The sequence below is a fragment of the Juglans regia genome, chromosome 13 (assembly GCF_001411555.2).
Source record: "Juglans regia cultivar Chandler chromosome 13, Walnut 2.0, whole genome shotgun sequence".
Taxonomy (NCBI): domain Eukaryota; kingdom Viridiplantae; phylum Streptophyta; class Magnoliopsida; order Fagales; family Juglandaceae; genus Juglans; species Juglans regia.
The window spans coordinates 36,101,456-36,167,758 of NC_049913.1; the positions used below are offsets into that span (position 1 = coordinate 36,101,456).

Here is a 66,303-nt window from a genome sequence, read left to right on the forward strand (position 1 = left end):
AAAAATGTGAGAGAAAAAGTTGAATAAAAAATATTATAAAGTTATAATATTATTATAATATAATTTTTGTTTTGGTATTTAAAAAATTGAATTATTTTTTATTTTTTTATTTGAAAAGTTTTAATGATTAGTTTGAAAATATTTGTGTTTGAATAATATTTGAGAAGAAAATGAGATATGATGAGATAGATAAGATGAGATGGGATGGGATGTGATGAAAAATTTTTCCAAACATCCTTGGACAAGCTTGTGGAGTGAGATGATATGAGAATTTTGTGAATAGTAGTAAGATAGTTTGTAAATAGTAGTGAGATAGTTTTGAGTTATTGTTTTATGGGGTTTTGGAAAATGAGAAAGATAAAGTTGAATAAAAAATATAATAAAATTAAAATATTGTTAGAATATAATTTTTTAATATAATTTTTGTTAGGAAATTTGAAAAGTTGAATTATTTTTTATTTTTTGTTTGAAAGTTTAAAAAAATTATAATGATTAGTTTGAAAATATTTATTTTTTAAAAATATTTTAAAAGAAGATGATATGAGAATTTTGGGATAGAAGCTTTTTTCAAAGAAGCCCTTAGGCATCAGAGGTGTCTTACCACTCCTGAGCCTCACATTCTCGTGTTGCAGGAACATCAAGCCCAATAACTGATGTGCGAAACACGTCATTGACACCATTTATAGAGTTTAAAATTTTCTTCCTTTCTTTGAATCCACAATCGTTACACCTATCACAAGTATTTATATCTCATCAAACGACTTTATATCAACCTTTTTTGAAGTCAAAAACAACGAACGGTGGTGGTTGCCATATAAAAAGTAAACTCACTCTCACAGCCTCTAGAACTTGGCCTCAAACACGTCCTGATTCGATCCTTTCCTCAAGTGATCAGTACGTGGGATCCATACTAGAAAAAGGACTAAGCAAAAAAGACTACTTTTCTAAGATTGTAATAATTTATTTATTTTTACTCGTGCATGCCAAAGACATGCAACACGTGGAGCTCCACGGTTGCGCTCAAACCCACGACTAACGGTTTGCGGCAAAGTTGTTGTTGACTTCCCAACTGTCCAAAGACTTTTTTTGTGTTGTACGTGTCCATGAAAATTCAACTTACTACGACTCGAATCATATTATTATTTATAGTGCTAATAATCATTTCATCCGATGAAAAATATAATTAATCTACTTTTTTCAGAGCTTTTGCTAATTCTAGTTGAAAATCTTAGAATTTTGTTTTATTTTTCAATCTTTAATGCCGAAATAAATCATTCCAATTTTTTTAGGCACAAAACATCGATCCTTTGAACATATCCTTCGTATCCATCCTTAGAGCAATATTGGCAATGATTTAGTTATTGTCAATTTTAAAATTTAATTAAAAATTAAAATTTTGACTAAAATTAAAATTATTAGAGAAGTTAATCCACGTTAAACTATCTATTTAAAAGTTAAAATAATAATATAATATTAAATATTTTAATAATAATTTTTTTATTTTTTACAAATATATTAAGATTATTATTTTTCAACTATTTTTTTTTCTCAACTTAATTATCCAAAAGTAGCTATTTAGAATATTTTTAAAATAAAATATTATTTAGAAGATAAATAGTAACTAATCAAATTTAAAAAAATAAATGAATTTATTATAGCTCAAAAATAAAACCTTGAGTTTTAAGTTAAAATATGGCTAACACTGACATCTAATGCCAGTTCTCTTAGACCGAATAATTTAGGTACTTTTGTCATCTATCAAAATCGTGTACGAAATTGGATTGGAAAGTAATTTTATGTATTAAATTTATCATTATTAAATTTAATTTATAAAATTCTTATAGTAAATTTTGTATTAAATTGAAAATTATTAAATAAAGTTCTATTATTGGTAATATTTTATTTTTTTTAAATCAATTATTGGTAATATTACAGTACGAGGTTGTAGTTTATAATATTATTGATAGAGTGGGAGGTGAAGTTCTATGAATTCGGAAGCAATTTCGGATTCATTGCACCTGGACATATATAATCCGCGTTCTTTTAATTTGTTTTGATGTTCTCCTTCTTCTTCGGTGATTTCCTTTTCTTTGATATCATAATCGAACTTTTCAGAGAAAAAAAAAATGAAACTTTTTTCAGAAACATGAGGACCATCTAGTGTGGAGATCGAACAAAAAGCGAAGGTGGGAATTACTTGTCTGCAAGAGTATCAACTTTTGCGTTCAATATAAAACTAAACTATAATAAGTTCTTTTTGCCTTTCTTTCTGAATTTTTTATTAGTTTTTGTCGCTCTTTTTTCTTTTGTTGCCTACAGGAACTTAGGAAATATATGAGGTAGAAGTGGAAGAGGGACCTCTTTTGTCTAGGTGTAATCGAATGATCACCCACTATCAACGGCTAATTTGCATGAGAAGGATATTAAGGAAGGTGAGAGTAGACTCCATTTTAGCCTTTATTTTCCAGAAGAAACATGCAATTGGAGAAGGACCCAACCCCACTAAAGAAGAAAAAAATAATCCCTGGGTTTTGTTTCATTTCATTTCTTGGATTGTTTATGATTTTTTACTGTGTTCTGTATATTGGTTGGATTCTTCACCCTTAACGTGTAAAAACTATCTTCCTTGTGCAATGTAGGTGGAACTAGATCATATAGGATTCGATATTAGGGTAGTATGAATATTTGTATTAATCAAGTTGATTACTACGATCAGTTTGATGGGTTTGGTCAATTTGGCTTCTAAGGTATTCCAAAGGGACATGATTGATTCTTGAACTCTGAAGTTTTGGGAATAGCATATTTTGTATGACACTGAACTAAAGCTAAAATGGTTGGATGCTGTGTTTTTTGTCAGTGTCAAATCAAAACTAATATTAATTCCAATATCTACTGTAGCAATATTTATTGGGTTTATCGTCTACAGCAGCAAGGCATTGTTGTTTACATCGGCAACTTGACCTCTTATGTCAAGAAATTCGATACAATTTAGTTTTGTGGTTTGTTGTTGTTGTTTGTGTGTTTTGGTTTCTTGATACTCCGTACGATAAGGATAAAGGTATGTGGTATATGGGATCTCATATTGTTTGGAAAAAAAATTTTTTTGCTCTTTATAAGGTTTCAATGAAATTCTAATTGGTTGGGATAGGCTCTGATACTATTTATAACGCCCAAATCACAAGATTTATACTCTAAAATGACTAGTCAATGATACAATTAGAGCCCTATTGAAATCTTATAAAGAACAAGAATTTCTAATTTTTAAATAATATGAAATCTCATACACCACCTACCCTTATCTTTATTATATGATGTATCTAAATTCAAGTTCTTGGAAGACTTTTAGGTGAAGAAAATTAGCATATGGGCTGCCTATGATTCTAACAGAGATTTACGTCAAAATGGGGGCCAATGGGACTACAACTACACCTTTCAATCGCTGGCAGTGATAGACTGGAATTGCGTTTTGCATAGCCTTTATTAATTTCCAAATTGTTAAGCAGAGCACCACTTGAAGGGGGTCTCTTTCAGTTGAAGAATCAACCCCTTCGATCCCCAAGAAAGGAAAAAAGAAAATTTTTGAGATAGGAAAAAGAAAATAGAAAGGGGGGACTGTGAGATATAAAGGTGGACGTGCTTCTAGTTTTTTAGCTGCTGCCATCTGTGTTTGAAAGTCAATACCTTCCCAATCAGCATATTTTAATCAGTAAGCCTACAGTTATGGAAGACTTGATTACTGGCTTACATCAATCAGAAGGTACTAAAACATTCCATGTGTCGGCTGCCTGCGATTAGCAATTGCGTTTCACATTGCTGCTTATCTTGTATAATGTAAGAGATATTCATGACGAATTGTTTTTTATTGTTCTCTCTTTTTAAGTTGAAAAGTTTGACCAGAAATCTTAAGAACTTATATAAGCAAGAGCACACCAACTACCTTCCACATCAAGAAGGCTCTTCTAAGCATTCGAACATATACTGTCCGAGTCTTCTGCTTGCATCTATTTTCTTCGTTGAGGTTAAATATCGCCAACCATTCCTTCTTACTTGTCATTTCTCTTGTTATAGTAGTTGTGGATTCCATGAGCTATATGCAATTATGTGAACTCATCATATGATTTTTGAGACCATTATTTTACTTTAAGGCTTTGAGGCTTGATGGTGTTATAAATATATTTTGCATGTAGAAGAAACTATGTTACTTGTAGTTTGGCTCAGCACTTTAAGCTTTGGTTTATTACTTTTAGTCTCCTTTAGGCTAGCATCCTGATGTTCCTAGTCATGATTTTCTTATGCTTTTGTTGTGCTACAGGTGAGCTAATTTTGTTTGCCTCTAATGGATCATTCAACTGATGAGAAACTTGAAAAAAAAGAGATGGATACCAGAAGTCTATCATCCTCACGCCATCCATCACTGAACATTCACAAGGTGGGAGTTCCCCCCAAGCAAAATCTCTTCAAGGAATTCAAAGCTACTGTGAAAGAAACACTCTTTTCAGATGATCCTTTACGTCCCTTTAAGGATCAATCTGGGTCTCGCAAATTCATTTTAGGCATCCAGGCCATTTTCCCCATATTTGAGTGGGGTAGAAGGTACAACCTAACCAAATTCAGGGGGGATCTTATTGCAGGACTCACTATTGCAAGTCTCTGCATTCCTCAGGTAAATTTCTGCCCGGCAGATATATAAATATAACTTGTAGGAAAGAAAAAGAAACAGAAAATATATACTATTTGCCCCATTTACGCAGCTCTAATAGTTTATTGAATACCAAAATAGGACATTGGATACGCAAAGCTTGCAAATTTGGCTCCACAATATGGATTGTGTAAGCTTCCATACTACGTTTGTACACATGGCATTTCCTGTTACTGTTTTCCTTGGACTTATTATAAAGCTTCTCTGTTTTGTATTGTTCTAAATCAATACAGATTCCAGCTTTGTTCCACCATTGATTTATGCCTTCATGGGTAGTTCAAGAGATATAGCCATAGGACCTGTGGCCGTGGTCTCTCTCTTGCTGGGCACCCTACTTCAAAATGAGATCGACCCCATTACAAATCCTACAGAGTATCGGCGGCTTGCATTCACAGCTACATTTTTTGCTGGAATCACTCAAGCCACCCTAGGGTTCTTCAGGTAATTAAATCCCATATCTTCACAAGTTAGAAAAATAAATTTTGTCTTAAATGTCTATTACTATTGGTCTTGCATCACTCATATTCTCTTTTAAGGCCCTTGAAGGCTTCTAGCATTCTGCCAACTGTAAATATATTATGGTGGTTTGGGTTTTATTATCAGGTTGGGTTTCTTGATTGACTTCCTATCCCATGCTGCCATTGTCGGTTTTATGGGTGGAGCTGCCATCACTATTGCACTCCAACAGCTTAAAGGTTTTCTTGGAATAAAAAAGTTCACAAAGAAAACTGATATTATCTCTGTAATGCACTCAGTATGGGGCTCAGTCAATCATGGAGTAAGACCTCTTTTTTCTCTATCTCCATCACTTTGTTTTGCCTTTCTCATCCTTTTCTTCTGAAAAGGATCCACAATGACATTAAGAATCTTCTAGTGAAAATAAACATCAAAGTCAAGTTAATCTTATATCAAGCACTTTGCAGTGGAACTGGCAGACTATACTTATTGGAGCAACCTTTTTAAGTTTTCTGCTGTTTGCTAAATACATGGTAAGAGTTCCTAATCACTCACACTATATACCTAAAATGTTGAAGGCTGTAAATTATTTTCTGATTGACATATTCTGTGGATCAGGGAAAAAGGAACAAGAAGCTCTTCTGGTTACCTGCAATTGCCCCATTGATATCTGTTGTTCTGTCCACCTTTTTTGTGTATATAACCCATGCAGAAAAGAATGGTGTTGCAATTGTAAGTTCTTTGGTCATTCTTCTTCTCTTGGTGTTTTTATCTGTGAAAACAATCCTAAGCATGGTGGGATTGCAATAGTACTATTTGCAGCAGCAATGACACTGACAGTTTAATTGGTGTGTAAAGGTGAAATATATAGAGAAAGGAATTAATCCCTCGTCGGTTAATGAGATATATTTCCATGGTGAATATCTTGGCAAAGGTTTTAGGATTGGGATGGTGGCCGGTATGATAGCATTGACGGTGAGCCATCACATAACCCATCTCTTATCAAGAGGATTGGATCCTCGGTTATTGTATCTAAGCCAATTTGCTTGTATAACTCATCTTGGGGCAATTCTATCAGGAAGCCATAGCAATTGGAAGAACATTTGCTTCCATGAAAGACTATCAACTTGATGGAAACAAAGAAATGGTGGCACTAGGAGCAATGAATATTGTTGGTTCAATGACTTCCTGCTATGTTGCGACAGGTGAGAAGAAAGCACAACTGAACCTGCCTACTTCCAAATGTGATGCTCGTTAAATGAGGGGAACAAGTATTCATCTCTGACAAGAGTTACATCCCATAATCCTTTGTTTTAGTTGCACATGTTAAAGTGCAGCAATCCTTCTAATCAGAACGATAAAAGCACAAATGTAATGCATACTAAAACTCTGTCAAACAAAATTTAATTTTAACCACCAGAGGTTATATATCATGTTCCCTGAAGCATGGAAAACCTAAATGACCAATGTGTAAGAAATACATGTGACTGAGTAACATGAAAATGGTTTATTAACTGCAGGTTCATTCTCACGGTCAGCTGTGAATTACATGGCTGGCTGCCAAACTGCAGTCTCCAACATTGTGATGTCCTGCGTTGTTATCCTAACCTTGGAATTCATCACACCTCTTTTCAAGTACACACCAAATGCCATTCTCTCTGCCATCATCATATCAGCTGTGATCAACCTAATTGACTTTCAAGCAGCAATCCTGATATGGAAGATTGATAAATTTGATTTTGTTGCTTGTTTGGGAGCCTTCTTTGGAGTAATTTTTTCCTCTGTTGAGATAGGCCTCTTAATTGCGGTAAGAATTAAGATATCCACCTCTTTAATTCCTTAGTTCCAAATTAATACGAGTTATCTTATATTATCTAATTCCTCTTCACTGAGTGCTGTCACAGGTCTCAATATCCTTTGCTAAAATCCTATTACAAGTTACCAGGCCAAGGACTGCAATTCTTGGGAAGATTCCTAGGACCGCTGTGTACAGAAATATCCAACAATATCCAGATGCAACTAAAGTTCCAGGTGTTCTGATTGTGAGAATTGATTCAGCAATTTACTTTTCCAACTCCAATTATGTTAAGGAGAGGTAAATATGGTCTTCTCTTGTGCTAAATTCATGCCAGTTGGGATCCATTAAATTTGAAATTCAATGCAACCCATTTTAGGATTCCATCTGTATCTAGGCAGTTCCAAGAATTACTAAAATTCCATTGCATAATCTGGAGACTCATATGGCTCAAAAAAGCCTCTAAGTTCTGTAGGAATGAAGGGAATTATATACTAGAGAATCAAGCAGAGGGAAGGTTAAGTGATAGCAAAAAAGTATGAGGAATGTAGGGTTTGAATAGCTAGAATGATGAAGTTGAAAGAACGAAAATTGAAGTTTTCTGATTGATCTGTTTCTTAAGGCTTATTGGACTTTTTGTACCCAAGTACTTAATCCTAATGGTAAGTAACATATGATGCCTCCAAATAAAAAGAACTTAAAATTAGGGGCAACTTTGAAGTTTTGGAATATGCTATGTTAGACTTCGAGTTGCTTCCACGATGCTTAAGTTTTTTTTTTTTCTCTCTTCAACTTCACTGCAGGATATTAAGGTGGTTGACAAATGAGGAAGAACAAAAGAAAGCGGACTACCAACCAAGAATCCAAATTTTGATAGTTGAGATGTCACGTAAGCAATTATTTTACCAAGTCTCTAAACTCAATGTGCCAACACACACAGGCACTTGTTGGCATCTGAACATATTTTTCGTGTTGTTTTTTGTTTATTGCAGCTGTTACAGACATTGACACCAGTGGCATTCATGCCTTGGAAGAACTATATAGGAGTCTCCAGAAGAGAGACGTTCAGGTTGATAAACTTCCATGCTAAAACCACCCTTTCAGTAATATAATCCACTTGAAAAAACTTTTGAATGTGCCAGCATCAAATACTTCCTTAGAAACAATTCACGCTGTATTATTTTGTACTAATAAATTGTCTTACCTGAATTTTCCATGATGTTTTGCAGCTCATTCTGGCGAATCCTGGGCCAGTGGTGATTGACAAGCTCCACGCTTCCAACTTTACAAACGTGATTGGCGAGGACAAAATCTTCCTCACAGTTGCAGACGCAGTCTCATCCTGTTCTCCAAAGTTGGTTGAAGAAGCTTGATAAAGAAGGAATGACTGCATAAGATGATGAGAAGCAGGAGCATACCTAGGTGTTGGAGTTGAAAGCATTGGAAAACAGGTCTGGTTGAGTCGTGGTGGGTGGTGACTAGGCCATCATAAAAGTGGTTAAGTGGACTCTGAGATCCTAATCCAGTGAAAAAAAGAAAAGAAAAGCAAAGAAAATGGTGCACAATTTGTGCACTCAAAAAGCGATGAGGTTGTTTAATTTACAGAAAGGTCCATATAAATGTAACTAATTTAGACACATTCGTAGAAGGAATTTTGTTTTCTTCCAGTTGATGAATGTGTTTTGATCATTCTCACGAGATAAAGCAAAGGTCTAAAGCCTGTTTCATATTTTCTTGTTGGCCTGTCTTCTTTAGAAATACTTCATGATTGACTCAAGCTGGACATATTGGTCGATATTGATTTAAAATTGGTGATCCACGTTCTTATTCAAGCCGAACTATCATAACATGCACACTTATGAGAAGAAAGCATGCATGATCATTTATGCTGATTGATGCAATATATTTTAAATAATTTTATAAATTAATCACTAAAATAAAAAGCTAAATCAGCTATTGACACATGTCACAATACAAGATGAAGTTACTAGCTTTACTTTTCAGGTGATATAATTAAGAAGCTGCAATTATTAGAGGACTTTTCCATTTTGTTCTTTGGATCGTTTTCACAATCGTAGAAAAAAAAAAAGCCAATCCATTAGACTTTACTGAAATTATGACATCCGAATATATATAGAATAGGCATCTCAAAAGACAAAGAAACATATAAATCTATCTAGACTTGTGTAGCGTGCATTATTTTTTATTCTAACTTCAGGAAACAATGGGTTAATTGTAGCTGTGAAAATAGCTTCAGAAGGTGTTCATCGAGTAATGTCACGCACTCATTTTAAAAAATAGTGAAATCAGACATAAATTTTGTTAGAAATCTGTCTACGGTGCCAAGGGTCAAGTTTGAGCACGCTCATGTATGATGTACTAGTTTAAACATTAAAAAAATGAGTGGGAAGACACCTAACCCAACCAAGACACTTATCATACATATTTGTTAAGAATGAGTGTCTCCTGCAGGCTGCAGCCGTACCGAGATCCACAATAATGGCAACATCCATGACTTGGAAGAATGAAAAAAGACTAGAATTTAGGCAGATCATGACCTTGTAGTTGTCGTCTAACCCCCGGCTCCCCCTGATCTGTTGGCCAGTTTAGTTTGTGGATGGCAAATATAAAGTTCTTAGTTAAAGATTGGAGTCAGAACAAGGACAAAGGATCATACAGATACCGAGCCATAGAATCTACTACAATGTAAGAAATTGTTGATGCCATGGCATCAGTCAAGTTGCCTTAGCTGCAGAAGTGCCTGTATATATTCTTGTTCAACAGCTTGAAGCTTGGGCTGGTGTCTGAAATTGTTGGAAGAAGCTACTAGATAGCTGCAAATGGAATGCATGAAGTTGGCTTATGAGGTCAATGAGATGCATAACTATGAATTGTTGAAATATAAAGGGAGGAAGAAAAGAACTGAAGAAGGCAGTGTTGAAATGGAAAGTGCAGCAGCATATAAGGATCAGTTGATTAGCTTATGGTGGGATCAGGATTATTAGAAAAAGTTTGTGGTGGGAGTATCTGAGGTCCTAAATAATAATGATATGGCCTTTGCATCTTGTTATAGGCCACTCTCATTTTTTTACCTTTCTGATTTTTATAGGCTACTTTACCAACAAACAAGAGAGATTTTTACATATAGGGTTTTGGGTCATACATCTATTTTATCTAATGTTTGTGCCAAAAACTCTTCATGTGAACAGTAAATTTTTGCAAGGTATTGCCGTCACCGTTGATTGACATACCAAACACACCACTGACAAGAAAATTGCATATCAATTAGTATTAAAATACTTATATTTTAAACTTTTTTGATTGACATGATTGACTCACAATAAACACCAAAAGTGGTAGAATTCTTTGAATATCAGTTATATAGTTTGTGAATAGTAATAAAATTGTTTGAATTTAGATAATTTATTAGACTTTGAAAAATGAGAAAAAAAAATTGAATAAAAATATTATAAAGTTAAAATATTGTTAGAATATAATTATTTAATATAATTTTTATTTTTAAATTTGAAAAATTAGTATTATTTGTTGTGTTTTGTTTGGAATTTTAGGACGGAAAATAATAAAGCCACCAAGAATGTCTACCGAGACTTTCTACCGATTTGTATTTTTTTATTTTTTTACTTAATGATTAAGAAAATATTTTTTAATGAGTTTGTGATTTTCTTTTTCTTTTTTTAAATATTTAAAGGAACTTAAAAAAATGCTTAAAAAACAACAAAGTGCAAAATGCACTGTGGGTGGAAAGTCTCGGGAGAAAACCTCAATGGAAGTAGCAGCGTCCTTTTAGGAAGGTTGTAATGATTAAATAATAATTATATGAATAAGTTGAATATTTAAAATTGAAAAATATTTGTATTTAAGTGATGTTTAGAAAGAAAATTATGAAAAAATTTGAGATGAGATGAACTAAAATGAGGTCATCTCACTTCCTAAACAAACCATTAGACTCCGTTTGGACACTAAGAGTATCTCAGATGGTACGAGAATAATAGTGAATGGTAGTAAAGTAGCCTAAGAATATTTGAGAATAATTATATTCCCAAACAGTTTCACCAAAAGAAGCAAGTTCGGTTGAGGATGATGTAGCAGCCAAGGGACAAGAGGATTCATTCTCCTTCTTGTTACCTGAATGTAGTCGCATATATAGGAGGCTGCATTCATGCAACTTGTGGAAAAAGGTATGCCATTAGCAAAGTCGAAACACAAAAAGTGATCACATTTTATGTTGATGATATGTAGCACACGATTTTATTCTTAATTCTAATTCGATAGAATGACTTTATATCATCCCATGCAGAGGGGCTTTCGGCAACAAAGTCAATGAATTTATTATCTCCGTTGTGAATTTCATCTTTTGAGATAAGTAGTCGTTTCATAAATACAAATTATACAATACTATTTTTCAAGAAAAACTCGTATTTTAATTAAAAAAAATAACTCATTTAAGAGTAATATTATATACTATACTCATTTTAATGTTATACACTACACTCATATTATATTTTTATTCTGTTTTTTAAATGTTGCACTTTTCATCACGGTTGGACTATCTATCTCTTAACTTTTTAAAAATTAATTCAAAACTTATCGACAATTTTAATCTGTCATAATGGGATAATAGTGTCGTATGTGAAATTTTTCAATAAATAATGCTTATAAATAGCTAAATGGATAAAAAGTTTTAAAAAATTAGATCTAAAACAAGATAAAAGAAGTATTATAACATTTTTCAAGTAGGCTCTAAGCTATTATTTATAATTATCAAAAGAGATTTTTCAAGTATCATCAAAGAGATAAAATTCACTTCAAGTGTCTAGATCTATATAACATTTACATGATTTAGTTTTGAAGAGATACAAAATTATAGACCTATTCGTATAATAGCTTTAAATAATATATATATATATATATATATATTTATAGGTAATCAAGAAATTTTATTCATAGAAAAAGTAGGCATAGCCCAAATACACAGGATGTACACATGAGAACTACCTAGCTAGGGTGTACAACTGAATGTCCAAAAGTAGAAAATTATGGACATTAAGTCCATTAAAATCAATGACCCCCTTCTATACAAACAAAGTTTTAAAGAAGAAACTTTAAGCTCTTGTAGTGTCCTCTCGCGAGCCTCGAGACTCCTATCATTTCTTTCCTACCAAATGCACCAACATATACATATAGGGGTCATCTTCCATATTACTGCCACTTGTGAATTGCCTTGGAGTCCCTTCCAACTAGCTAGAAAACCCACCAGCCTATGAGGTATGACCCATAATAGTCCTATTCCCACAAAAAAAAATGATCTCACAAGGTCCTGGCCACCTCACTGTAGAAGCATGTGATCCACAGATTTTCAATCCTTTTTATACATGCAACACCAGTTGAATACCATTAAACAAAGTTTCCTCATATTGTCTATAATAAATCTTGTCAGACAAGCTGTCCAAATTAAGAAAGTTGATTTCAGAGGAGCTTTCGTCTTCCATATATTCCTCCATGGAAAAAGAGGTCATGCCTAGATTCGTTAAAACCTAGTAGAACAATCTAACTATGAATTTACCTTTTTTAGAGGGGCTCCAACTGAACTTATCTTGATGGAAAATAGCAAGGCAAAAAAAAAAAAATCAGAAGTAACTCCCAACTCCCAATCTTCTGCCACCTTGATGAATTCTACATTTAATTGAGGGGAACCACGAGAGAAAACCAAAAGATCAGTTACTGAAGCATCCTTCGCCCATACAAGCTCAAAAATGTCAAGAAATGTTTCTTTGAGACTTTATTGATCATGCCAAAACTTGACCCGAGAACCATCACCTACCTCAATATATGCATGGCTTAGGAAGTCTCTCATCATTTTCTAATGTTTTTCGGCAAACCTACTTCATATGGTTTGCGGATCTCATTTGAGCACCATCCTCCTTTGGATTCTCCAAACCTCGAAACTATTACTAACTTCCATAGGGCCCCGTTGGTAACACCACAACCATTTACCCCAAAGTGCTTTATTTAACTTAAATTACGGATCCCTAATCCACCCCTAGACATTGGTGTGCAAACAATTGACTAGTTCACCAATAGAATTTGAACTCATCCCTCATCCCACTCCGCAAGAAATCTCATTTTAGCTTCTCAATGCAATTGTCTACCTTTGTAGGGAGCGGAAACAAGGATAAGAAATAGGTTGGTAGATTAGAAATGGTACTTTTGATTAAAGTAACCCTTTTAGATAAGTATAACCTCTTCCTACGAAACCAATCTACGTTCCACATTATCAATCACGACATTCCAAATCTCCTCTGATTTGAAGGAAGCCACCAAACAGTAGACCAAGATACACTTCATTGGTAGAGAATAAATCTTACATCCTAGGAGTCGAGCTAGATTCACTGCATTCAGGACAACCCCTACTGGCAAGAATTCAAACTTTGAAAGATTCACTTTCAAACCAGAGATAACTTTGAAACAAAGGAGGAGGGCTCTCAAAGATTGAATGTGCCTATTATTTGCTCCACAAAAAATGAGAGTATCATTGACAAACATCAAATGAGAAATATCAATAGAGCCATAATCATCATTTCCTTTCGAGAATACATAGAGAAAGCCACCTTCCACGAGACCTGAAATCATCTTACTAAAAGCTTCCATGACGATAATGAAAAATAATGGAGAGAGCGGTTCCCCCTATTGCAAACCATGAGAGGAGTAAAAAAAAACTAGTGTCAAACCATTTACCAAGATAGAAGAGTAAGTTGTAGAAATGCAATATGCTAACCAAGTACACCATTTTGCCCCAAAATCACTTCTTGCAAGTAGATAATGCAAGAAGTTACACTTGACATGATATAATAAGAAATTCAATAAATAATATTTAACATTGTATCGGCCATGACATCCAATTTTTAATAATAACAATCTAATTTTAGGAATGATAAGATACAAATATTTTTATAATTCTATTTTGAATTAAGTGTTGATAAAATGATGAAATTCTTATAATTTTATTTTATAAAAGTATTTAAAAGTTTTATTTATTTATTTATTTAAAAGAATGTTGTAGAATCCTTTTCATTTACTATGAGGATAATGATAACCTAACAAGTTGTGCTATATAGAAATTCTATATTTTTACACATCATTTAAAAATATATAATTTTATTTTTTTATTTTTATATTTTATATTTTAATTCGTTTTGTACTTGTAGTATGAGGATGTGGGGCTTATGTTTAACCGTTAACCTCTTCATCGTTTCAGCTTCGGTATGCGTTATTGGCGTTGGTGGTAACACAGTCCGGCGGGCGAGAGAACCCCACATGGCTCTTCTCCCATCACTCCGCTTCAGCTTTCGCATCCTCAGCCATTTCTTCTATTTGAGACCGACACCACCACCCTTAGCTGCTTTCCTCCCGCTCTCGCTCCCCACCACTCCCAAGTCCCTCTCTCTCTTCTCCACTCTCTCCCCCAAAACCCTTGTAGAACCCCATGCCACCTCCAAACGCCCGAACAAAGATCCCCTCACCTTTGTTCTCAACAAAGACGAGCGCTTGGTGGGCACAAGTGGTAATGACCGGGATGAGAATACGAGCGCAACGATTGCGGCCATTGTGACTTCGTTGGGTGGTCCGCCTGCTGCCGTAGGGATTGTACGGTTGTCCGGCCCCTATGCGGTTGATATAGTCGGGCGCGTGTTCCGTCCAGCGAGAAGAAACAAAAGGAAGAGCCTGCGCCGTGGCTCGCTCGCTTGGCGGCCCGACAGCCATGTCGTCGAGTATGGCGTCGTTTCGGACCCTCATGGGAATGTGGTCGACGAGGTGTGTGTATAATTCTAGTTTATTTTGTCGTATCCTGGCATTTTTTCTAAAAACTCGTTTGAACTGGAAATTGGAGTGATTTAACCTTCCGCTATGTGGGAAGCTTTGCTTGATTTATGGAAGTGGAAGTCTCGAATTCATATTGTATAGGTTACAAAATGGGCAAAATATGTATGGTTGACTCTTTTTTTTTTTTTTTTATTCTTTTTAAAAACTAGGTTTTAGTAGTACCGATGTTGGCCCCAAGATCTTACACTCGTGAAGATGTGATTGAACTTCAATGTCATGGAAGCGAAGTGTGTCTTAATCGTGTGTTGAGAGCTTGTCTAGAAGCTGGAGCAAGGCTTGCAGAGCCAGGTCAGTTTTTTCATTCCAATTTTTTTTATTTATAGAACTGAATTACTTTGTAGTACTGAGAGGGCTAGGGGCGCAGCCCGAGTGCACTGGGATATACATTCTTTGAGTCAATACTTTGAGGTACTGAGACCAAAATAAAAGAGAAAAAAGGGGAAACCCAGTCAATTTTCAGAATGAAGGTTTCTGTAGATTTTGTTTTGATAAGTAAGAAATTTTATTGAATCGAATGAAACTAGGCAATGCCCATGTACATAGGAAGTATACAAAATGAGACCCCTAATTACATTCTAGAAAGCTGAAAAGTAGACAAAAACTCATGAACATTCCTGGCCTTTAGTACAATAGCAAAAAACCACTGTAAAAGAGAGAATACAAATAAATTCCAGATTTCCCCCACTACATGCTCCTTATTGTTGAAACACCTATCATTCATTTCCATCCATAAACACCACATTAAGCACAAAGGTATCATCTGCCGCACTGCTGCCAATTGAGAGCTATTAAGATGCCTATTCCAGCATGCTAGTAGATCCACCACACTCTTAGGCATAACCCAAAACAGCCCAGCTCTACTAAGAATGCCAGCCCATAACTCCCTAGCCACTTTGCAATGTAAAAGTAAATGATCAATCGATTCCCCATTCCTCTTACACATGAAGCACCACTCCAAAACAACTATACCACGTTTCTGTAGATTGTCCACCATCAAAATCTTCCCAAGCGCAGCTGTTCATGTAAAAAAAGCGACTTTAGACGACACAGAAACCCTCCATATGCTCTTCTATGGAAAAGAGTTAGGCTGTTGAACTGTCAAAACCTGGTAAAACGATTTAACAGTAAACTTCTTGCTCCCCATATGTTTCCACAGCATGTGATCACTCCCATTACCTCCCAACTTCACTGAATACAAGTAGCTGAAAAAACCTTCAAGCTCATCAAATTCCCAATCCTGAGCATTTCTAGTGATAGTAACATTCCAAAGTACAGTCCCATTTACACGAGACAGCACCTCTGAAACTGCTGCCTGCTGGTTTCCAGCCAAACTGTAGACGACCAGAAAAACAGTGTATATAGAGGTCTCTCGCCACACCATGCATCGAACCAAAAAGGGGTTCTTGCTCCCTGACCCACCTCGAACTTGAGATGTTTTTAAAAAATGTTCCATCCCTTTCCCCTTTCTAATGAATTTCCATAGGCTAACACGGCCCCCTACCCTCCTTAGAGCACCATCCCCCCCCAACTCACTTCCATACTTCCGATCAATAACCTCTCTCCACAACGGGTTCCCTTCCATTTGATATCTCCACAATCACTTTCCTAATAGTGCCTTATTAAAAATACTCAAATTTCGCACCCCCAAACCACCATTCATTTTGGCTTTTTTCTTTTGCTTGAGGTCAGGGAGAAGGCACTGACAGAGTCCTGTAAAACAGAGCCAACAAGAAAGCTAAAAAATATATCAATGTTTCAAAATCTGTAAAATTAGGTTTCTGTAGTTCCAGACATAGCCTAATGTCTGCATAGTCCTCTTTCTGCCTGAATTTTTGCTTGTGCACCCAGCATGCACACTCTTGCACGTATATAGATGTACATGCATGCTTTAGTCACATGCATGTAAATATTTGTAGTCCAGTGGGAGGGAGAGAAAGTTACATGTTGAATTATTTTGTTGTTTTCATTTATCAGGGGAGTTCACTCTTCGTGCCTTTCTAAATGGCCGATTGGACCTTTCTCAAGCAGAAAATGTGGGAAATCTGATTTCAGCTAAATCAGTGGCTGCTGCAGATGCAGCACTGGCAGGAATTCAGGTATGCTGCCTTTTCAGGATTCAGTATTCATTGTTGTTCCCTTATTTCTGAAAGTGTTTATGTGGTTTTGTTCTAAGTTACAAGGAAATGTTGTTATCTAATTACCTGTGGTATTTTTAGTACGAGTGCTAGGACTGCATGATAAGCAGTATTGAAAGGCCACTTTTCCTTTGACAGGGAGGCTTCTCTTCTCTGGTGAAATCACTAAGAACACAGTGCATTGAGTTGCTTACTGAAATTGAAGCTCGCTTGGATTTTGATGATGAGATGCCACAACTAGATCTGAACCTAATTATGGCAAAAATACATGCCATGTCTCGGGATGTTGAGAATGCGTTGGAGACAGCCAATTATGACAAACTTCTGCAATCTGGATTACAGGTAGAGTCTGGATTCACACACACACACACACACACATTTATATAAAAAGAAGTCGGGGTTGTACATAGATCCTTTCGTCTTGCTTCACTTGTTGAAAATGAGAGCAAGGATTTTTGCATTAATGATTTCTCAATCTCTGAAAGCAATTGGCAAACACGCACATGCACACATGCAAGAATCCTTGTGACGGTTCTATTTTCTTGTGATTCTAGGATGTCTGTACATCTGTATTCTTGGTTATGATTTTTTATTAGTGAAATTACGAACGACATTACAGTGGCCCTGGGCTATTTTCTTTTTTACCTATATAAAAGAAGAAGAGTAGTTTCCTACATTATGTGGATTTTTCTTGATAGGCATAAATCTCATTTTCAGCAAGGTGGATGGGTTTCTTCTTGTTTTTTTCCCTTTTTTCTGTTCCCTTTCTTCTTCTATCTGTGTAATATTGTCTGTGAATGCGTTGGTTGATTTGCATTTCTTGCATGCTTTGATAGAAATCTGATGCAAATTCTCGCAGATAGCAATTGTTGGACGACCAAATGTTGGGAAATCAAGCCTTCTTAATGCATGGAGCAAAGTATGTTACTACCATTTATATTTGGCATCAGTATATGTTAACTTATATTTGCTACATCAATGTTTTAAGGGTGTTTTTCGGCATTTGTATCTAGAGAGTCATTTTATAATAGCTATATCTGCCTTCTTTTCTTATTTTTCTTTTCAGATCCTCTAGTGCAGTTATTGGCTGCCTTACTTGAGATGCCGTGTAATGGCATCAAAGATTTTCTGGGCATTAGCCTATACAGGAGCATACAGATATAAGGATGTAGTGTTGCTATTCCTTTGGAATGCATATAATGTGGCTAATGCCCAGCAACATTACAGACAGTTCCTTATCATCCCAACAAATTAATTTGGGGGTGGTTTCGACTCATCAGTCCATTGAGAATAGAAACAAGATTTACTTTCTGAAAAGCAGGCCAAAAAGAAAAAAGATACATCTGATTGTTTATGAAGATTCTGCTTAAATTAATGTGTCTTCAATGAGTTCCTTTGTTTTATCTTTACATAATCACAAAAGAGGGAACTTTTTGAGTAGAATGTTTTGATTTTAGCGTGCAGAGTGAGAGAGCAATAGTTACAGAAATTGCTGGAACCACTCGGGACGTGGTTGAAGCAGGTGTCACAGTTCGTGGAATTCCTGTGACCCTTCTTGATACGGCAGGCATTAGGGAAACTGATGACATTGTGGAAAAGATTGGTAAGATTTCCAGCCTTGTGCAACTCTAGATGACAAGTTTGAGTTGTTACCAATTCCAATGTTGTATCACTAGGCCCCATTTGGATACAAGAAGTGTTTCATCTCATCTCATCCCATCCCATCTCATCATTACAACTTTTTCAAATTCTCACACAAAATATAATAAAAAATTCAACTTTTTCAAATTCTAAAATAATAATAATATTAAAAAATAATATTTTAACAATATTTTATTCAACTTTCATCTCTGCTCATCTCATCTTATATTAACTCACTATCCAAATCACACTTAAACTAGCAGGCACAAGTGATGCTCTTGTATATGTCCCGTATACCTGGGTTTTGGCTGTTGTTATGGTCAATAAAATTTTGTTTACCGATAAAAAAAATGTTTTTCGACTGATAATGGGGCTCTAGACAACCTATGGGAAGTGAAGATCTTCATTGTCTTTGAATGTGGGTTTATAATGGGTCAATTGTATATTTAAGATCTATTGAATGTTTATTCTTATAGTAGTGTTAAACTTAAGAGAACTATATTGTTGAAAGAAACATGCTCATCTCATTTATCATTCAAACTCATCGAATTTTTTTTCATTTGAATGCAATGAATTGCTTCCTATTGATGGGGATTCAGAGATATGATGAAAGTCGCCTTTTTTTTTTTTACCAAAGAATCAATAATTTAATCCTGAATGCTATTTTGGTTTAAAAAAGAAATTGGGTATAGGAACCATAGGCTAGTCAGATAAGTTCAAAATAAGTTGTGCATGTATTAATTTGCCCTCTTCACATATGCATCTTTGGTTTTTCTTGTTAATTTAGATCTACTTTTATTAATTTGTAAGTAGATTTCCATCTTAATCAGGTGTGGAGAGATCTGAAGCAGTTGCCATGGGTGCTGATGTTATAATCATGACAGTAAGTGCTCACGATGGTTGGACTTCAGAAGACAGCAAACTTCTTGATAGGATTCAATCAAATAAGGTTTCACGAACAGCTCATCTCTCTTCTCTTAATTTTACAAGTCGAGTCAATCGCCTGTCCATCATGGTTAATAGTTTGAACTTGTGTTGGTCCATCCAGTTTCTATCATCATATCTTATTAAGAATCTTTATCAGAGTTACTGATAAAAAAAAAAGAATCTTTATCAGAGTTTAGAGTGTAATTGATTTCTTTTTGAGCTGCAGAAATCAATTGGATCTTCCTCCCCAGTGATTCTTGTAGTTAACAAAATAGACTGTGATCCGTCTGCCCGAACCAAATGGGTTGATAACGATGGTGATTCTTTCTGTAAGCATGTTTTTACATGTGCTGTTACTGGCGAAGGAATACATGATTTGGAGAGAGCAATATTAGAAATCGTGGGCCTCAACAGAATTCCTGCAGGCGGACGCAAGTGGACTGTCAACCAGGTTAGATACCTAAGCCCCACCCGCCAACTTTCAATTGCCAACTTTAGTTGATATGTGGATCTGTGGATCTGTGGATTGTGGTCAAGGGTAGAGTTGGTGAGTCTGTTAAGTTTGATTAAATTCATGGTATTTGGTTTATTCTGATTGTTTTACGTGATGTCCTGGGTAATTTATCAGAGGCAATGCGAGCAGCTTGTTTGGACCAAGGAAGCTCTTTCAAGGTTGAAAGCGTCAATAGAGGAGGAACTGCCTCTTGACTTTTGGACAATCGATTTAAGAGATGCTGCATTGGCCCTTGGGCAGATAAGTGGAGAAGACATCTCTGAAGAGGTTTTGTCCAACATATTTGGTAAGTTCTGTATTGGTAAATAGATATTTCCAGTACGAAATTTTGGTTTATTTCTTTATTTTCTTCACTCCTTTTATTCTAAAAATATTTATGGCTAGTACCAGCAATGAATGTCATGGTAGTTGCTAGGCTGAAGGGTTAGAGATCATAAATGAATGGGGTATTTGTCAGGGAAATCCACCCACTTCTTTTGGACCTATTGTGCTTATGTTAATAATAGCATTATGCATATTCTTTGATGCAAGAAGCCATGTACTTACAATAAACTTTTTTTTTAGTAATCCAAAGTTTAATTCTCCGATTACTATTATCTTTCTGGCCAAATGGCTAATTACAAGAGACTTGGCTCTACTCCAATTTGAAAGACCATAATAGATGATAGCAATGCTGCGAATACCACAGTGCATGAGTGCGCCACCGCCACTGGTTTCGGGCGGCAAAATTAGTAAATGATGCAGAAAAATCAGATGCTTGATACTAACAATGAAAGCTACCATTTAAGATTTAAATGAATTCATTTAAAGAAAGGAAATGAAGACTATTTTTCAAACAATTAACTGTTGTTGGAATGTCCAGTTTCCCATAAATTAAACCAATTTTGGAAGTTTTCTTTTTCCTCTTTTTTGGTTCCCTTGAAGAACTCGTTAGTTCTGGGTGAAGAAAACTTGAGAATATTCTATTAGGCCGAGGTTGTTCCTCCACACAATTTCCATTTGGTGCACTGGGTTCTCACATTCTCCCAATCAAGGGAAGATAGGATGTATTTGTAATGGTGGAGGAGAAGACCAAACTGAAGCCTAAAGTGGCTGCTACAAGCTCCAACGAGGCGGGGAGGACTTCTATAAAGAGACCTCTCCTGCTAAGAGAACTTCAGCGACCACAAAAGCTCAAGAGATTGAAGTCGATGGAGAAAAGGCTACAACAAACAAGAAGCAGAAAGGGTGGTATATGACATTTCATGTTTTGCCATTAATTTGAATCTGAGGGCAATGCAATGTTTAAGGGGGTGGGGAAGAACATTGCGTGCATAATTTGGTAAATAATTCTATATTTTTCAAAACATACGTTTTCTATTTGCTATAATACGGCCACTTAATTTTTATTTATTTTTTATTTTGCCAAGAATATTTTTTTTTATTTGTGTGCAGAGGGTTATCCACATGTAAGGAGTGTTTTTTTGGGTACGGTTTTAGTATTTGGAGCTTTTAATCAGCCATGCAAAAACCAATGATTATATTAGTTATGGAGCTTAAACTACCAAAACTAGTACAATGCAACCTCAAACTATAAAAAGCATTTCATTGCGCAATGGATAGACTCAAACAATATGTTTGGAAGCATACCCGTGATCAAAGTCCCACAATGTCTGTTGGAATTTCATAGTGGAAAGGATCCATCTATCTATTTTTAGTATTTTTCTTTTTTGGTCTCATTTTCACAGTCGGTTTTAATGAAGATTATTAGTTGAGGAAAAAAAAAAAAACTATAAAAAGCTTACAACGTGCACCCTCCTTAAAATAACGATAGAAATCCACATTCAATTTATTATTTCGGGGGACATTTTTTTGTTTCTGAATATTGTTTTTCTACCTTTGTTTTATTTTTCCTTGAAAATAAAAAATGGACCCAACAAACAATACTGAGTGCAATATGACCGTAGAAAAACATTAGAGGGAGGGTAGTAAGATTCTCGTGTCCTCATTTTTCTCTCATACTCCTCCAGAATTTGCATCCATATATAGCATAACCAATGGGATACTTACAACAGTATTTAAATATAAGCAAAGGCAGATCAGCCATACTGGAAACCAATTATACTGAATCTGCCAAAGCTGGTCGTCCTCTAGCTAATAGGAATATGGTTGGCTACACTCAACTAAAAGACTATCAAAATTTGTAGTAGTTGAATTGTAAAATCTAGTAAAGGTTTATAATCAACCTACACCTAAGTTATCAAGATGTGACTGTGATTCAAGCAGCAAAAGTGCAAGCGACCGTAATCACCTGTAAAGCACAACTGTTCTAACCGAGCACCTTGCGAAGTTCATCAACTAATTGTGCCCGAGTTGTTGGCTCCACCTGCATTGGATTCAAACAATCACCTCAGGTTTCTTGAGATGTAAACATGAATGCTTTGGAAACCAGAAACTTATTATATATAATGGCTTACCTTGCTTAGAAGGGCAGCAAGACCTTGAGGAAAGGCTTGCAAATCTGATATGGAGTCACCAATATTTGTTAATTGATGCAATACCTTCTGGACCCTCAGCTGCTTAAGTTTATCCTCATAATTACTAGGATCATCCATCCATTTAAAGAAAACTTCATCATTTACCCAAGCATCTTCTCTGCCAACTGCAATATTGGAATCCACAAACCATTTCTTGATTAAGTCCATTGCACATTGATGCGACAGTTGGTCACCACCAGCATCCGTCAGAGTCTTGATCAGCGACTCTTCAGCAATTCTCCTACGCAATCTCTGGTAGAAGAAAGAACGAGAATTAGCCCAATCCACAACTTCTCTAATGACCCCTTTTGCCGCCATCCTCAGGGAAGTATCATGTAGTTCGGCAAATTTGGTGGCTATCTGGGTGTACACAGGCAAAAGTTGCTTCTCACGGGCTCGGATCTGCTGCTGAAGAGATTCAATCAACCCATGAGCCCCACTGCTCCTGGATTCCAGAAGTTTTTCCTTCAGATTTATCAGCTGTTGATCAAGCCTACCCATGCACTCTAGCAGCTCCTTAGTTCTAAACTTGATCTCGATCATTCCCTCAGGCTCAAGGACGTTACCTTTAGCTGTTCGATCAGCATACATCTCGATGTGGTTTGAATTGATCCGACTGTCCACAACCACCCATGCCCCACCACGGAGCTCGCCCATCCTAGGGATGTATACAAATACAGGCTGCTTGTATGTTCTAAGATTCTCAACAATGGTTGATCCGGCCTGAAGGATTCCTTCAAAAAGATCCCTCTGCCCACCTGAAAAGCCTCTCCAGTTGGCAAGAATGAAAAGTGGGAGCTCTTCTCTGTTGAAATCCAACAATGCCTGGGCCGTCTTAGTTGCAGAATCAGGAAACCATACCTGCCCAGCCTGAGGGACAACCCTTTCATGCGAATCAAGCTGGCCTGGGTCTGCAGGGATGACTTGCATGACCGTCTGTGTCTCAACAGCAACAATTCCCACAGGGATTCCTCCAAGCTTTGCCCTTCCCGTAACTACTGTTCTTGCCCAGCCTTCTAGTGTCTCAACAAAGCTATCCTTGTCAAAAATACCTCCCATCCACTTTCCACTATCATCCAATGCACCACCGATAGCACCACGAGGATCACACGAGTTTTCAGGGAGGTATTCAACAGCTCTTTCTGGAGGATCTGATGAACTAAGAATGGGAAGTGCACCACCTACATGTGAAGGTATGTAGCTAAGCCAGTTCAAGATAGCTGATATACCTTGAAGATCATGTGAAACTGTTAGATGAACCACCCCATTAGTTGACATAATTTTAGGTCCACCAAGTTGCATGTGGGAGCTGTATACTTCCCGGCCAAGAAGCTTGTTTAGAGCAGAAAAACCAGTTAGAATTATGGGCTGATCAAGCCGCTGTATACACCTCATCCCAAGCCGAGCTAGATAAGCACCTATTCCAACAGTTCTGCCAGTCACATATGTTAAGGTAAAAGTTTCCTTGTATGCCCTTGAATATGCACCAGCAATTGCCCCACTGCCAGTTAAGTTTTCAACTCCCAAGCCATCATCCTTCCCCACAATGGTATCTATAACCCATCTGGTCTCTCCACTAGCCAACTTTAGTTCATGTGCTATCACGGATGATCTGATCCGAGCATAATCATCAGGGTTTAAATATACATATTGGAAACCACGCTCTGGGCTTGATTCATCAGACCAACCAACTTTAAAGCAGGCTTTGACTTCATCAGCTACCCCAATACGAGCACCAGAGTTTGCTGCCAGATAAATTAATGGGATTTTCTTATCACAAGCAAGATCAGTTACTGCAAGGAAGAATGCATCCTCTTTTGGGCCAAAAGAACCAGCTTTGAAGGTCACATCATTTGCTACTACCAGTATCTTCCTTCCAGAAGGGAACTCAGGAGTAGACAATTCCATAAACCAGGCTACCATGCCAACATCATTGAGCGCAGGTGGACGCTCCACAGGAATAAGAGAAGTACCCCAGGCACCACTTTGGTCAGCAAATTTGAGCTCTGTGACTTGGAGAGTAACTCTATCCTTGGGCTTTTTAATACCTGCAGACAGGACTGACCATGACTGTTCCAGTGCTGTCTCAAATGCCTGCAACCAACATTTCCTCGGGTGACTATTTGAGATGCTTCTCTATATATATATATATATATAGAGAGAGAGAGAGAGATATTGTAGAATACTCATATTATGGTGCTCACCAGAGGAAAATCATAGCAGTAAGTGGTGTTGCTTCTCCTGGCCAAAAGACGTTTCCTATCGAGAACTCCCAAAGACTGATATTGTGCATTCACTGGCACGCCATGTAGTGGACCCAAACCAGAGACCGAATGGTAGATCACTCTTTGTGTGCTGATATCCTCTAGTTCTCGATATGTCTGAATATTGTATCAAAGAATAATGACAATTTAGAACTTAATCAACCTAGATATTAATTTAAAATAGGAATCCTAGTATTACCACTGAATTTACTAATACTGAGAATTTTATAACTCTCCTATATGGGTATATTATTACATGAAATGCTATTTCCCGGACAGTCAACACTGAGGAAAGACCAAAACTACCCTTAACTACCTACCTTTTATACACAATACTAACTGTTGTACATCCCTGTCCATCGTCATGCTTTCATACTTATCTTCAATTCATCCAAACAATATAAGCACAATAGTTTAGTTAGGCATATAAATGCAGTCCAATCATTGGTCAACCATGAGCTTTTGTTTTTTTGTAGAGGTATGTTTCTATCAAATGGTTTGATTATCAAAGCCTGTAGGCCAGGTTTTACACAGTTCTAACATGATAAACATAAATTGAGAATGGTGTACATACACACCATACTGAGGCATCACCAATAAACACCGAGGAAAGATCAAAACTACCCTTAGCTACCTACCTTTTATACACACTACTAACTTTTGTACATCTCTGTCCATTGTCATGCTTTCAAACTTATCTTCAATTCATCCAAACAATATAAGCACAGTAGTTTACTTAGGCATATAAATGCTGTCCAATCATTGGTCAACCAAGAGCTTTTGTTTTTTTTTGGAGAGGTATGTTTCTATCAAATGGTTTGATTATCAAAGCCTGTAGGCCAGGTTTTAAACAGGTCTAACATGACAAACATAAATTGAGAATGGTGTACATACACGTCATACTGAGGCATCACCAATAGGCTACATTAGATTCTAAAAACCAACATATCAGCTTTCTAAATACTTACTATTAGTGCCAACCATAGATTTCTTCATTAATAACTTCTTAATAGTTTGTAGAAAATTGATCCATCAGCAAGAGTTAAGGTCTATAATAAGTTTAACCTGTGATGCTAATTAATTACTGACGTATGGTTCAGCAGCTACTCAACTTTTTAGCAACTTTTGCAAACGAATGTTTACATTTTTCGAGTTGAAAAGGAATGGCTGGGTGGAACCCTTTCTTGAAAACTATAAATAATAAACACACTTACATGTACAGTGCAGGTATGACCAGTCACATTTGTTACCACAACCCTCCAAGCACCATTTGCCTGTCTAGAAGAAGCCATCCAAAGCTTCACTTCCCACTCACAGACCCCTAATCTATGCATTCTTACACCAACAGACGTATGAATTTCATGTGCCAGTTCCTTCAAGATTGCCTCAACAGCACTTTCTTCTGCCTCAGCATCTATGTCAACCCTCCTAGCAAACATATTTAATTGTAAGACCCCAGTAATGAACTTCACATCTTATTCTGAAAGAAAAACCAATGATCTTAAAATAAACATAATTACTTTGAATAAGGCACAAGATCATCTATTTGCTGCTCCCGTAGAATATAAAGGTACATATGGGCATGATCAGACTTGACAGTAGTATTGTGTGTATTAAGTTCCAACTCCTCCATTGCAGCCATTAATGACCTTAAAATGCTCCTTGAAGTAAAAGACATAGCCCTTTGGCTACGTGTTGTTTCAGCATCCAGCTGCTGATATGCTGTCCCTTCATCTGACGTGGATTGTCTTACAAGCGTTCTCAGGAACATTCTTCGGATTGGTAGTGGCTTGTCCACAAGAGTGTACAAGTGCCATTGACGGTCCCGGGAAGGGGTATACCGTATATTCTCGTAACCTTTAAGCTTTTCCTTCATTAAGACGAATATTTAAAATTTATCAGATGGATTGATATGAAATTATGGCTTTTGTGTCATTTTTAAGCATATTCAGAAGGCTGAACCATATATCAGCTAACCAGTTCAAGGTAAATGGACAGAGGAGGCTCCAGATGGCGCAATAGAGGCTCCTCCTCATAGTAGAGCTTTTCTGCCGACCAGGGGAAGGAGTGCCTCATAGGAGCTCGCCCTTCATCCCTCTGTATGATACAACTTATTACTCCAACACCTGCAGCACGTAGGCTAGAGCCTACTTCTTTCTCTTTAAGTATTTTGGCTAACTTGTTAGTTCTCTCTTGGGCCTGATCTTCATCACCACTGTAAAGCATCAAAGGATAGTTCTCGTGAATAAGGGGTATTGTTATAAATGTTCTGATCACTAGATTGAAAATTAGAAACTTCATTTCTCTGGCAAACATTTGACGTGAGGAAAGAAAGAGGGAAGATGAGGGAGGATGAAGGGAAAACCATAGAAGAGGAGGAAGATTTTAAAAAGAAACTGTAAGCCATTGCTTGGTATCCTAAATAGGGAAGTCAAGTCCTTGAGGCTATATATGCAATTCAATTCCAAGTAAACGAGTTGTTTTTAAATTTTGACCAAATATTAACTAATTCTAGCAGATAAATTTAAATAAAATCTCAGTTTCTATATTGATACAGAAATAAATTACTATTTATCCTTTGAGGCTACATATTTTAATGCGAGTAAAAAGGGCATTACATTACCTATCCTGAAGTAAACTCATCTGGTTGTTGATGCCAACCAATGCAATATGCATCATATTACCAAAGTTAGCTGGTTCTACCGATCCATTTGGAACTGCTTCATGAAGGCTGTGGGTTGTTTCTCTAATTGCGGCATCGATAATTGATGGAAGAAATTGAAGTGACTTAATAATGACCATGGCTCCCCATTTTCTCTCGCTGTGTTTCTCAACTAGTTTTTGTTCAGACATTTGATCTTCACTCCCATTCTTTCTCTCAATGTGCTCTTCCAAAAACTCCCATGAAGCAATAAGACCAGATCTGTGCCACTGCATCCTTACACTCCCCTTTACAAGATAGGGCTGATGGCAAATAGACAGAGTGAAACAAGGAAATTATTGATATTAAAATAATCAGAAAGATACAAGAGCTTGAATCATACCTGGTATAACCTACGAACATAAGTCTCCACAACCCGTCTTTGAAGGGTGTGATCACTGTGGTCAAAGAGACCTATAAGGGCATCTTCAACTGCCAAAGGAGCACTAACGAGATCCTCCATTCTTTCATTAATGGCACTTTTTCTCTTGGGAGTATCCATATTTTCACCATCCTCAGTAAACATCTCTAATTCAGAAAGACTTCTAGCTATGCTGGAACGAAGTTCACTCAGTTTAGTTTGTTCCAGCAGCTGGCTTGCCTTTAGTGCCAACTGCAAAAACAAATTACTATAAGGAATTTGTTACAATGTATAAAAAATATTAAAAAAAAAAATTGCTTTAGAACATGGAAATAAACACTGACACTAATAAAAGATGAAAGGGAAAGATAAGCCAAGAAGAGTAAACAACATATCCTCTACCCACGGTAGAGTAAGAAGTGATTATTTACAATCTAATAAGGTAAAGAACATAAAACTAAATCTTAAAAGTTAACTATTCATGCTTAAGTAACTCTCTGAAAAGCCCTACCTCAGAATAATTTGTATGGTTTAGTACAGAGAACCGGATTAGTGTATCTCTGTATGCAGCAGGATTAGGGTAAACAAGTTGTTCCAGGAGTTGCAGTATCAGCTTATTTTTACTCCTGACACCCTGCAGGCAATCAAATGCACATGGTTATATCATAACGAATTTTATGGAACTCTAAATAGGCAAGGGCAACCCAGCAGAGTGTGTAATAATTTGTACCTGATGTGAAAGCACAATATCCACAACCTTCAAAAGATCTTTCTTGTACTGAAGACGAAGGCGTTCAATTACATCAGCCTGGACAAGACAATTTACAAACGAAATTTGTGGAATCATACCCAGTTCCAGAAATGTTTGGCTTTGTAAGGACTAATAACAAGCTTGAAGGACATACACCAGTCTTCAAGACATTTAACTACTGTGCCTTGATCCAACTTTAGAAAAAGTAAATGCTCGAATGTGAAGAGTGCATTGAAATATACACATTGATAGAGTTATGAAAGTTCTAAAAAAAGCTGGAAAGGAAAAGAAGAGAGAGAATTGATAAACATAGTATTATAAATGGCTGTTCAGCATGCTTTGGTGAATCTAGCAGAAATGACAAGGCAGTGTGACAGCAATCAAAGGTTTTTCACACATAGAAGGAAAACCAGAATTCCATGAGAAAATTCAAGTTGGGACAAGACCTAAGAAAGACACTCTAGAAGAGCAGAGGAAGAACACAATTAGGAGCACCAAAACCCCAATTCTAATGCTTCAATCAAAGCCAGCAGAATTTACAGAAGGCCACAAAAGATTGGTGTTGGCTGTCCCTAATATGCAGCAAAAGATACATGCAATAGCGTGTAACATCGAAGAAAAATCTGTGTTCCATGCAGCAGGCTTACCTGGATGTTGTCACTGAATAATTCTTCAACAGACAAATACTCCTCAAAAAGCGACTGAACAATGACCCGGGCATGACTCTCTCTTCCACCCTCGTAAGACCTTGCCAGACTCAACAATGGTTCGACAAGCCTTTCTTGGGCTCCCTTTTCTCTATCAGGACAGGAGGATAGATGGTCCTGCAGTAAAAGAAGCATTTAAACTTAGTGTGTTGCAATTATGAGGAAACGAAAATTAACCTAAAATGAGGAATTTGAAATAGGAAACTCACTTCAAGAGCACCCCGTAATAATTTTGCAGGAAAATCAACATTCTGGAAGCTTGAAGTCCCCTCAAACTGCTTATATTTTGATTCCAGCTGAAAATTATTCACGGGTGAAAGCCAAATCAGAATTAAATATTATTTTACAGTCTCTATGTGAGCATAAAACTGGAAAGAAGACCTAGAAGATATTTACCTCATTCTTGAGTTCCTTTGGAAGGCGGTTTGCCAGAACAGCCAAGCACTCTTGCCACTGAAGAAAAGGGAGTTCGGGACTATCAAGGCAGTTGAGCAAGTTTTGCACCACCTGAAATTGTCAAACTACTCGATAAGACTGGTATTATGTCAAATTTAGTAAGGTTCATAATACAGTTTGAGGCTCCAAGTCATGAGGGGAACAAGGTAACAAAGTACTTACTTCATCTATGTTGTGTTCATATCCTGCAAGAATCATTTGGGCTGTGTTTAAACTTGCAGCACATCTCTGATGAACCTTACCAGAAATTGCAGTTGGAGGCCCCAGGATTGGGAAACTCCCATGAAACGGTTCTGCTTTTCTTACAGCAGTAGGATCATCTAGATCAAGCCTAGCTATAAGTTCACCAGCCTACACAAAAAGTGACTTCTTAACATCTGTCAAAATATTCAATGTCATAATTCTGTGTTGAACAAAATGTACCTGCATTGCTTGACCTTCTGACATTTTAAAGTGGATAACTCCAGAAGCCGGTGAAAGAAGAGGCATACACATCTTCATAACCTCAACCTCTGCATATGGTGTGTCAGCATCTATATGGCTACCATCCACAACCAAATACCTTAGAAGTTTGCATGGTGTCTCTGCTACCAACTTCGATGGATCATGGTCATTCTGGAGACAAGCAAATATTGGCAACAAATGTCACCATGCTGGGGAAAGACGGAAAGTAGGGCATGAGAAGAGAAGAAAATTAAGAGCACCTGAAGTAAGCAAGTCCTTCCATCAATGAGAAGTCGAGTTCCAGCTGCTTCTTCCTCGGCATATATAACATGACTGTTTCCATCCAACTGTAAGAAAATTGACACTACCAGTCGCCGTCACATACATAACTTAGAATCAACAAGATAGCAAGGAATCACACACAATAAGAGTCCCAGTCATGTACACAACTTAGAATAGAAAAGTTAGCAAGGTTCCACAGTGATATTTTCAGTTAAGAATTTATACAGCCCAAATTCTTAGCTTGTAATGAACCAATCTTCCACTCTGATGCTTCACATGTTTGGACTAATATGCATACAGACATTATTACATTTTTAAAACCTACAGCACAAGCACACAAAGGCATGCGCACAAGCACGTGTGCATCCATACATTCATATGTATGCATGGCACAGCTATCGTACAGCCAGATAAATAGTTGACAGAACAAACATAGACATAGTAAAATATAGATAGTTGACAAAAATTAGATTGAAAAAGTTTATAAAGTGTGACTATATTCAGAAAATTTTAAATAATAACAATTTACTTTATTAGCTTTATTTTTGCATACCCTGTATAGCTTCTAAATTTAAACAGTTACAAGCAAGACTGCAACTATACATATAGCAATAAATACAAAATGTTCAAGAGTAAAAACTTGCCTGCATCAACAAACCCCCATCACGTAAAGTATGTATCTCTGCTTCAATCTCTGACTCATTCATCCTCACCCTATAGCTTCCCGGCCCTCCCCTAGCCATGTCAATCTAGAAACAGTTTTCCATCATGTTGGTGAAATGTATTAATAACCATATCAGCCACAAGTCTCCAAAATTCTTGATGCTTCAAAGGAACCTTTATAATGAATTGACATCATTGGAACACATACCGTATATTTGCTTCCTTCAATGTTCAAGGACACTTGAGAGTGGACAAGTGATATATGCTGCAAAGATTTATAAACATTAACATGGAAATAATTAATTCAACATGACATCAAAATTAGGACCTAAAATATAGTATTATTTATCTTAGTACCTTGGGTGGGATTTGCCCCTTTTCAAGATAACCAACATAATCTGAAACCATAGCTGCACTGCTAGCAGATGCTTTCTGAGTTGGACACAGTAGAATATATAAATTAACTTATTCTATGACAGAACACCCAATGGAATCCAGAAAATAATGGAAAACAGGTGTGCTTACAAGTAGAGCCCCTCCAACAACAGAGAGATACCAAGCCGGCCTTTCTGCTCTAACTCGCATAGCAATTCTACTGTCCAACCAACCAGTGTGGATCTTATTTTCTCTGTAATCTGAAGCCTGTAAGATTTTTTCTAGTGTTAGTAGTTTGTATTTCTTTCTTTCACTGCTTTTTTTAACAGTTGTTTTTAAAGATGGACAGGATTGAATAGTTAACAAGTGACAGTTTACATGCAAAAGATCGATCGTATAATCGACATTGGTACGAATCTCTCCTCGAATTTGAATCTCCTTCAGACCAAGCACCATATTTGCGATAGCTAGAGGTCTGGACTCTCCAAACGCAAAAACATGTCCTGAGATACAACTCAAGGGTTTCAGCAATAAATTTTCCTTTGACAAATAAAGATACATGCATGGGCATACTTATGTTCGTGATCTATTCTAGAAATATAGCCACTGTTCAGAATAACAAATTACTAACAGAAACAGAAATATTCATTAGTCATATAGTTGATTCATTTCTAAGCTACAACATTAATGAGTCAAATTATTGGTGTTAAAAGGCCCCTGACCACCCCTTTCTTTGAAAATCTTCTAAAGCTACTCCAAGGTACGAGTATTTTATATTTTTCCCAATGCTTTTTAGTAGTGATGCAATTTTATTAAAAGAATAGAAATTGCTCAACATAATGGCCATAAAAGAGTAGGAATCGCTCGTGCAAAATATTTTAAAATGTACAGGAGCTATTTTTTTTATTATACATTGTCAAACTTGCAGCACTCATTAATTAATACGTACCAAACTGAGAATCTGAGAACTCATGAATTCCTCCTCCAGACTGCAAATCACAATGTCAAGGACAATTCAGTCTGTGACTTCGAAGTTCAGTCCACAAACAAATAAACAATAAAAATTACCTTAACAGAGAAGTATGCCCACACATTTGGCTTGCTTTTAAAACTCAGCTCCTATGGAATGTGAATAACTTAGTACAGGATTATAATAGACATAAAGAAACACCCAAAGTGAGACGGCTATGAAGCTTCTTGGCTAACCTGTACTTTCCCACTTGTTGGTTTAAAACCATCATCTGGGTCCTCACTTGTTACACGCACAGCTACACAATGACCTTTTGGTCTTGTAGATTCTGCCTTATCAAAATCGAATGGAGTGGCAAGAGTAGATGTTTTCCTCCAAGCATCATATCCTCCACCATATTCCCTTCCATAAAATCGCCTTATCTCTGATTAAAGCACATAAACATAGAAGGTGAAAAACCAAAAAGTTTACAGCGAAGAAAAAGAGCTTAAAGAAACCATAAAATACAATAAGATCATACCAGGAATCTGCCACAGAGGGATACCCATCCCAACTGCAACTTGGGCTGCTGGTAGATTGATTTCAGCTATCCACTCAGTAACAGGGTGCTCCACCTAATCAGGATTAACGCATTAGATATTAGGCTATGCTTGTTAATAACCATTGCAAAGACATCCTGCCCATGATTTAAACATCCAGCTGAACTCTTTGTATGATAAGCAGCTTAGTTCGAAATTGCATTGTTAGCAAGCCAGAGGATTTCAAATTGTTTGGTAACAAACAGAAGGCAAACAGTGTCTCCATATCTACTGCAGGTCTCTGCATCGGATGGTTTTTTTCAAAATAGAACTCCAATAAACAAACTCAAAAGGAGCATACAAACAATTCATAAGAATGATGGCTAAATGAGCATTGCATGGGCTAGGATTAAGCTTAGAGCAAAATATCACATACCTGCAAACGAGGGTTGAGCTCTAAGAAATAGTATTCACCAGTGTCCATACTGTAGAGATACTCAACAGTAGCAGCTCCAACATAGTTTACACATTTAGCTAACCTTCTAGCTGCTTGCTCGAGCTTTTTTACTGTTTCTAAAGGAGCTATAGTAATTGGACCCTCCTCAATAATCTGGTCAACAAAGATGCTCAAATTAGATCTATAAGAGAATATATCACAGAGATAATGCCACACCTTAGAAAATTTAGGAGAAATAAATTATGAAGAGAGAAAGACAAAGTAACACCAATTCATGAAAAGACAATAGTTGTGATAATGAACAAAAGAAAGCACTTGCTATGGAGTAAGCAACATCTATATTTACAATATAAGAAAGTATCTTACCTTCTGATGCCGCCTTTGAACACTGCAATCACGACTATGCAAAGCTGCAACATTTCCATGCTGATCACAGAGTAACTGGACTTCTAAATGCCGGCTCTAATTACAAGTCACCAAATGAACTGTCAGAATATGATCTAGACTTCAGAAATTCTGGCAATTTAGATCGAAATGGAGTAGATAATCTAACCTGTGAAGCAACCTTCATTATGAATATGGGCGAGCCAGGAACTTCACCCTGAACTTGCTTGAATAATGCCCTAACTTCATCATCATTATGAACCTAGAAATTCATAGAATAACACGATTTACATCAGTTCCTTTATTAAATAAGGCTGGTAGGTGGTCCAAGCAAGTTCCTTAATATGATCCATGACTAGCACATACAACAATAGAATATTTGCTATAGACAATTAGATATGTTGTCAGAATAATGCAGTATTGACATGCATGGAGCAAACCTTTCTTATGCCTTTACCACCACCACCCCAAGATGCCTTGATCATTGCAGGGTAACCAACAACTTGGCAGCTTGCAATCGCTTCCTCTGTTGTATAAACACATGCTTCCCTATATATTTCATCTGGAATTGTAACCAAGCAACTTTCTGGTGGAATTTTCACCTGGATAACAAACATTTTGGAGATTAGATGTGTAATGACCTTGCAAATAAATAATAGGGCATCAATTTATAGCACATAGGTTTACATGAGAGCCACTCCATGATAGGGTGGGCACTTCTGCCGCTTGAGCAATCAATGATGAACCAATCTTGTCCCCCAGTGCTGCCATAGATGTAGCTGGAGGCCCGAGAAATATGATTCCCTTTGCATTCAGTGCATCTGGCAGCTCAGGGTTCTCCGATGCATGGCCCCAACCCGGCCAAACCGCATCAACATGGGTTATCTCTGCTGTCTGGGTAATGAAGAATTACAACGTATCAGGAAAGAAAGGTTACTATCAGTTCATAAATTATTTTACTATTTTTAAATACCAAGACAAGGATTTATGATTCACACCTCTACAATAAGCTGTACATTGGCATAGTTATTATTATTTGTCCCACCAGGAACTTCCACAAACTTATCGGCAATTCTAATATGTTCTGCATTTATTCTCATGTCCTCTGGAGTAGCCATGGCCACCAACAGAATTCCCTTCTCCGTGCCAAATGTTTCATACGCCCAAGTCCTAACACTACGTATAAACTTGACAGCTGCCATTCCATTGTTTGCAATCAATATGCTATGGATTGGCTTCTTTCCTCCAAGAGCATAGCAGAATTTATCGACTTCAGATATTGTAGCAGGGCTCCTGATAGAAATTGCCCCATTGACGTACCCGCTCCCATGCCCAACACCAGCCATTGTGGATATCCTTTGGAATCCAGACACGCTGCCCTGCCAGGGATGTAGAAGCAACAGTTCAAGTGATTGAAAGTTGAACAAAACTAATTGAGTTTCTCTAGCTGTATTCTTCAACAAACAAATGCAGATAAATTTTGAAGAAACTTCAAAAGACACACCAATCCTTACTAGGCATTCCATACTCCCCTTATTTCTTCCAGAGAATTAAACAAGAGTGAACAAATTTATACCAAACTAGAATATTATAGATTACGTTGAATTCAACAGGAAAAAAAAAAATTTAAATAAAGAATTACACAAGTGAGCTAAGGTTGCGTTTGGTTGCAGATAATTGGACTGATAAGGAATTCTTATTTTGCGGCATGAGGAACTCTTCCGTCCACTGATAGCTGTTTCAGCAAACTAGGAATACTGCAGATTTCATCCACTCCCAAATTCATTCCCAAGTCTATTGGTCCATGAATTGTACCATCCAGTCCCTCTTCTGAGCAACCAAACACACCCTAGGAGCACAGTTCCTCGTACGCATTATCGCATAAAACACCAATTGCAACGGAAAGGGCACTACCCAAAAGATAAAGCACGGATTCTAACAACATAAAACCTCAAAAAGGTGAGAATTTGATTCCCAAATCCCCGCCAAAACAAGTTTCCACAAAAGTACAACCTCCCAAGTTTCCATAACCAATTCTAAACTAAAATTAACTAGCTTTCTCTGCCCAAAACAAAAATACAAAAAACCGATACCCGAACCAGAAACATACAATTCTTAAACGAGACAAAGAAGAAATGGGTTACACACCTTGGAGGGGTGGAAGAAGAGATGGAATAGAGGGAGCCGGGATCAAAATTGCTTCAAATTTCTTTCTGGGGATAAATTATTGTTTATAAACAAACAAGGGGCCGGAATGTGTGGAATTTTGTGTATACACGAATCGTGATCATGCAATAGTGATACAAGGAATTATAGAAAAAGAGAGAAGAGGTAGGTTTGGTTTTGGACAAGGCATGAAGGCAGGGGCTGTCGTCCTTTTAAGTTCTAACGACTTTAATGAAAGCTGCACGTGGTACCTGCCCACTTCCATCGCCACAACGCTCCTTTCATCTCTAGCCGTAGTAGTTCCCATCTACCTACTCTCTCTGTCACTCTTCCCAGATGACAATCTACTAAAACATGCGTCATTTCCTCCCTTCGACTCTTTGAATATATCTCTTAAATCCCACCTGGCGCACAAACCAAACATAAACGAATTTTATGTTTGTTTGGCGTCATCGTGACTGAGTTGGGTGGTGTTGTCGACCAACCCTTCGTCTCCTAATTAAACGAGTCACGCACCAAGCTCTCTCACCCTCAAATTAATTTGTCTTCATTTTACTAAACAGGGAAAACTAAACTATTTTATTACAATTCAAGTAATACACCATTCGCAATATTCTACAACATTCAAAATATCTAGCTTTAATCTGCCTCTATCAAGGGACTATTCTTCATTACAAATTTCTTTTGTAGTCTTATAGATTACATGAGAGAGAGAGAGAGAGAGAGAGAGGGCGGGCGGGCTCAAGAATGATTAATAAATTAAGAATGGGTTGGTGGAGATTTGACTAGTAAAGTAAGGAAATGAGGATATTAGTATTGGGATGGGGTTGGGTTATAGTTGGGAGTTGGGTTCGTCTATTGCCATCCTCACCAGTCACCATCCTGTGGTCTATTTTTAAGCTTAATTAAATGGATACGATTGATTATATATTGTTTCACACCACTCATTCAAGAAACGTTTCTTTTTGTTCTTTCTTTTACACCATAAATTTCGATTAGTTTATGGTTTGGTTTGGATAATGAGATATTTTGTTAATAGTAATAAAAATGTAATTATAGAATATTAAATAATAATAAAAAATATAGAAAAGGTAATAAATAATAGTAAAGTATTTTTAGAATATCTTATAAATGAATTCTTATAAAAATTAGTATCAACATAGATGACTATAAATATTCAATTATGTATATTTTATTTTTATCTAACTTTCTACCTATATTTAAGTATTTTGCTTATGTAATCATTGTAATACAAACAAATTTTCTTTTTTCTTTTTTTTTTTTACAGTTTTTTAGTTTCTTTATCTTTTCAATATTTTAAAAATAAAAATGATAAATATATAATATTTTTTACAATATATTTTATAGTTATATTTTCAAATGAATTGTATTATTATAAAATATCATATAAAAAGAACATTATTTTATAAAATTATTCTCATTTTATATCATATATTATAAAAAAATATCATGAAAAGTACTGTGTATATAGTTATTCTTTAAAAAAAAAATGATTGGTAAACCTGTCAGAAAGAAACACGTGAAGTCAACGCCGCCACAATAAAAGGAGTCTGAAAAAGTAGGTAAATAAAGTGTGTCCAGCTCCTATAAATTAATAATTATTTTATGAGTCTCGAATTTCGTTCCTTCAATTTTTGGGAAAATTCTTTCACTGGTGCTACAGTCACCGAAAATACCTCAAATAGTTGATTTTGTTTTTTTCATTTTTTATGTATTTTTTTAATTATTATAAATATTTAAAAAATAAATTCATAATTCATAATATTATTAAAAAATATTTTTTAATTATTAAATAAAAAAATTTTGAAAGAAATGTTCGAAATTCATTTTCAAAATTCTAAACATTTTTCTGACTATCTTCTTATTCTTCTATGAAATCTCGTGAATTAAAAATATATTTAGATTGAAAAGCTATTTAACAGATGTTTTATTGTAATTTGGAAGAATGGCAAGGTTTATTGAAAATATATTTAAAATTAAATTCTAAAAAAATAGTTTTTTGAAAGTTTCATAAGATTATTATTTTATTCTATAATATTTCAATAATTTAGATTATTTTGATATAACGATATTTAAAATTGAAAAAAAAATAAATTTTCAAAAACATTTTATTCCCAAAAGATCTCATCAATACCATTCTTCTTTCTACCAAGATATCATTCCTCCACCTCTAATTCCACCTAACTCCGCGACACCTACCCCAATTCAATGTCCTGTTATGGGACTTCCTTCCGGTCGTTTAATAGGTGATTGAGACCCCAAGCATGCTCTTTTTTTTTTCAGCCTTTTCTATTGAGTCTTATCTTAATTCATTTTATTTAATTATTATCATTTTTCTAAATTCTTATATAAAATATAATAAATAATTTAATTTTTTTAAATTTTAAAATAATAATAATATTAAAAAATAATATTTTATTATAATAAACATTTTAAAATCTCGAAAATTGTGAACGTCTCATTATTATAAATTAGGTTGAGAAGTGGCATCTTTTACTACTAGCACAAAGTAAAACAATTCTCATTCAAAGAACGCTTATGATGTCTCAATCTCACCCAACTTAACGAGTTCATTAGTTTTACACTAACATGAATTAAACCAATAAATCTTTGGCACATGCCAAAAATTATCTTCAATTGGAAAGAGTAAGCCATATCTAAGAGGTGCAAACACAGCTAATACAACGCAAAGCATGAGCAAAGAACATGAAACAAAACAACAAAGCGGGAAAAACAAAGAGAATGGTTATATAAGAGCCTCTCGGCTATGATCGATGAAGGAGAATGATAGGCTTAGGCCGCTTTTGAAATTTGGATTGAATTGAGATTAACTCAATTCAGTCTTATCTTAAACTAAGTCTAATATTTAAATATCTAACTCTCAAATCAGTAAATTATCTTAATTCAAAATTTATTTACACGTGAGATCCACAACCTTTTTCAACTTCTCATAAATACATCTAATTCATTTTAACATCCAAACATATCTAAATTTATCTTAAGTAGGCTCCATAGAATTCACTTTACTATCTCAACTCATTATTATTTATAAAGAATTCAACTCAATTTAATATCCAAACAGAATCATAATTGTTCCTATCTCTTCGATGATTCACCTTGGGCCTACAAGCCAGTTTGTATGTTCGAAATGGTGTGTTGGGTCGCGAGAATTCTGACTGGACCTGTAGAACTTCAATTCATCATTTTTAATCCGGGCACATGAGTGGGCCATTTGGCAGTTTTCCAACCATTCTCATAACTTCTGTGGCCCATGATGTCCATTTCTAACAGACGAACGCAGAACAAAATATTGGAAATCCAAATAAACGACACGTACGCACTTCTTTTATGCAGGTTGTGTAAAAACCAATTACAAACAACTTTAAAATGGGAAAGGTCGTTATTTTTAAGGTTGATTTTACGGTCAAATTAATAATAGGACATGCATGTCAAGGAAACTTGCTGTCCACAATAAAAAAGAAGGAGGAAACAACACAAATAAATATAGTGGCACTTGCCTAAAAAAAAAAAAAAAATCTAGTGGCACTTGATGACAACATTGACAAATGAGAGTATCGCGTTACAGCTCTTCTTATAACTATTTAAACAACCATATTTTAAAGTATGAGTATGTTTATAAAATGATGGTATTTTTATAAGTAGTTGCAATTGATGAGTCCTATGGACCCTACCATTCATGTTTCATGTTTCATAATTCTCTATAAATTCAATTATGAAATTACTTTGGGTCCAAAGTCACTAATTATGTCCAAATTATTTAAGTACTCCATTTTTATCCCAATCCTTATACTTATTGATGTGCATTATTGTCCATCAATTATTGGATTTAAATAAATATATAAAGAATTAATAATATGGACTACCATATGTATTCAATGGGGAGGAAATCAGTAGATCTATAATATAACTCTTGCCAAATTTATTATATACAATAGAACTAGTCATGGAATGTGCAAGTGTCATGCAATCATTTTGAAAAAAATAAGTAAATACAGAACCTACATAACAAAAAATTAGATTTTAATAGTGAACCCCACTTTTTTTTAAATGAATTGTGCAGTACTTGTGCACTCCACAACTGTATATAGCATTGCTTGTATTCTAATGCATGATCAAATTATCTCTGGTGGTCTCACATGGATAAAAACTAATAAATTCAATCCCTTCATCAATATTCTAATAATTTCAAATCTTCCATGCATCATTATTTGCTATTGCCCCACTAGAACCTGATCAGCACATGCTTTGCTACAATGACAATGTGGCCTCACATGAAGTGAATAATTGGATACTCGATCTTTAGCATCCATTTAGTAAAAACATTAATATTTTAGCTAGTCATTGTGTTTCCAAAAAATATTCAATTGATATAATCATTAATATTTCATGATTTTAAGTGAAATAAAGATGATCTTATTAAATTAGATTAATGTTAGCTTTAGTCATTTCATAAAATTAAACTCACAAACTAACATAACTAGTTAAATTGATGTAATACGTGATATTGTAAAACAGATCTAACATATCATATATAATGAGATAACGTCATACGAGAGTTAATTACTTCTATAATTTTATTTTTCGGTGATGACTTTAGTACTTATCATTAAACTATAGACAAAAAAAAGGAAAAAGATTACGTACGTTATATCAGAAAATCTCAACTAGAAGAATCAACCGTATGGTAAGAAACCAGGCATTTTCTAGCGGTACTCGGCATGATAGCTAGCTTCTTGTACCAGATCTGTTCCGACAAGAAATAAAATGGTAAGGGACAAATGGACAATCAATGAAAATGGTAGGTACATTAATATAATTTATATGAATATAGAAAATGTTTTAAACATGTGGTAGGCCACGAGCATATATATATATATATATATATATATGCATCCTTCCACTCTTACTTCTTGTTTCTATCTAAAACAACATTAATTGTTTGCACGAAGACAAACGTCTGTAATATTGTCTTTCTCCTGAAACTCTTTTTCTTTTCTATTTTTCCTCCTTCATTAATTCACCTTTGTATAGTTAGCCAACGATGCAATTATATATATATATATATATATATATATATATATATATGCAACGATCAACGAATTTCGCAGATAGACAACCACATATATATATAAGATTTATTTCTATGTGAATTTAAAAATAACTGATCAATCATAAAAGAAATATTCTTTTATACTGTTTCAAGACATTTCTATATTTAAAATTTATATAAATTATTATTCTTCAATTTATTTATTTTTAAATAAATAATAAATATATACCGTGCAACCCAAAAGTAACTTTGGGACACCTTAGCTGTCCCTCATGATCTACTCTCAAGATAAAGGTTCATTAATTAGTTCTAAAATTATAATTTAAAATTATGCAATAATGCAACCATTATCGAACTCCACTCGATCGATGTTATGTGGAGCTCTCTATCTTTTAGATTGGGTTTGAATATATCAAAAAAATAGAAATGTAATGATATAATTTTGAATAGCAGTGAAAAATACGTTAAAATTAATAATAAAATAATAAATATTAATGAAATATTCTGAATATCCAAACTAGTCTTAGTCATTTTTATAGATCTTATTTAATTATTCAATTAAATTTAAACGGTTAAAAATTGAACTCTTCCCCCAAATAGCAAACTCACATTTATTTATTAAATGATGTGGGTTAAATTAAAGACAGTGGCAAGTGGAGATTAAAAAAATAATCGAAGTTCTTAGATTGGTTGTTGCTGACCCCAATGGTACTAAGTACGTAGAAAATATTAAAGTTTTATGAGTATGTTGAGTTAGTGATACGGCACATGTAATATTTTCTTAATTGAAAGTCAGTACTATTGATGGAAGTACCAAAAATATTTTTTTAAGTATACTTTTAATAGCACTTGATGCAGACACGTGCCCACAACCCCAAATTGCTTTTAATTTTATGTAGTTCAGACATATATTAATATTATCGAGACAAGTGCATGGTTTAAATAATATAGATCGACTTTAAAAAAAATGTAAGAGTTTTAATAAAGTAAGTAACTTTCACCCAAAAGTAGTTTATTATATAGTTTATAAAATTATGAATTAAATGCATGTCTCAGCCCCGTTATATGGTGCCTATGGTTTCCTGATTCTCGACAGAGTGGAATGTACGATTTGGCGCAGCACATGCATCTGATCTAATACAGCCTTGAAAGCAAATCCAAAACTATGCAGTTTTCCAGAAATAATGTTATTTTTAATCTAAGATGTTATCATCTTTAATTAAATTTGTTTATCATTTAAGTGCGTGCATGATATGCCAATGGTCGTTGGCTTAAATGGCATTGGCCCTAGTTTTTAAGTAGGAGAATTAGGGTTCAATCTCCCGCTCTATTATATATTTAATAAAATATGATATATATAGAGTAATTTTTTTAAAGTATGATATATTTTTTTTATAAAAATTTATATAAAATTTATCTATTTCAGACTTGTAGGTATTTAGAATTATTCAGATTTTAAACCTTAAAAATAATGAACTTAAGAAACGACGACATGATATCCAAAAGCAACCCTCCATTCTCCAGTGTCGACGACTTAGAGCTAGCATGATCTAATGGGTTAATTACATGATATGAAATCATGACAGGAGACATGCCTTGTTACAAATAATACAAATTCTACATTATCGATGTAAGATTTACATTGTTTTGTATGTTAACTTTTATAATTGACAAACGCATATAGATCAGTACTCTATTTAAAAACAATTTCAAATTTATTGAAGCGAGCATATGCACGTGCATGGGCGTGTGCACTAATTAATAAGTGAAACATTGTACAATCATTGAATGCAAAATAAGATAATATACACATATATCTATAAAGAATATTATGTGTACAAGGGAAGCAAAAACAAACACACACTACGTGAAAGACAAATAAATAAAAACCTTCTCGATCTTAGGACTATATGCATCAATGTTTGCGAGTTATGAATAAATCCCACTTTGGCAAAAATAAAAATAAAAATAAAATGATCACGGGTATTCTTGTACTAGCTAGGCCTTTAATTGTATAAAAAATAAGTCGTATTTTTTTTATCTACACACTATACATCATATTTATTTTTATTTATTTTTAATTTCTAAACTAATAAAATTTTTCTACTCATCATCTATATACCAAATATTTGAAAAAATAAAAAAATAAAAAAATTATATGTAGTGTGTGAATATGAGTAAAAAATTTCTTGGTCTTGTACCTATGAAGAGAAATTATATTTACAATTATAGAGTACGTAAGTACCGCGTAATCTTTTTGAAAAAAGTGAGTAAATATGAAACTCACGTGAAGAAAATTAATTTTTTAATAGTAAAATTTACTATTTTACAAAATGATTGCGCGGCGCTTACGCATTCCACGACTGTCTATATCATTTCTCCCCTACGAAACTATAACTTGTCAAAAAAATTTATGTAAATGAAAAATAAATAAATTTTATTATTTATATATACATATTAACATAGAACGAGTTAAGAAGTTGTTCTTGTCAAATTACTTATTAGGAATCTTATTTATTTTCAACAATAAACGAACCAATTATTTGATCATAAAGTTGATCAAAAGCATATAAAGAAAAAAAAAAAAAGAAGTAAAAAACATAAAATTTGAGGATTTTTTTTACTTTTCCCCCAAATGAAAGACAAAGTTCAACACATAAGTAGTAATATTACCCGTATGGCTGTGAAAAATATCAAGAGTTGGTAAAAGAAACAAGCAAGATAATAAAAGTAAACCGGTGGTGTTGCTCAACATCAACAACAACTGTGTTTGTCGTGGCCACAGCTAGTGGAAATTGTATATACATATATACATACATCGGGCATTAATATAGCTCTAACATCCTTGTCACCCACTCATTCATCTATACTCCCAAAACACTCTGATTTCTCTCTCTCCACCCACGTGGCGATGTCATGTCAGAAAATAAACTACAATCACGTGGAGCCCGCATGTGGTATAATCATGTGGAGCCCAGCAGTGGGCCCGCATGACAAGAAGAGTGGGGACATTGGTATTCGTAGGAGTGGTCCAAAGTCCCACCTCAAGCATACTCCAACCCCGTCAATCAGTTCAAAATCCCCAACAAAAAAGAAAAGAAAAAGGAAAAAAAATCTAGAATAATAATAATAATTAATTGGAAAAAATTGACTACCCGCAGTCCCATCCAAATGAATATCTTTCCATTTCTTTCACTTGCATGGTGCGAAGTGGGTCCCATTCCATGCAAAGCTGACTCGGCCTCAGATTCCTTCCCCAACCCCCTCACCATTAATTCCTCCCATGGCCGCTAGCAGAATCTTCTTACCTCTCCCAAGTTTTCTTCTCGTTAATTGCTTTATTTATGATACATAAGACATTAGACTTTTTCGTGTATTTTATAAACGTATTTATTATATATATATATATATATATATATTTCTACTTGCTTGTTTTCCTTTCTTTTAATCTTTTTTGTTGGCCATTTAATTAATGAGAAACCAGATACCCTAGAAGGAAAAACGACGGGAATCTCTTGGAAACCAGTGCCATTCCACTCGTGCTTCGATGGATATTGATTTTCTCACCAAAAGTAAGCATCATTCACGTAAAAAAGAGACTGGAACTTGTAAAATATGCAGATTTCTTCCATTACTACAAAAGGCAAAACACAGGAGGGCTGGGCAGAAACTAAACTATATGAAGAATTACAGTCCACGTACAGATCAGTACTTCTTGTTCATGTATGCGTACGTACGTCTGTATCCACATAAAAGTAACTGCTTCAATCCAAAATCTGAAAACCACCCAACCTCGCACAAAAAAAGATATCTGCAACCCCTGCTCTTACTCTCTCGCAACATATAATTAATATTTCTAGTTCTAGCTAGCTTATACGTATATGCAATATCATATGCTGTATATCAGCAGGAACAAGGGTTGTGAAGGGTCGACCGGCGGAGCTACAAAGCGGCGACGGTCTCGCCTTTGGTGGAGATCACTTGGGGACGTGCGGGAATGGACGGCGCTGCTGCTTCTATCTTGGAAACCAATGAACAATTTTCCATTCTCTCATCTTGATTCATCTGTTGCTGCCGGCACTCCAGACTGCAGAAAGCACTGTCACCCCTATAAACAAACATAAAAGGTATCTATATATTAGCATGATCTTCCAGAAGTTTTTCAAGCTAATTATAGATGAACAAGTTTAGGACTTTTGAAGCTTTTGTGGTATATCAAACGTAGACTCCGAATAATTTGGAACATAAAAACTGTAACTTCCACATGAGAGATCGTTATGAAATTTTATCAACAGAAAATCCCGGAAAATTATGGAACAAACCGTCTTTAAACAGAAACTCAATCCCATTTAAGGATCGAATATTGAATTCCAAGCTGTCTGATAACATACATCATACGAAATATGATTCCTCTCTAACGTATAAATACGTACAGTAAGCTAGCAGTCTCCAATCGATATGGGATTACGCGCGCGTCGAAAAAGAAAAAACAAAAGAAGAAAAGATTGAAGAAAAATGAAAAATATCCAAGTAGCAAAATACGCAGACACTAATAACCCAAAAGAGAGGAGCGGGGAGAGAGAATACCTATACATGTAGATGTCGCGACCAGGGACCAAGCGGCGCTTGCAGAGGGAGCAAGACCTTAAGAAGTGAGCCGAGGTGGTCTCGACAAACTCGGCCGAATTGCGCCTAAAGTTTCTGGGTGAGACTGTGGCCGCCAGGAACCGCTGGTGATCTAGCCCATCATGACCGGGCTGTCTCTGGAGATTGAAGGGGTTCTGAGGATCGGACTGTGCAGCAGCAGCAGCAGCGCCGACGCTGGTCGTGTTTAGATCAAAGGTCATCTCCGTCATGCTCGTCGTCCTTTTCACAGGGTGGCGTTGCCTCTTCCCCAGCAACATCTTCTCCTCTGCAAAACTCAGCAATGTTGAAACAAGACGAGAGAGAGTGAGAGAGAGAAGGAGAGTGGAAGGTCCAAATGGGTGGTGCGAGAGATAAAAGAAGAGCCAGAGACCCAGGAGTGAATATGGACCGTTGATTTCCCGCTGATGCTCGATTTTGCATATGATTAAAAGTCACTCCACGTCATTCCTCCAGTTCTTTATTGCTATATATTTACAATCTTACATTTAATGGGTAAATGGGAGCTTTGGATACTTTCAGAGCTCCAATGGCAGGGGTCACTTTGAAGTGAGTGTTATAGGCCACCCAAATGTTGCCACGTCACTGAATAAACAGTCTGCAAAATCTACCGCATTTCGTGCATCAATTTGACAATGTGGCAATTTTTCATTTTTTTTCTAGTCATTTCTTTTTATTTATTTTTAATTTAAATCTCAGTTGCAAGTTGCAAATCAAGTTAAGTAATTTTTGACTCAATATATAGAAAACAATTATGCACAAATGTCGAAGTTTTGATCAATTTCTCTCACGGGAAACATCAATCGAAAAGTATTGAGTCTATTCATATTAAAAAATAATATTTTATTAAATATTTATTTAAAATTATTTCATTTCATTATCTAAACTGCATCTTAAACTTTATTTATTTCAACACTCATTAAAAATAAAAATGAGTTTTCACGTGAGAATATCATATTCTAGATCTAAAATGTCATATTGTGAGGAAAATGACATGCATATTGTAGTTTAAAAACAAATCAATGATTTTGACCTCTCCCGAACAAAAATAAATGAATAATATTATTATTAATGAGAATATAATATTTTTATCGTTTGTATCGAACTCATTTGTCAGCTCTAGTGGAAATTGTAGTTGGTCTTCGTATAAATTCACCAATATGTAAAAAAAAAAAATTAAAAAAAAAAAAGTATTAATATTTATTCACGATCAGGAAACGCATTTGCAGCCAATTTAAGGTCGAAGACAAGGGTTGTAGACCGACCGCCACTTGATTGGCTGTATGATGGGTCGTTCTCAGGTTGCACTGTCTGCCTCAATCATTTATATACATAGTGGGTTCCAGCGGCCTGGTCTGCCCACTTGCACTCCAACCTGTTTGGAATTTTCGAAATTTTCAGATGAAAAAATATGATTAAAAAAAGATTTTTCAAAGTACAACACTTGTGATCATCTTACAAGGTTCAAGTACTGATCTTACTGTTGAAACTGGTTTTATAATTAATTGATTTTTTAAATTAATTTTCTTAATTAATTAATTAATTAATGCTAAATAAATTGTTTTTAAAAACATGTTTGGACAACACATGATTTTAACCTACTCGTCGACACTAGATCATTTGATTATGTATCAGCGATATTAATGTAGAGACAGATTTAACAAGATCAAGAGCAAAAGACACCCCATATAAATTTCTCAATATCAATGTCGGCTAAAAGTAGTGGTCCCTCGCATGAAGTTCTCACCAGTACTTTAGACTTTAACGGCTGCTCTCTTGATTTTCTGTTCACTTTTGTTTCACTATCAGTGATTCGGTATTGACTATTGACCGGTCATTTAATTTCAAGGTTAATTAAATTTAGATAGTAAAAATAATCAGATGAAAGTTGAATAAAATATTATTATTATTTTAAAATTTATAGATTTTATTTTTTTAATAATAAATTTTATTTTCTTTTGAATAGAGTGTCCGAGACTTATACACCATAAGACTGTATCTAATCTTACTTATATTATTGATGTAGAATCTTTTGGCATTAGTAGTATAAAAAGTATTAATATTTTTGAACTTTTTTATGTATGTTTTAATTCAAGTACTGTAAGCGATGTATTTAAGTACAAATTTAAAGATAAAGAGACGAGATGTGAACGTACATATTGGAACAGATATAGGAATCGAATTAGAAGGGAATATATGCAAATTTGCGTGATTCCAAAAGATTTTGTAAGCATAATTTTGAGTAGCTTTAATCATGGAATTCATATCCATTGGGGATTACTTTTCATTAGATATGGTTCAATACATTCATTCATCAGCTAATTAGCGTCCTAATGCATTCTAGCCCTACAAAATAAGGTTATAGCATTTATATAATATTCTTACATAAAGTTCACTGACCTTTGTTTCTCTGTTTGTCTATGAAAGCCAAAATTAAAGAGACACCGAAAGTGGAAAATAAAGAATCACCCATCACTATCATGAGGTGTTCATTTGTTAATCATCCTAATTTCTTTTTTTTTTAATAAATTTTTATTAATTACAAAGGCAGTTGCCAGTAGAAATGATGAGGGAGAAAATCCCCAAGGAACATGATCTCAAACATTAGTAATATACATTGAAAAATATAATAAAAACTAAAATGGAAAATGATGGCTGAATGGCCCAAATCTAAGTTTTGAAGTCTCTTATAAAACCAAATAAAGAATTAGAAACTTGCTAGAAATAAGTAACATAATTAGCACCAAAGGGGATAGGTAGGAGAGAAAGAAATAAGTGAAAAAACTAGTCATGGTGAGACCAGAGGCCAAAACACTCGGGCCGGATTGTTTTATCTCAACATCTAAACACCATTCAAACATACACTTTTTAATTTTAAATTTTTAACTTTTTATCTAATCATTATTTAATTATTACAAAATTTCCAAAATGTAAAAAATAATTTAATTTTTTCAAACTCCAAATAAAAAATTATATTCTAACATTATTTTAATTTTATAATATTTTTATTTCATTTTTTCTTCACATTTCTCAAAGAGAAATTCTATTTGCAGTCTTGAAGTGGGGACTGCATGTGCAGGCACATGCTTAAATGAGAGAAAACATTATTTTAGTAAGGATAATTTTATAATTTTACAAAATTTTAAAATTAAAATAGCCTAAGCCTGCACATGCAGTCCCCAAGTGGGAACTGTACCTAGTATTGCTCTTTCTCAAAACTCCATAAACCATCATAACTCAAAATATTTTACTATTATTAAAAAACTATTTCACTATTATCCCTAAATTTTTTTTTATCTCATTTCATTCTCTAAGACTAAACACCTACTCAGCGCGCCTTACTAATATATATTGAAAGCATCTACATAATCATTATTTTTATTTTTATTTTGTGGGGGGGTTTTAATTAATATTAATGGCTACATGGTGCTCCCCTAATTGATCCAGCTCAATAATGACGACTAAATAGCAATCACTTCAAAGTTATCAGGCCTACTCATGACTAGGACCTTTAAGTTTATCATTTTATTTTTATTTAGTTACACAGATAAAATGATAAAAATTAAAAATTAAATAAAATATTATTAAAAACCGAGAATAATTAATATTAATAGCTATATGGTGCTCTCCTAATTGATCCAGCTCGATAATGACGACTAAATAGCAACCACTTCAAAGTTATGAGGCCTACTCCTGACTAGGACCTCTAAGTTTAGCACTTCATTTTCGTTTGTTTACATATATGAGATGATAAAAGTTAAAAATTAAATAAAATATTATTAGAATATTATTTTTTTATATTATTTTTATTTTAAAATTTAAAAAATTTGAATTGTTCATTAATATATTTTATGTAAAAATTTAAAAAAATTGTATTAATTATATGAGAAACCAAATAAGGCCTTACCTTAGACTTTGGAATCTAGGCATGTGAACAGGCTTACAGCTTGAAGATGAGATGTCTATTATATATGGGTGCAAGTTGTTTCTTCTCAATAATTTGCCGAGAAAACGTTAAGCAAAGTGGTTGCTTAGGAGCTTCGAATACCCAGCTAGCTAGCTACACATTCACATTCAGAATTGCAGATATATACAAGTTGCTTCTCCTACAAGGACCCGTGAGACCAAGCCAGGTGTGTGTGTGTATATGCACCTACTAATCACAACCAAAATATCTGGCTGTCACCTTAATTTGTTGATATTTGGGCACCCATTTAGCAAGCCAAGCATGTTATAATATATTTTGTTGAAGAAGCTAGCATAACAATATCTTCAATGCTTACACACTATTGGGTCTGATTTTAAGATGGATATAAAATACTAATTTCTATGCATCTGATCTTCAATTTTTTAGGAGGATGGTTGCTGGTTTTCTCTCATGCATGCTGGAAACATATATGATCCAAACTTATACAGGCCTGAAATTCAGGAATGATAATCTGTACTTTGCTAGGCTGATCTTTTGAATTCCTTCGGGTCTGTATATCTTATATATATGTTGAAGATTCTGCAAATATGTTTGGCTGTCTCCAGGATTTGTACGTGTGCAATGTTAAAGTGGAGAAAATTACAAGATGCTCTGGTTTTTGTTGCAGATGTTCCCGCTCTAAGACCTCGGTTTGCATTTGTTCTTTTGATCGATTAATACAATATATATATACTCAGAGAAAGATGAACACACTGGCACTTATTGCACCAAAAGGCTATATCATTATTTGTCAGTTTTTCCAGCTAAATGCTTCTGATGATGTGAAGAGTAAAGTCTTCAATATGGAACTTGGCCTTGAAAAGAAACCCTATAAAAAAAAAGGAAATAATGGAGTAAAGTAAATAAAATATGGCAAGTTTGGTTTAAGTTGCGATCTCATTATGTCAATGACGAGTAATGAAAAAGATCAGAGAGGAATTTTAATTGTAATTTCTTGAGCAATCATTGATGTTTCCCACCAATATGAGCATGGCCAAAACTTTAATGATGTCCTCAAAAAGGATATACGACCACTTCATTTTCTATCAACTCCACTTGGTTTGTTGCTCAAGTATCATGTGTGGGGTAAATTTATGGTAGGTGCGGACAACAAGCGCATCATTGAAAGCAGCTAAAAGCTTCTCTCGTCATTGTGTGATTCACTATCATGAACTTCAAAGCAAGGGGGGCCGGGCCCTTTTAAATTATATTAATTTCTGTTTGGAAACTAGTAAAATTTGGACCCCAAATCGTTTCTCACGAAATTTCTGCTTTCCGCCACCATTATTATTATGTACAATAAATGTCAAATGCAGTAAGCAAATTGGACCTTAATTAGAGGGGCCTACGTACTTTTGAGTAATTAGTGAGTAAATGATCAGCATAATAGGAGAATAGCTTTAGTTACTAAAAATAAAGAAGCCCTACAAATTAACAACTGTGTAAACTAACGGTTGATATAACCATTCCTGATCATCCACTCCAAACTCCAATGGTTGTTCACGTTTCTAAGGGTACAGCCAGTAAGCCCACCCAAATGTTGCTTGTCGATAAACATCAAGTTGGGCCTTGGCAAATCTTTGGTATTCCTCTTTTGATGCTCATATAACTTGCCACTCGGCTACCCATTCACCTGTAACTTAACAACATTAACCAAGTGTTTTTAGACCAAGAAAACATGGCATCCTAATAAGGAATATGGTTTTGTACGTTGGGGAGTATGCATGGGAGACATTTGGACGTCATACCTACAAAAAAAAAAAAATCAATGTTCGTTACTGGAGAAAAGGTTGTAATAGTGGACATCTATAACAGATCCCATTAAGCCTCTAGCTAGAGGGAAGAGCTCTCTCGGGTCACCTGGTCCTAGCTGGTTAGACAGAACCACATAAGCCTTGGAAGAGTGCTTGCGGACTGCATCTTGACCAGCCTTGTAGTGCTTGTTTAGGCAGTCTAGAGATGCTCCTGGTGCCAGAGGCTCATTAATGAGTTCGACTGCGTAAAGGCTCGGGCTCCTAGTTCACTTGGAAGAGTGCACTTGATCTGGGCAAGAAGTATTGTTACTTTATGCCACAGAATTCCTAGTTCAAAATACGACCTATTAAAGCTGATAGTCTTTCAACACACTTAACATTATTTACAGGGAAAGAAGAGATAATTATTAAAGGGTTGTGGGTTTCACAATATACAATTTAATGAGACAAAATAATTACCAGCTGCTTCATGGGTTTGTCTATAAAGAGTACTCACCAAACTAGCTACCTGAAGATTGAGCAGGTGTTGAGGGTCATAACATTTATAAAATTGTTTAAAAAATCTGTGAGTAGTACTTGATCTTTAGCAAAATGTTGTTGATCAATCTCAATAATCGGATTGCTGTCGATTGCTATGAGTAAATAATTTTGATCTATAAATGAGGTTCGAACTGATTTAAACCATGTAATTGGGCAGCAAGACAGATTAGTGAATTGGAGTGCTTTATTTTTTGACTTTGCAGAACTCAATTCTCACTTTTGTTTTGATACACAGTAGGCATACGATCGAATTTACTTACAATATACCACATAATAAATGTAGCTGGAAATGATAAAAAAATCTAAAATGGGACGTTACGACATTTCTCTCCAGTATATAAAATTGCTCTGTTTTGGATACCACGATGTTGTGCCATCAATTCGAGTAATTATCACGGAGTTTCAGGATATGGATATATGATGTTCGAAATAGTGTCTTTATTGGTTAAAATGCTATTGAGTGCCAAATATAGTACAATCCAATATACCAAAGTGGGGAAAAAATGTCTGATACAAACTGAAGAATAGCATCATAACTTTCTCAAATAAAACTCAATTATAAAAACAGAAACCAAATAGGAGAAGAGTACAGTTGTCCACATGCCTGTCAAGACTTGGATGATAGCTTTTCTTTTAAGAAGTTGATGGCAAAGTTTGACTTGACAGCCAATCTTCACTTGAATTATCTTCACCATCATTGATCACTCTCTCTGGTGATGATAAGGGAGGCCTAGAAGGTATTTGTAAGTGCTCAACTTTTCCTTCAAGCATTTCTATAACTTTGTTCATAGAAGGACGATTACTAGGATTCGTTTGTATACACCATAATGCGACAATGATCATCTTCTTAACAATCTCTTTTTCCTCTTCAGTGGCACAGGATTCTATTTCAATATCTTTTCCATAATTGAATTGATCATACACCCAGGAAGGAAAGTAAATCTGGCTTGAATGTTCTGCAAAAGCATTTATGTTCTTTCTTTTGCCAACCATTTCCATCAATAGCATTCCAAAACTATAAACATCAGCCTTGTATGAAATACCTCCAATGTTTTTGTAGAATAATTCAGGAGCCATGTATCCCAATGTCCCTCTTGCGGCAGTCAAACAAATAGTATTGTCTTCTATCGAATACAATTTTGCTAAGCCAAAGTCAGAAACCTTAGGGGTAAAATTCTCGTCAAGAAGGATGTTGTGAGGTTTGATATCGAAATGCAAAATCTGCATGTCACATCCTCGATGTAAATACTCAATCCCACGAGCCACTCCCAGAGCAATATTATATGTTTTCTCATTGTCTATGAAGAAACTTTCCTCCGATGAAAAAATATATTTATTGAGAGATCCTTTGGGCATGAAGTCATATACAAGAGCACGCTTTGATCCATGAACGCAATAACCAATGAGTTGCACCACATTAATATGATGAATCCTTCCAATAGTTGCCACCTCATTGATAAAATCTTGCCCATCTGTTTTTGACTGGCCTAACATTTTTACTGCCACAAGACATCCACTCCGAAGTGTTCCTTTAAATACTGTGCCATATCCTCCTTCACCCAATTTTTCCCTAAAACCTTTGGTCATCTTCTTAATTTCTGAGTAGGAGTAACTTATTGGCATGAAGTTATTTTGGCTTTGTAGAAATTCTTCAACACCGTTGTACATGGATAAGTGCCTCCTTCGCCATTTATATATCAAAAATGCAATCACAAATGGAGTGCCTAACACGCTAAAAGGCCCACGCCATTCTGGAAAGGAAATCACAAAAGTAATTATAAGAAAGGGATCCTATAATTGCAGTTCTAGTACTCTACCTGTTGTCACCATTGTGTTATATTTAATCTGGAGTGCCTAACACCCTTTTAAATTCTTGTGGTTAGGAACAATACTATTTCTGTTTAATTTCAATTTAATATTATTTCTAACTATTTTCTTGTTAATTTCGTAGTTTAAGGAACGATTTACTGAAACAATTAAAAGAGATAAAAAGTGAGAGATAAAGATTCTTACCGAGTAGTAGTCCAATTATTACTTCTATTACAACTGCAAAAGTTGTTATAAAAAATATTAATCTCTATTAAAATTTAGACAAGAATTTAAGTAAAAGAATTAATGTGCAAACATGCATTCATCATTTGAGATCCACCAAGCAAAATTCATCCAATTATATATTATACATCTCATATCTTTCTGATATATAAAAACTCACCAAAAAATGTTGAATCATGTTCTGTGTTTGGAATGAACCGATCTGGTTTGACAAAAGAAGAAGAAAAAAGTCAGTACTTCAGCATCTGAAATTAATCAACAATTAACAATCAGACCATGCCGCCATAATGTGATATTGTGTCGGATATTCACCAATAATTAAGTTTCATGATCTTAAAGATAAGTTCAACATTAACCCAGAGAAGCTCAATAATGGTACTACTAATTAATCGGAATTGGGCAATAGAGGAACGTGTAACATAGGAGGGAATTAAAATAGGAAAAGATTAAAAGGATAAATTATAGTACGTACAATCATGCATCTTATTTAAGCTCTAATACCATATGAAATCACTATTTGTATATTTTAAAAGGTTAATCTGATAAGAAGATTTATATTTAATTATTTATATTCATTAAAATACTTAGTTTGACATTTGAAACATGTCTTCTTCATATTCGTTAATTGATCATCGATGAGATGATGAAGAAAATAACGTTGGTAATGAAGTGATTGGTAGCCGAAACATCAAACCTGAAGATAGATCAACAATGGCCATTGATAATAGGTCAAAGCCAACAAAGGGCTAATAATAGGGTAAAAGATTGAACCGATAATGGGCTACATATGGCGTTGGTAAACTATAAAATCAGAATTAAAAAAAAATAAAAATGGGGCTAGCTGTGACTTCAAATAAAAAGAGTACTCACAACAGACTAAAATCTAATAAAAAAAATGCCTATAACTAATAAAGATACTTCAACGCATGAATTTGAAATGAAACATGGTTGAATGAAGAAGAAAATCTTGCGAGAGGCACGGCTGACAGAAGAACTTTGAGTTTTTTCTTCTTCAATCTTTTTTTTCCTTGGCTAGAATTTGAGTTCTTTCAATTATGCAGCAAAGAGGAATCAGTACTAGACAGGGTAGAACACTTCTAAACGACTAAAATGGTGACAAGTTATGTTCGATTAATTAAATACATGATGAGTTATATACATTGGAAAGCGTAGGGTGATTTTAATAATATTATATTATTTCAAATTTTTTTTCTCTTGAAATGATCGAGTGCCAGAAAGAATAATTAATAATCTGTCCATTAGTTTATTTCATTAAAAGAAATACTTTAGCCATAAATATTTTCATTAATATTGGTACGTTACTTCAGATGGAGATCACTAACCATGGGTGGAGAACACGGACGCAGAACAGCGTGCTAGCTGTAGCTAGTGAGCATAAAATCTACATAGATTTCATTAGTTTGGAATGCAGATTATTATTTGTGAGCTTGTATTTTTGGGGCGGTATATATATATGGACCGTTACATTTCGAGGCAAGAATTAAATTCTTAATTGAATGTGTGCACAAGTTATAATTTCCTTTTGAATTGTGACCCGACTTGTTAGAATATTGCCATATTTATGTACACGAGAAATATAAGTTGTTCTCTGTTAATTCCTTTTTAACTTGTTATTTATTATGGTATTAGAGTCACCAATTTCTTAGTGTCTTTAACAACATTTCTCCTTCGTTTGTGATAAATCTCATACTCAACATGTTATTTGATAATCTTTTCCGTTCACCACACGCTCTCAAGGCGTTTTCTAAGCATTTAATGGATCGCTACCCTCATTCTCATCATCAATCACATTCATTGGTTTACACTCATGCATTATACCACTTGTATAGTCATCGTATTTTCATAAACTGCCACCATAGATTGATTCCTTGAACTCTTGTCCATTTTTTGGTGCAAAAGCCACTCCATTCTAGCCAAACATGTGCTCTCACGCGCTGTCACAACTTCCAACACCCCCCGAATGCCTCTCCTCTCTCTCTCTCACAGAGCTTGGTTCACTCTTAATCTCTCTCACTCTCACTTCGCTCTCTATCTTCTCCTCCTCGTGTCGCGACCTGTCATGCATAGCCTCTGCCAAGGCCTTGCTCCACAGGCCGCTACCATATTGCCACTGTGACCGGGAGAGGTCGTTGCACCACATGCACAACCGCTCTGGAACACCACATGCACAACCGCTTCACACCAAATCCAGCCGATCAATGTCGTAGGTTCAGTAATACACTCTCTTTCTTTATATGTTAAGACAGTGACCGACTTGTTTTGTGGAGTGATTGGACAATTCTAGGAATTTTGTGGAGTTTAATTTGTGTCGCTGGGTGGATTAATGGTTTGGTTGTTGTAATGTTTCAATGAGAATGGATGAGATTTGGTTGTTGACTTGGAGATGGAAGTTAGCGGGTTGAGATGAAGTCTTGGTGAATTCAATTAGAGTACTTGTAAGTCGTTAGGTATAAAACATGGTTTTGAAATTTGATTGGTTGGGTGTGTTATTGCCAAATTGTGAAAACGGATTTTTCTATTGGGAGGTTTGACCAGCTATGAGACCGTGTGTGGAAGTTGGGTCATTAGGTTGGGGGGGGGGGGGGGGGTTGAAAATTTTGGAGTTAGCATGTTTCTTCTTATTGTAGAGGTGCTTGTTAAATTCTATTAACTTATACATTTTACTAATTTTGTTTAGGTATTTATTGGTTTTGGCTCTATTCTACTGTGAGATAAGTGGGTTGTGCTAAAGTGTCCAGGTAAGCAGTGCTTCTATACTAGATTTTATCTAAAACTGATTGAAGTTGATTTTGTGAAAAACTTACATATTTTGTTATGAAACAACATCGTTTATTTTCTGTACTAGTCTTTGTATCTGAGCATTTAAATGTAACATTTGTAATGACTAGTGTAAACATGAACAATTTGTGTACTCTATTTCTCTACTGCATAAAATATGTATATAAAATATAAAATTTTGGTCTGCTTACATGATATTATTTAGTCGGTATACTATTTATGTTATTGTATTGTTTCTAAAAACCCTGAGGCGTTAAATTGATTTTGTTTTGTTTTGATTTATGGCTCTGCCATAGGATATAATAGTGGCATCTGCCCTGCCATGCCATGAGATGTAATAATGGTCTCTAGCCCTGCCACTAGATAAAATAGTGGCTTTTGTTTTGAGTGTAATCACTTCGGTGACAAATTGATTTATGCATGTTCTTCTTGGTTATCTGCAAAATGCACAACCCTTCCATGGGGTAAACTTGGCCTATGTTTTGAGCGTACTCATTTTGGTGACAAAACAATTATTTATGTTCTGTTTGGCTAATCACAAATATGCACAACCTTGGCATGGTGGTAAAGATGGTCTTTGATTATGTTTCAGATGTTGTTTCAATATCTTGTACCTAAGGTCTTTTGAATATATTATTATTGTAAAGAAATGCTTCTAAAATAACTACAACTATATTTTTGGGAACTCTCTGTTTCTGCATTATATACCTGACTTATGTTTACACACTAGTATAGTTTCGTTGCTTATTGAGTCGGTGGATTCACCCCTTTATTTCCACCATTTTTTTCAGTTGACTTTGATGGTTGTGACAGTTAGAGTAGATGGCATGTGAGGATTATAAGAGAAATGTGAGATAAGTGTCAAGTGATATAAGTGGATTTGTCTAAGTTAAGAAAATTTTTGCGAGTATTTAATTTATTATAAATGGTATAATTTTTGCAACATTTAATTTAGAGGACTTTTTGTATTCAAGTTCTTATTATTATGGACTTTAGGTTAAAGGGTTCACCCCAGATGCAGGGGTGTGATAATTGGCCTTTCAAAGCTTTCGTTTGTATTTATTTATGTTTTTAGCAATTCTATTTCTTGTATTTTATTTTATTATCCTCAATCACATGCAATATGTATTGTGACATGTTTTAAGTGACTGCAGAGAATTTAATCAAAATGAAAAGACAGTTAAAATGTGACATGTTAGCTTGTGTGACTGGAGATATATAACACATCAATAGTTATATATGTATATTATATAAATATATAATACTTTATTTATATAAGTAATGTTAGAAACTTAGATATAAGTCTAAATATTGGGCATGCCATGAGAAAGTAACTTTTTAAAGTTGGGGCCAACTTTTTTCTAAATATATTGCTTTGGGATTGCTCATTTTATGCCTGCAGAAATCATTTTCTATATAAATATATATATATATATATATATATATATATGTATGTATGCATGCATGCATGCATGCAAGTGCATTCATATATCTTATCTTATCTGCAAGCTTAAACTATTTTCATGTTTCTTCGCTTAAGGAATGATCTGTTACAAGACGAAACAGAAATAGATGCGAGAGATCCATAATATTCTTACCGATGGCCCAGTATCCAGTATAATAAGCTGCCTCAAGTACTGCAGAAAAGAAATAAGGCCGAGTGATCTGTAAATTTATATAGAAATCTAGCTTAACATCCAAATGCATAAATTTCAAATTACTAAACATTACTCAATATAAAATCTATTTATATGTGAAATTCATAATCTTTTTAAACTCAACACCTCTTTACACGCGGGACCGACAATATTTTTCAATTTTTTAAAAATACATTTAAACTCATCTTAACATCTAAACACATAAAAACTCATCTTAAGTGGCTCAAAACTCATTCCATGATTTAAACTCATTACTATTAATAAAAAACTCAACTCATGTCAACTCTACTCAACATCTAAATAGAGCTGAAGTAATCTTCAATTTTCATTGAAGAGGGTAAGCTACTTATTTAATAAATTTGAAATTTGTCCTTTTATTTTATTCATTGTTTCTGAGATGGAAAAGAGATCCAACAGTTTGGGATCACTTATATATGCCCGCGCACAAGGTTATACGTACGCACCTAGCTACCTTGTGTTACTACCAAGGAATCCCCAATCTGAAACTTACACAGCTTAAATGACCCTCTTAACGTGGCACCATTACATAGTGTCACGTGGTTAATTTATTAAAAATAAAAGAAAATACAAAAATAGATTCAAACCAAAAGTTGTGCGTCTGAAAATACAAAAAATGTTAAGAAGTATTGAGAATATTTATGAATAGTAATAAAAAAGTAATGAAAAAGTAATAATAAAATATTAAATAATAATAAAAAGTAGATAAAAAGTCATGAATAATAGAAAAGTAGATGAAAAATACTTTTACTTACCAAAGATACCTGACTAGAATTCTAGGTTTGTTTGTCCCTTTTGTGTTTGTATTTTTAATTTTTTTTTAATAAACCAAGTGGCGTACATGGTACTCCACGGCAAGGGCTCAGTCACAATGTAGTGTCCTTTTTAGACGAATTAGTAAATTTTTTAGCTAGTTTCTTAATAAATTTGAAAATTGTCCTTTCATTTTGTTAGTTTTTTTTCTGAGATGTAAAAAAGGTTTAATCCAAGAGTTTGAGATCACTGATGCACGTGCACAAGGAAATAATACGTACCAGCTTGTGTTACCACCAATCAATGCCATATATATTATACATCATCTAACATCTTATATATGGAGATATATAGAAAACTCACCTGCATATATAACATTTGATATATATCCTAAGAAAGTAAGGAAAGTAAATCGGTGGCCTGCATGGTTTGACAAAAAATGGTATAACATTAGCGTCTGGAATCTTCAATTAAAAATCAGGTCATTATATATAATGCTAGCTCATCATCAGAAGAACTCCAACAAATATATTTATATATATATATATATATATCCCTTTAAGTGGTGAAATATCGAGATCACAATAATGGTGCTAATCAGATGGGAAATGGAAATTAAAATATATATTCTGATCACAAATTTATTACTCACCGTCACAATAAACTTGATTATCGTAATCATTGAAGTGGCAACTATCGTATCGGCAGCTTCCACAATACAGTCGGTACCATGAAAGCTCAAAGCCATATGAGAATACATTGCGGAGGTCTGTACACGAAATATTATCATAAAATCTTCCGTACGTTGCCAGAGACATTTGCTCTATCGAGCACGACTCCTCCACATCCATCACATTCCCTCCGCCACTCCCAAAAGTACCATATATGTACCTTTTGGAATATTGAGATAAAGAGGAGTTGGAAGACAATCCAGATCCATTCTTAATATTAGAATTACAATTCGTTGAAATCACCTCCAAAAAGGAAGGGTAAGTCGGAGTTTCACAGTTCACAATAACTGCAACTTCTGAGAAAGATGGCTCCAAGGCCCGAGGCCTACTGAAATTACCATAGTTTAGAAAATAACGAGGGATGAAGGAGTAATTATCCTCCCGAATACCTGCGTCTACAATTCGGATTTTGTAGTCGGTGTAATTGATTTGCCTTACGTAGTATTTACTACCATTTAAAGATAACGTCAACGTATGGTTGTTGTCATCACATGAGAGCTCATACTTTTGGTCTCCGCAGTTCGGTGGATCCCCTTTTAGTCGAAACGGATAGCTGATGTTGGGGATATTGCCACAAGAAGGAGCACAGTGGGAATGATTATTCTTAAGTGTAGAAGCTGGAGGAAGAAGCTGGATTAGGACCAGAACAGTTATAAGGACCCTGAGTCCAGCAGGCCGGAATAATGTCATTCCTGATCTTTTCATCAACAATTAACAGAGAGAGCCAGAGAGGGAGATCAGAGAAAGAGAGAGAGGATTAGGAGATCTAGAGGTCGTGGTTTCCTTAGCTGTCTATAGACAAACATTCAGGTACAGGAGGAGGAGGAGTAATAGTAAACAAAAGCCCGCGTTCATGTTCACAAGAAATAGCGAGAATTGCATGGGTTGACGGAGTCAATTGTGATTACTGTGAGAGATGAGTCCAAATTAATTATTATTGGTAGTGGAAAGTGGCTTGTCGGCCAAGTTGTTGACTACGAAATTATATAGATTGCGACTGCTCATGATATTGCAGGCTGCAGCCACTTACCGAATGAAGACGGAAAAGAAAAAGAAAATAGCTGTTAATCGTTTTATACACGCCAACCTTTTTGTTCAGAAATTGGATATGAATCATGCGATCACACAGTTCTCCCAACCCGGATAAAGATAATTTACATGATGCCCTCCCTCGTATAGACCAATCCGGCCATGTTTCGCAAATATGAAACTAAATTTTTATAATTTTATTCTTAAACGTCATTTAAACACTTTTAATTTGAATTTTTTAACTAATTATTACCTAATTAATCTTCATTACTCAAATACTAAAATTAATACAACTTTTACAAATTTTAAAATAAAAATAATATACAAACAACTTTTTAAAGTTATTTATTCAATTTTCTGTCTCATAATTTTTAAAAATCTAATCTAACATATTTATATAAAATATTTTTCTACTATTTACAAATCACATCCAAACATATTTCAGAGATTGTTGAGGATAAGTACTTTTGAGAGTTTTTTTTTGTTTATGTTTTTTTTTTCTTTATGACTTTTTGGCATGGTGAAACATCCCAGAAATGTTTATTGTGCACAAACATGATGTCGATTGTGAGAGATGTAGGATTAGTCTCGTGTCGTTTTCTCTTGATCAATATCATTTCTCTCGTATAGTTTGATAATTTAACAATGTTAATATTTGAATTATTTAAAAATAAATATTTGTGATGGATTATGTATAATTAAAATAATTATTTAAGATAAAAATAGATTATTTTAATAAAAAATAATCATTTTATAAAAAAAAAATTAGTCACAAATAAAAATTTTTTAAGAAAAATATATATATATATATCTATTCTTTTTTGGACAGGACCATCCTATAGATGGATTTTAACGGATACAAATAAAAAACTACCACTTCAATATTTTATAAAGTCTGCACTTCGTCGCACCCACCCGTCCCTCCCTTCTACAGGAACAATCCCTCTACGCGTATATCAAGGAAGAGGAATGCTACATAATCTCTTATCTTATGTGTATCATATTTTTTTTAAAAATTTTAATATTTTTTTAAAGTTTATTCTTTTTAAACTAATTTAATTTTTCTGTTTATTATTTATATATTAAATATTTGATAAAAGAAAAAAAAAATAAAAATTAAAAAAAATATAGTGTGAAGAAGTTATATAAATAGTAAGAGATTATATAAACTTTTTTTATCAAGGAATTGGTCTCGAGATTGTCAACCACGCGTCAACCCCTCTACGCGGTCAGATTCAGGTTGTGTTTGGATGTTGAAGTGAGTTGAGTTGAATTGAGTTGAGATAATAAAATATTATTAGAATATTATTTTTTAATATTATTATTATTTTAGGATTTGAAAAAGTTGAATTGTTTATTATATTTTGTATTGAAATTTAAAAAAGTTGTAATGATGAGTTGATATGAGTTGAGATGAGTTTGGTAACCAAACTCACCCTCAGTTTGCAGGAGGTTTTGTGAATGAGCACTGCTACGGATCTCGAATATGGAATCCAAAATTTATCCCGCGTAGTATAATATTTTTTTTATCTTTTTTCTTTTTAAATTTTTTTATGAATTTTTTTAATTATTATAAATATTTAAAAAAAATTTCTTAATATTATTATAAAATATTTTTTTAATCATTCAAAAAAAAATCTCATTCGGAATAAATTTTGGATTCTAAATTCGGAATCCAAAATAATTTTCTTTGTCAAATACACTTGCATCTGAATTTCATTTGTGTGTCATTTCCAAGAAATATCAAACACTCTTTTGAAAACTTTGATTTTGACTGAAAATGAAAGCAATAAATGAGCGAAGAAGAAAAGTCGCACTTTCCACCCTCTTTTTTGAGGCCGTACCCTTCATGAAAATTTGTGGGGTTTGAGTTTTTTGACCAAGTGATAGAACTGTATTGAGAATATCTTAGAAATAAATATTGAGAATATTTATAAATAATTATAAATAAATATTAAAGTAAATTTATGAGTTCTATTAAAAATATTTTAAATTATTTATACATGTTAAATATATTGAATTATTGATTTTTAGATAAATAATTAAAAAAGATGTAAATTTTATAAATATTATAGTGATTTTATTATAATGATTTTTTAATATTAATAAATATTATAATGCTTTTATTTTATTTTTATATATAATAATAATAAATATAATAATAATTTTATTTTTAATTTATATATAATAGTGATAAATATTATAATGATTTTATTTATATATATATAACAGTAATAAATATTATAGTGATTTTATTTTTTATTGATATTTAATAATGATAAATATTATAGTGATTTTATTTTTTATTTATATATAATAGTGATAAATATTATTGATTTTTATTTTTATTTATATATAATAGTGATAAATATTATAGTGATTTTTGGAAAGACTTTGATATGAAGATAGTTCATTGCATTTGACATGTGGAGTATTTTCAATAATACGAGAATACTTGAAAAATATTGAGGTATGTTGGCTACGCAAACGTAGCATCTAAAAATGAGTTGAGATCATTTTAAATAAAATATAAAAGTTAACAAAATATATTATTAAAATATTAATTTTTAATATTATTATTATTATTTTAAAATTTGAAAAAATTTAATTGACATTTAAAAAAGTTGAATTATTTATTATATTTTGTATGAAATTTTGAGAAAGTTGTAATAATGAGACAATATTAAATACTTTAAGAATCTAAAATGGAGCCTAAAGTTGTAGCATTTTGAATTAGGGTTGGGTTGTTTGGACTTGTTATCAGGTGCTTGTGCTATAGTTCCAGTTATTTCCCTTTCTATAGAGATTTTGAAATTGAGTATTATCTCCTAGCCCTAGTTGATGGTTTCGGACTAACCAATTTTGTTTCAGCGAGGGGGGGGGGAGGAGGAGGAGGAGGAGGCATTAGTGCGGCGAGGGGGCAAGAAGAAAATCAGAGAGAGAGAGAGAGAAAGGGGCCAGATTGAGAAGAAAGAGAAAAATCCTCTGAAATGCATACGACAAGCCAACCCATGTATGGCATATGTGGCACCTTTTTATTGGACTCTATTATATGACAAAAAATGGATTGATCTGTGTGAAGTTATTCTTTATATATATATATATATAGAGAAAGAGTTAATTTTATAACCGGTCAATCTGTTTTTCTGCAAATAGTAGCCTTCCAATGGGTGAGTTCCACGTAGCTCCTCACTTTATTTATCATGTATCCCCACTAAATGAGATCAGACATGCTGTCTCTCTCCATTCTCTCTCCCGGAACCCAAACGTCAAACCCCTCCCTTTTCGCCACTTTGTCTTTTCCCCCCTCTTCGCCATGACTGACGACGGCCACCTTTTCCACCACTCTCTCCTCCCTCTTTGTTGATTCTCGCATGAAAACCCCCCTTTCCAGAAACCTCTTCATTGCCAGAGATTTTTTTGAGATTTATGAGGTATAAAAGTCTTCAATTCAGGATTTTTTTACAGAGAAAATTACCTAAATGCAATCTGATAGTGGCACAGAGAGAGAAGAGTTGAGAAAGATAGAGATGAAAGCCATGGAAATGATTATTACTGGAGAATTATCAACTCTGATTCAAAAGATAAAATTTCAAAATTGGAATTATTTTTCCAAAAAAAAATCCAAAGTTAGAAGCTGCTATGTAGGAAGCTGCTGTGTTGAATGGTTGTAATCAAGGAATGCAATGGTTGAAATGAAGCTACGGTGATGAATTAAAAAGGAAGCACGACAAGTGTTTGAAGAAAAGCTCAAGTGAGCCACCAGGTTGATTATTCCCGTAACAAACTTCCTACAACCATGATAAACTTTCACAAGCTGGATTTGGGTATCTGCAAAATAACGGGTTCTTGATCATCTAGGCAATCAAGCTGGGTAATTGCATGGGCTTAAACTTAAAGTGTGGCATGAGTTAGAAAGTACTTTGAAATACTACCCACCGCCCCCAAATCGTTTCGCATATATAAATGATATATGTAGTTATATAATATGCAAACATCATGTATTTAAAAAAAATGAATAAATTTAAAATTTATATAAAAATTAATTAATTTTTAAATAATAAATAACATTTTTTTAAAAAATATGCAGTACTTGCACAACCTTTAACTGTTCAAGCATTACTGATCATAAAAAAATACAAGTTTAGAAAGTACCACAAACAAGACATTTTTTTTTTAAAAAAAACAAATCAATTACAATCGTTAATATCTTTCCAGTACATTTTCGTGACTGATATGGTCTAGTCCAGACAGTAAATTTCTAAAAATCTAAATCTTTAGAAAAAATACCACCTCTATTCACGACAGAGATTATAAAGATCCATACCCCGACAAACAAGATATTTCTGATCACATGAAATTTTGTAATTGGTCTACAGTAATATTTTTATTTTGAATGTCACGCAGGAAACTGCAGGACATTAATTTGATGTTAAGAGAACGTCCTAGTCGTTAATTAGATTAGTTTGTTAAGCTATTTTAGCCGCTCGTTGTGCCCAAGCTGGTGGCCGCCCACGTGTACGTAAGAATTAACAATAATTCGTTCCAACGCTTTTAAATGGATTTTGACAAATTTCGTTTAGAAAAGCTTATAGTCCTTTTGACAAATTATGTTTCCAGTTTTATATTCTGGGGCGGCTCAAACATTATGATGTCATAATTAAAGTACACAAGTGAGGAAGGAACATATTACAATTAACTTAGTTCCAAAAAGATAAGAAACCAAAATTAAAAATTTCTTAAATGACTAGCTATAGCTTGATTCATCGAAATCAATTGATGAGCAAGCTTGATTCGATTAATCTCCAGAATCCTTTAGCTCTCTCTTTGGTGAAGATGGAAGAGGCTTGGGAGGCATATGTACGTACTCTTTCAACTTCTCCGGCTTAAAGCATTTCAACCACTTTGTTCATTGGTGGACGATCACTCGGCTTCCACAACTCAACTATATATCATCATTTTCTTACATATTTGCTTTTCATCCTTGTGACATCTTCTAATTTCTATGCCTTTTCCATCATGAAATTGGTCATAAATTCAATTAGGAAAGTAAATTTGGCTTGAATGTTCTGGAAATGAATTCGCATCCTTTCTTTTGCTTACAATTTCCATCAATAACATTCCAAAGCTATAAACAATTTCATAGCTTTATATGAAACACCTTCAATATTTTTGTAGAACA

The 66,303-nt window shown here is 34.5% G+C and overlaps 5 protein-coding genes across 10 annotated transcripts; 2 read left to right on the forward strand and 3 right to left on the reverse strand.

The window, feature by feature from the left end:
- The first annotated feature begins 2,061 nt into the window (after positions 1-2,061).
- On the forward strand, positions 2,062-8,620 carry LOC108997232 (sulfate transporter 1.3-like). Of its 3 annotated transcripts, XM_018973411.2 has the most exons (15): positions 2,062-2,186; positions 2,320-2,432; positions 4,313-4,663; positions 4,781-4,829; positions 4,933-5,140; positions 5,303-5,477; positions 5,623-5,688; positions 5,774-5,887; positions 6,014-6,130; positions 6,234-6,360; positions 6,676-6,962; positions 7,060-7,250; positions 7,754-7,839; positions 7,943-8,019; positions 8,180-8,620. In XM_018973411.2, the coding sequence occupies exons 3-15, from the start codon at positions 4,337-4,339 to the stop codon at positions 8,321-8,323; spliced, it is 1,968 nt and encodes a 655-aa protein (XP_018828956.2). In that variant the 5' UTR covers positions 2,062-2,186; positions 2,320-2,432; positions 4,313-4,336; the 3' UTR covers positions 8,324-8,620. The 3 variants fall into 3 exon arrangements, with proteins under 3 accessions (XP_018828956.2, XP_035540829.1, XP_018828957.2); XM_035684936.1 differs by lacking the exons at positions 2,062-2,186; positions 2,320-2,432 and adding an exon at positions 3,422-3,757; XM_018973412.2 differs by lacking the exons at positions 2,062-2,186; positions 2,320-2,432 and adding an exon at positions 3,896-4,018.
- Positions 8,621-14,209: 5,589 nt separating this feature from the next.
- Positions 14,210-20,665, forward strand: LOC108997234 (tRNA modification GTPase MnmE). The gene is made up of 9 exons (XM_018973417.2): positions 14,210-14,783; positions 15,002-15,140; positions 16,827-16,948; positions 17,126-17,329; positions 17,847-17,906; positions 18,452-18,590; positions 19,459-19,577; positions 19,782-20,006; positions 20,184-20,665. The coding sequence occupies exons 1-9, from the start codon at positions 14,286-14,288 to the stop codon at positions 20,376-20,378; spliced, it is 1,701 nt and encodes a 566-aa protein (XP_018828962.2). The 5' UTR covers positions 14,210-14,285; the 3' UTR covers positions 20,379-20,665.
- A 1,365-nt stretch (positions 20,666-22,030) lies between these two features.
- Positions 22,031-36,531, reverse strand: LOC108997211 (acetyl-CoA carboxylase 1-like). Of its 3 annotated transcripts, none has more exons than XM_018973373.2 (32): positions 36,336-36,531; positions 34,917-35,292; positions 34,606-34,812; positions 34,359-34,520; positions 34,088-34,180; positions 33,901-33,996; positions 33,514-33,687; positions 33,080-33,173; positions 32,796-32,983; positions 32,658-32,708; positions 32,539-32,578; positions 31,968-32,092; positions 31,740-31,856; positions 31,572-31,646; positions 31,423-31,479; positions 31,196-31,300; positions 30,530-30,616; positions 30,249-30,440; positions 29,988-30,176; positions 29,766-29,876; positions 29,579-29,665; positions 29,310-29,486; positions 28,642-28,719; positions 28,423-28,545; positions 27,894-28,163; positions 27,473-27,813; positions 26,827-27,064; positions 26,370-26,719; positions 26,064-26,277; positions 24,790-24,966; positions 22,526-24,679; positions 22,031-22,434 (listed from the first exon to the last, which is right to left on the reverse strand). In XM_018973373.2, the coding sequence occupies exons 1-32, from the start codon at positions 36,389-36,391 to the stop codon at positions 22,378-22,380; spliced, it is 6,861 nt and encodes a 2,286-aa protein (XP_018828918.2). In that variant the 5' UTR covers positions 36,392-36,531; the 3' UTR covers positions 22,031-22,377. The 3 variants fall into 3 exon arrangements, with proteins under 3 accessions (XP_018828918.2, XP_018828920.2, XP_018828919.2); XM_018973375.2 differs by having other exon boundaries at positions 36,067-36,448; XM_018973374.2 differs by having other exon boundaries at positions 34,917-35,297; positions 36,067-36,448.
- Positions 36,532-44,776: 8,245 nt separating this feature from the next.
- Positions 44,777-46,315, reverse strand: LOC118344153 (FCS-Like Zinc finger 6-like). Of its 2 annotated transcripts, XM_035684030.1 has the most exons (3): positions 46,194-46,315; positions 45,764-46,088; positions 44,777-45,284 (listed from the first exon to the last, which is right to left on the reverse strand). In XM_035684030.1, exons 2-3 carry the CDS (start codon positions 46,078-46,080, stop codon positions 45,119-45,121), a joined length of 483 nt encoding a protein of 160 aa, XP_035539923.1. In that variant the 5' UTR covers positions 46,081-46,088; positions 46,194-46,315; the 3' UTR covers positions 44,777-45,118. The 2 variants fall into 2 exon arrangements, with proteins under 2 accessions (XP_035539923.1, XP_035539922.1); XM_035684029.1 differs by lacking the exon at positions 46,194-46,315 and having other exon boundaries at positions 45,764-46,166.
- A 6,182-nt stretch (positions 46,316-52,497) lies between these two features.
- On the reverse strand, positions 52,498-60,954 carry LOC118344287 (rust resistance kinase Lr10-like). Its single transcript, XM_035684713.1, has 6 exons — positions 60,014-60,954; positions 59,725-59,781; positions 58,531-58,569; positions 54,294-54,335; positions 54,095-54,127; positions 52,498-53,832 (listed from the first exon to the last, which is right to left on the reverse strand). Exons 1-6 carry the CDS (start codon positions 60,795-60,797, stop codon positions 52,715-52,717), a joined length of 2,073 nt encoding a protein of 690 aa, XP_035540606.1. The 5' UTR covers positions 60,798-60,954; the 3' UTR covers positions 52,498-52,714.
- Between the last annotated feature and the right edge of the window lie 5,349 nt (positions 60,955-66,303).

What these genes read in the sequence shown, in the direction of transcription:
- LOC108997232 (XM_018973411.2), top strand. Translation starts at nt 4,337, where the DNA reads ATGGATCATTCAACTGATGAGAAACTTGAAAAAAAAGAGATGGATACC. An exon ending in CAAGTCTCTGCATTCCTCAG is followed by an intron (nt 4,664 to 4,780) that starts GTAAATTTCTGC and finishes ATACCAAAATAG; the next exon opens with GACATTGGATACGCAAAGCT. An exon ending in AAAAGAATGGTGTTGCAATT is followed by an intron (nt 5,888 to 6,013) that starts GTAAGTTCTTTG and finishes TGGTGTGTAAAG; the next exon opens with GTGAAATATATAGAGAAAGG.
- LOC108997234 (XM_018973417.2), top strand. Translation starts at nt 14,286, where the DNA reads ATGGCTCTTCTCCCATCACTCCGCTTCAGCTTTCGCATCCTCAGCCAT. An exon ending in AGCAAGGCTTGCAGAGCCAG is followed by an intron (nt 15,141 to 16,826) that starts GTCAGTTTTTTC and finishes TTCATTTATCAG; the next exon opens with GGGAGTTCACTCTTCGTGCC. An exon ending in TTCTGCAATCTGGATTACAG is followed by an intron (nt 17,330 to 17,846) that starts GTAGAGTCTGGA and finishes AAATTCTCGCAG; the next exon opens with ATAGCAATTGTTGGACGACC.
- LOC108997211 (XM_018973373.2), bottom strand. Translation starts at nt 36,391, where the DNA reads ATGGGAACTACTACGGCTAGAGATGAAAGGAGCGTTGTGGCGATGGAA. An exon ending in TTCAAAGGCGGCATCAGAAG is followed by an intron (nt 33,688 to 33,900) that starts GTAAGATACTTT and finishes TTTGTTGACCAG; the next exon opens with ATTATTGAGGAGGGTCCAAT. An exon ending in CCCTCTGTGGCAGATTCCTG is followed by an intron (nt 32,984 to 33,079) that starts GTATGATCTTAT and finishes TGCTTTAATCAG; the next exon opens with AGATAAGGCGATTTTATGGA.
- LOC118344153 (XM_035684030.1), bottom strand. Translation starts at nt 46,080, where the DNA reads ATGTTGCTGGGGAAGAGGCAACGCCACCCTGTGAAAAGGACGACGAGC. An exon ending in CGCGACATCTACATGTATAG is followed by an intron (nt 45,285 to 45,763) that starts GTATTCTCTCTC and finishes GTTTGTTTATAG; the next exon opens with GGGTGACAGTGCTTTCTGCA.
- LOC118344287 (XM_035684713.1), bottom strand. Translation starts at nt 60,797, where the DNA reads ATGAAAAGATCAGGAATGACATTATTCCGGCCTGCTGGACTCAGGGTC. An exon ending in TAATCAAGTTTATTGTGACG is followed by an intron (nt 59,782 to 60,013) that starts GTGAGTAATAAA and finishes CAAACCATGCAG; the next exon opens with GCCACCGATTTACTTTCCTT. An exon ending in TACTGGATACTGGGCCATCG is followed by an intron (nt 54,336 to 58,530) that starts GTAAGAATATTA and finishes TTGTCAAACCAG; the next exon opens with ATCGGTTCATTCCAAACACA.